The following is a 72,089-nucleotide window of genomic DNA, read 5'->3' on the forward strand; positions in this document are numbered from 1 at the left end:
CTCGATATGGGACAGCCTGGCTACTTCTCTATTCAGCAACCATACTTTACATGCAAATATGAGTTTCTCTTCAAATCAATTTCCAATCCTGAATAGGTATATGAAATTAGCATAGGAAAGTAAACCTACAATCTATAATATGAAATTAGCAGAGTGTGTGTGAGGGCCACATGGTCATTGCATGATATACAATTTCCCAGAGCAGATAATCTTTCTTCTATGTGCTGAACAACAACTTGATCAGGTAGACTGTTTCTCAAATGATGAAGTTCTTCAGCAATAGCCATGGAAAAAAAATCAAGAACCGCTAGTCAGTACAATATCACAAATGATGCTGAGTACTATGTCATCAACAAAGATGAATAGCATGACATTTGAATAGCACCAAATCATACTACAATAAAAATAAACAACATAATAATAAAAATCACCTTGGTCAGTTGTGGTATGGGGCAAGAGAAGCCCGTTCTTATTTCCTGCAAACCGATAGAGAGAAAACTAATAAGGCAATAGATCTATATCTAATAAATGGTAAACCAATAAATCGAAGAAACTGCAGTAACCATCTCTTTATTCTTTTACTAAAGGAAAAAAAATTGTCGCATGCAGAAAAAAATACATGGAGCCATTTCTTAACAGCGTTGATATTGTCCAAGAGAAGGATTGATACTTGTTAAGATTTTAAAAAAGGGGAAAAAGCTTTACCAACACAAAGACTACCAAGAATACCAGTGCCACCAATGGAGGTTTTGACCACAGGGACAAAATCAGCTAACACAGCCTCAAATGCACTGTATCAAGCAACACATTAAATTTATTCCTCTGGAAAACCGTTATAGCAATTTCAATCCATTTGAAACCAATTGCAAAAAATTTAAAATGTATTAGGGAACATATTTTCACTAGTCCAAAATGAATGAAAACCTGCAGAAGTTTTCAGAACCTCCAATGGGAATAAAACAATAAGCATTGGTAAGTTTTGAGAAAACTCCAACTTCACAAGAATTCTCAAACTGAAGTCCTGCAGGAAATCCAAAATCATCAAGTTTGATTAATTTTTTTCTTAAATAAATGTTTTGCACAAAAGATGACCTCATAGCAATAGATTAGATATATTAATTCATTAAACAATAACTGATATGAGCAAATTCCTTAGAAAATGCAGATTAGACAACAGTGAAATTTAAATGTCTCATCTCTTATTAATTGCCATGTCAGCATTGACAAAAATATGTGTGTTAGATTATTTTAATAATCTTATTATTATGGCTTATGTAACTTATAGCATGAATCTAATTAATGATTTAATGTGATGGTGGTTAAATATAAAATATATAGTCATAAAAGGTATAATTGTAAATACAATTATAAGGAAACATTCCCCTCTCCCTTCAGATAAATAAAAGAACGGTTACCAAATAGCGGTTACGGTATTCTCTATTTTCTATCACTTTCACGGTCTCTAAGTGTGCTCACGGTAATTGCAAAAAAGGCATTTTTCCTCAACCATCTGAGAGGAGTTAAAAGAAGAAGGAAGAGTTGGAAAAAATACAAAGAGCTTAACGATATCAAAGAGAGAGGTAACATCGAGTAACAATAGATTCAGGTCAGTGTTCTCTAAACCCTTAATTGTATGAGAACCATGTATTGCGTTGGAATAACAACGTAATTCAAGATCTAATGGCAATGATAATTTCATAATAGTCATATCAAATGGAAATTACATAATGGAATAAGAAAATTCTAACAATTGGTATCAGAGTCAGGTTGTGAATTTCGTTGAATCTCCATAAGAGATTGGTTCTCCATTAAAGTTTTCCCAAAATTACATGAACCCTAGGTATTTTATGTGATGGATTGACATAATTTTGATGTTAAACAATTGTTTTTGATTCAATAATTGAAAACCTTAAGGTTTTGGAAGTTAGAAACATTGAATTTTAAATCTGTAATATGAGCAGGGCCATATATCAGGGAGTGGGGCCATGCATCAGGGAGTAGGGCTACGCATCAGAAACAAGCACAGCCATGCTTCAACAAAGCATGGCCTTACATAATGGAAGCACGGCCTTGCATATTGTAAGCACGGCCATGCATCATAAAGCACAGCCATGCTTCAGGAAGTAGGGGCATGCATCAGAAATAAGCATGGCCTTGCTTCATCGAAACAAGGCCTTGCATAATGGAAGCACGACCTTGTATATTGTAAGTACAGCCATGCATCATGAAGCACAACCATGCTTCAGGAAGCAGGGGCATGCATAAAAAATGAACATGGTCTTGCTTCATCAAAGCACGGCCATGCATCAAGTAAAAGCACGATTGTGCATAGTAATTTTACGGCAGAATAAGGAATATAATTCATAAAATATATAGATAATTTTAGAATTACATCAAAGTAAATTTTACTCACCAAAGTGATTAAATTCTCAAGTTAATTAATTCTAAATTATATTATCATAATGAGAACTTCACAATTTAATGCTTAATTTTAAGGGTAGCTTGTTAGTCACCAAAGTGACCTAGTTTTAAAAGTTCATTAAGTATTTAATTGTATGTTGTAAATTGTTCAAAATTGTTTGATGCTATATAGTAACATAAAGGGTAAACAATTTAGCTCATTAATTATAACGCTAGGAGATCGCCCAAAGGTGGATCATTGCATATGATTAATGACATTAAGGAGACATGTAAGCACTCTATAATATGTTTGTATATCCAAAGATGACTTGTATATTGGTTTAAGTGACTAATTGTTGATTAAAGTTGTTTATTAGCATCATTATAGATAAATTGTGTATTTAGGCGTTACTCAAAGGTAAACTTAGATGCATAATTGATAATGGTTGGTTATCTGAACCTATTAAGTTTATTCAAAGCATAAATATTTAAGCATGTATCAAATATTTCAATCCCTATGAATACGTATGGCATGAGCAATAGCGTAGTCAAGTTCAATAGGCTCAATTATGATGATTGGGCTGAACAAGTTTGATTTCAACTAGGTGTTATGCACTTAGACCTAGCAATCATTATGGAACAAGAGTCTTCATAGAGACCAATTCTGAAGAGGAAAAGACTCTTCGTGAGGCTTGGGAAAGGTTGAACAGGCTGAGCTTGAGCTTGCTGAAGATGACTATGGCTGAAAATGTGAAGCCATCGATGTCAAAGACTGGAAATGCTAGGGAATTAATGGCAAAGATGCACAATCAGACATTACTGACAAGTCCATTTCAGGTATCCTGTTGACTGAGCTGACTACTAAAAAGTTTAATTGGTCATCGCCTATTTATGACCATGTGACTGACATGATCAATCAAGCGGCAAAGTTGAAATCAATGGGCATGGAGGTAAAAGAATTCTTTCTAGTACAATTCATTTTGAACTCACTCCCTCATGAGTTTGGTCAATTCCAGGTGAATTACAACACCGTTAAGGATAAATGGAACATAAAGGAGATTAAGACCATGCTGGTTCAGGAGGAAGGGAGACTGAAAAAGGTGAAATAGCATTCCATCAATCTTACATTTCATGAAGGGACTAGTAGTAGCAAGGCTAAGCCAGGTAAAAAGAAGAAGAAGGATAAGGCCTTATTAAAAGTTCGTGAAGGCCGAATCTAGAAGAGCCAGAGATACTTTTTTTACAAGAAGGCTGGCCACGGAAAGGTATATATATTATGTTTCAGTATGCTTTGAATCAAATCTTATTGAGGTACCTAAAATACCTGGTGGTTAGATTCTAGTACAACTACTCATGTGTCACATGTAATGCAGGGATTTCTTTTGATCCAAACCATAAGCAGAACTGAAAAGTTCTTGTACATGGGAAACAGAATGAAGGCACGGATAGAAGGAATAAAGACTTACAGATTGATCTTGTATACTGGTTGTTGCAAAGATATAGAAAAATGTCTTTATGTTTCTGAATGTGCTAGAAATTTAGTTTCTATTGCAAAGTTGGACGAATTTGGTTTTAATTTTAAGATTGGGAACGATACCTTTTCTTTGTATAAACACTCATACTATTTTGAATCTGGTACATTAATTGATGATTTATATCATTTCAATCTTAATGTTAAATTTGCTGAATCTTTGTTCATGTTGAGAATGCTGTCAGTAGTAATTTGAATATGCGTAATGAATGTTCTGCTTTCTTGTGGCATCAAAGGTTAGGTAATATATCCAAAGAAAGGAAGATAAAGTTAATGAAAAGTGAAATTTTACCTCAGTTGGATTTTGTTGACTGGATGTATGTGGGATTGTATTAAAAGAAAACAAACCAAACACATATCAAAGAATCTATTCACAAGAAGCAGTCAACTCTTAGAGTTGATACACACTGATATTTGTGGTCTGTTTGACATCTCATCTTGGGGTGGTGAAAGATATTTCATTACTTTTATCGATGACTACTCACGTTATTACTATCTGTATGTGTTGCATGAAAAATCTCAATCAGTAGATGTCTTACAAGTGTTCATTGATCAGGTGGAAAAGCAACTAGATTGAAAGGTAAATGTTGTGAGGTCAGATAGAGGTGGTGAATATTATAGAAAATCTGATGAAAGTGGACAATGTTCAGATCCATTTGCGAAACTTCTAAAAAGTCGAGGCATATGTTCACAGTATACTATGTTTGGTACACCATAACAAAATAATGTGGCTGAAAGGTAGAATCGTACTATCATAGAAATGGTTAGGAGTATATTGAGTTACAGTTTTATACCTATGTCTTTGTGGATATACGTATTAAAGAATGCTGCGTATCTGCTTAACAGAGTTCCTAGTAAGGCAGTTCTAAAGATTCCTTATGAACTGTGGACAGGAAAGAAACCCAGTTTAAGACATCTTCATGTCTGAGGTTGTCCAGCAGAAGTAAGAGTGTATAATCCACATAAAAAGAAGCTTGATGCTAGAACTATTAGTGGTTATTTTATTGGCTATCCTAAAAAATCAAAGGGGTACAGATTTTACTGTCCTAACCATAGTATGAGAATAGTTGAGTCTGGAAATGTAAGGTTCATTGAAAATGATCAGTTTAGTGGGAGTGGTGAAACACGAAAGGTGGAAATTAAAGAGACACATGCGGAAACTTCTGTAGTTAGTGTCTCTTGTCAAGTTGTTGTTCCTCTTGTTGTATCACAGTCACACAACATAAGGAGACAACAAGTTAATATTCCAAACTCACAAGAATAACATATAGAGAATGAATCAGCTGACAATGCACAAGTCACAAATGAGCAAGAGGAAGGTGAACCACAAGAGATAACATTAAGGAGGTCTGTAAGGCAGAAAAGACCTGCTATTTCAAATGACTATGTGGTTTACTCACTTGAGCATGAATGTGACTTGAGTATTGATGAGAATCCAATCTCATTTAAGCAAGCCATGAAATATTACAATTCTGAAAAGTGGTTGAATGCTATGAAAGAAGAGTTAAAATTAATGAGTGACAATAAGGTATGAGATCTAGTCAAGTTGCCTGAAGGTTCAAAACGAGTCAGTTGTAAGTAGGCCTTTAAGACCAAACATGACTCAAAAGGCAACGTTGAGGGATACAAGACTAGACTTGTTGCTAAAGGATACACTCAAAAGGATGACATAGACTATAAAGAAACCTTCTCTCCGATTTCAAAAAAGGACTCTTTAAGAATTGTTATGGCTTTGGTGACTCATTATGACGTAGAGCTTCACCAAATGGATGTAAAGACCGCCTTTTTGAATGGTGACTTGGAAGAGGAAGTTTATATGGATCAGTCAGATGGCTTCTTGACCGCAGGTAAAGAAAGTATGATGTGTAAGTTAAATAAATCAATATATGGGTTGGAACAGGCTTCCAGACAATGGTATCTTAAGTTCAATGATACCATCATGTCATATGGTTTTGTAGAGAATACCGTTGATCGGTGTATCTATATAAAGGTCAATGAGAGCAAGTTCAACATTTTAGTCCTGTATGTTGATGACATTCTTCTTGCTACTAATGATGTTGGGTTGTTGCATGATGTAAAGGAGTTTCTCTCTAAGAACTTTGAGATAAAAGATATGGGTGAGACTTCCTATGTGATTGGAATAGAAATATTCCGTAATAGATCACAAAGATTACTGGAATTGTCTCAAAAAGGCTATATCAACAAAGTATTAGAGAGATTTAAAATAGAAAAGTGCTCATCAGGGGTAGTTCCAATTCAAAAGGGAGACAAGTTTAGTGAAATGCAATGTCCCAAGAAGGAGTTAGAGTAGAAAGCAATGGAATCTATTTCCTATGCATCAGTGGTTGGAAGTTTAATGTATGCTCAGACATGCACTCGGCCTGATATCAGTTTTGCTGTTGGAATGTTAGGCCGATATCAAAGTAATCCCAAAATGGACCACTGAAAGGCTGCAAAGAAAGTCTTTAGGTATTTACAAGGCACCAAGGATTACATGCTTACTTATAGGAGATATAGTCACCTGGAAGTGGTTGGCTACTCGGATTCAGACTATGCTGGATGTGTAGACTCAAGAAAATTGACATTTGGCTACATCTTCTTGTTGGCTAGAGGTGCGATTTCATGGAAGAGCAGAAAGAAGTCCATTATTATTACGTCTACCGTGGAAGCGAAATTTGTGACATGCTTTGAGGCCACTATTTATGCTTTGTGGTTACGGAACTTTGTCTTACGGCTTGATATTGTTGATAATATAGAAAAGTCGCTAAGAATGTACTATGATAATTCTGCAGCTGTCTTCTTCTTTAAGAATGATAAGTATTCAAAGGGAACAAAGCATGTGGACTTAAAATACTTATCAGTGAAAGAAGAAGTACGAAAACAGAAAGTGTCTATTGAGTACAGTGATACTGATTTGATAATAGCGGATCCGCTAACTAAGGGGATTGCCCCCTAAAACGTTTTCTGGCCATGTTAGTAGAATGGGCATTATAGACAAGTCCTTGTTAGCATGATTGTGTGATTCACATACATGTGTATAGATTGTTTTGCTCATATTATTGTAGACATTTTGAGAATTCAATAAAAGTATTATTTCTGCTTGTTTACTTGTTATCTGAATTGTGTTAATGTACATGTATGATTTAAATTTGATAATAGGTTGAGTGTTAAAAACACATTAGAGTTACAGTCTGTAATATGACTGATTAAAGCTATTTTGATTTAGGTTGGTTCTGTGATACTTGGAAGGAATCATGTTGTCAAATGACTTGTGACTGCCATGATCCGATCAATTTAAATCATTAAAAGATGATGACTTGATATTATCAATTATATGCGCACTTATAGTTCATTGAATCTTCAAGTCGTCACATAGGCCAAGTGGGAGATTGTTAAATTATTTTAATAATCTTATTATAGTGGCCTATATAACTTATAGCATGACTCTAATTAATGATTTAATGTGATGGTGGTTAAATATGAAATATAGAGTCATTGAGGATATAATTGTAAATACAATTATAAGGAAACTCTCCCCTCTCCCTTCATATAAAATAAAGAGCGGTTACCAGATAGGAGTTACGACATTCTCTATTTTTCACTTATCAAATAGGAGTTACGACATTCTCTATTTTTTACTTTCACGGTCTCTGAGTGAGCTCACGGTAAACGCAAGAAAAGAACTTTCTCTCAACCATCCGAGAGGAGCTAAAAGAGGAAGAAAGAGTTGGAGAAAATACAAAGGGATCAACGACATCAAAGAAAGAGGTAACATCAAGGAACAATGGATTGAGGTTAGTACTCTCTAAACCCTTAATTGTATGAGAAATATATATTGTGTTGTGAGAACAACGTAATTCAAGATCACACAAGGGAAAAGGTAATTTCATAAAGGTCATTGCATAATAGAAATTACATAATAGATTAAGGAAAATTCTAACAACTGGAACAGACTATAAAAGAAAACATTGAATAAACTCGCTGAATCTCCTCTTTTGATATGAATATTAATATCATATGAGAATCAATGAGACTGCTGTATACAGAAACTAGTATAAGAACAGTGAAACAATGAAAAAAAAATACAACATAGGCTAGCTTTATCTCCCTTGTTTCCAACTGATTCTCTCTCTCCCTCCCTCCCTCTGTCCATTCTACACTGGCAATTTGATCCTCTGCTTACCGTATGGCCGCTCCTAATGTACAGCTTAACACATGGAAGTTTGTTGACAATTTGGTATATAACTTGTGCATCAAACTATAAATATAACTTATTTGTAAACAGAACTATTGCAAGTGAATTGGGTTATTATCTTCCTGAATGAATTGTCACACATCTATGGAATACAAATCTATATTTCAATAATGAAAGGCTCCATTCAGTATTCATTCCTTTCAGGTATAGACTTGGTAAGCCGTCGAAGCAGTATGCTCCTTGGTATGAATAATATTGAAAATTGCAAAACTTGCTATTAGCATTATCACCTTATTAAAGGTACACAGTAGAGTGTCAAGACTTCTTTTGAAGTCATCAGGAAACTAGCTCAGTATAGTCAGAGCCATTGCTCTTACATTTCATCTGATCCATCAGTTGTTGAGATATTTTGTTGTCCACGGACAGATAATTCTACAACTATTTCCTGATAAAGAAATTAGAAAGTGTGCATTTGTTACCGGTCTTATGAACAAAATGGAAGAGCGACACCACACAATATATATTCTGTTTTTAATTTTTTTCCTAAAATGTTCCTGCCAGGCAATAATACATCAATAGCCATGTTAGCTAATCACTTTTAGTTAACCATTCTGTTTGTTTTCAATGAGATGCAATCAATATCTTTCCCAAGAAATGAATGGTGAGAATGGCAAGTGAGAAAATAAGTTCAAAATATCCTAACTGGTTAAGTGCTTTGTAATCAGAAGGTAAATGCGCCTTGTTTGTTTAAGCAGGTAGATGACAATTTTGAGAATGAGTACACATTGTTGCAATGTATGTAATTAACTTGTGAATATATATGATAATTTTCAGTTATGGTGATAACTTTTGGATATCCAGGGAGATGAAACTTTTCAATGGACCATGAACAAATCATACAAATAGACTTGAATCTCAAGTCCAACCCAACGTGGAACTTTTTCACTTAAATTTTGATGGGTCTAATTAACCTTAACAATGTTGAAAATTGCCCAAGTCAGGATTCCAAGCACTTAATCATTGCAAATTGTAGAGAGATAGTGATTGATATCCCTGGGTCCTATGCCTTAGGTTGGTTTCATGCACAACTTTCCTTAAACAAGGAATTGAATGGATATAATTTTGGAAAGGACATTTTCCATAGACTTTGATGTTCACCATCTGGTGATATTTTAGCCGTTACTTTCTGAAAGAGGCGGGCTTAGAATATTTCTCCCAACATAATATTATGTTAAAACTTTGAGCAGATAATTGAGCCAAAATTTAAAGGCTAATTACAAACGTTGTTTTTGAAGTAATTTGTAAAAGTGATATTTGATAAGCATTTTCGTGACAAGTTATGTAAAAGAGTGAAATAACCATCTTGTCACTCGGGGATTTATAAAGGGGAGGTCCCTTAAATAATGATTAACCCCAAGACTGATCTTAGATTGTTCTATCTGAATCAATGTAGGCTCATAAATTATTGCTGTTGTAAATCTAAAGTCGTAACATTGAGATGCTACTAACCATATCAGACTGACTTTCACTTTATATATATTTTGAATTATGTATGACCTTTGTGAGCACAATAAGACATTCATTATTATTTATCATCAATAAGCCAATTGAAAATTTTCACATACATGCATCATCCCGTTAGTAATAATGCATTAAATCTTAAGTACATACTGTCGTACGATAGGTCCATTGAATCAATTACAATAGTGATTGCATTAGCATGCATCTAACCGATTACAATATTGCTAGTTCAAATCATAACTTACGAACAAAAAGATTTTCAAGAATCTAATTTGCAAATCACTGTTCCCTTCTCAACTATTGTTTATTCTTATTATAGTGAAGCCAATTGCGGCATTCTCAACATTGGAAATGCCATATACTATTTTGTCTTGTTTAAATGAAATTTATGAGCCAAATTTATTCTAAAAGTCATGAAAAGAAAATACCTTGAATGCATATATTGCCAATGAAAGTTCATCCAAGTAGTAAAGATGATAGGCTTGCTTGTGATTGTCCTTGTAAAACTTGTCACATGATATAATTCATAATGATATAACTTATCATTAATTTTTTTTAATTAATAATAGGAAACCTTGATTAGGCAACAAAAGAGAAATTATATAGAAATTGTGAGGAATCTTGCACCTGCCACAAGTGCGTTGTTTGTAAGGGGCACAAAAGCAAGAAGTTGAAACAAAGGTTACAAAATAAGTGATCAGAAGATTTGCCAATAGTTTTATATCATGCAGATGGATTTGAGGATCTTAATTCAGATCCCAAATGTTGAGAAACTATTTTTGAATTCACATGCATGCATTTAGTCCCTTGTAAAGGCTGTGTTGTACAAATTTTTGTACTTGGAAGGTGTTATTGCTTCAATTATGATACTGATATGGAATGGATTATTCTCTCTTTATTACTCCTACTTGTCACTACATTATACGCAAAAGGACTTACATCAACAACTTTTGCTAATTATTCTGTTTTCTTGCATTTTAGGACGAAAAAGGGATCACAGTTCTTTATTGTACCTTTCTTGAATTTAATAATCACATAGATGCTCTGGTCATTGTGAATAGTGCCTTATATAGCTCAGTAGTCTTGGTATCTATGTGCATCTAACAAAGATTTTATTTATTTTTATCTAGATTATAAGTATTCTTATGAGAGATAATTTTATTTAAGTTAGAAACATTTATAACATAATAAAATTTAATTCTATTAACACTGATATTTTTTATAAACAAAGTTTGTATTTAAAAATAAAATATATATTATTTAAACTAATTATTCATTAATAAAAAATTGAACGGATTCTGCATTTATATATAAAAATGCAGCATAATTTACTGTAATATAATGCATTGAACAATCTCATTTGCTCCTTAAAAACATTGATTAATTTTAAATCGCTACCAATTACCCACAAAATTAAATATCATCACAAAGGCAATAAGAATTTATTAGAGTAGAAAAATACAATTGATCTTTGTTATTTTGTGTGTGTGTGTGCAAAACATTGCAAAAAAGTGCGAGTGTAGTTACTTTAAACTTTGAAGCAGAGGTAGCCTTTACATATGCATGACGCTCTTAGCTCCTTTTCTTGCTTCCTTTTTCATGTCATATATTTAATTTTATGGACTTTTCCCATAACTGATTTTAGTGGTGAATCTACCCTTGAAAAAGATTAAACATTAGATGAAGATGAAGGTACATCTCAAACGTGGGCAGCAGAGGGACAATGTAAGCAAATTGTTGGATTTGTAGTGCATCGCATGTGGAGGGTGTGAGGGAACAGCTCCTTGTAACATTTAGCAATATGAACACTCTCAAGATGCGTACGTCCAACTCTACATTTCCAAAGCAGCCTTATATTTGTTCTCATCATCACAGCATTCAGCGTACAATTAACTTTATTATCTACACATAAATCTTTCTCAAAGATTGGGTCAATGTTTTCTTAAACTAGACCCTGCAAAATTGAACCCTTCACCTATTAAATATTCATCTGCAAAAGTTTGTTCTGTGCCTACCATTCTAAAGTATATTCCATTGCGCCTCTAGAATTCGGTGAATTAACTCAGCTAGTCATATACAATAGATCCAAGTTTTTACTTTTATATATTTTACTGTATATATTTTTTAGAGACTAAAATATAAGTTTTTTAAATATAGAGATCATATTTTGTAAACCATATTAATTATAGAAATGAAATTTATATTTTACCTTTATTTAATAATTATAACTGCAAGTTATGTTTTGAAACATACTTTTATTTTAAAGAATTTAATTTATTATTATGTAAAAGTGTGTCCCAATAATTGGAAGCAATCCCATATTCTTTGAAGACAGTTGGGTCCATCACACTGAAAAGTTCAGTACAGTAGGTGGGTGTGTGCTGCAACACCACGCACTCTCATTACAGCTCACTTTCAGGAAAACAACGACCATTGTCACCCAATTATTTGCTTCACCGCAAATCAAAAGGGCTGTGGGGCCCTCTGGAACCCCTTCAACGGCATCGAAGCCATAAACAAGGTCCCCACCATGTCCCTTTTTCTACACACCAATTGCAGCTAGAAGCCACCTTATGCATGATTGTGATACATACATTTCATCACATTCAATTTGTGTTTTTTATATTCAATATAATATTGCCACGTGTCCTTTTTAATGTTCCTTTCCTCTCTCTATATATACACATTGCACCACATTATCAATTAGTCATGTTATCTATGTACCTTGTTAAGTAAGTTCTTAACTTTGCATAGCAAGGAAAATTCAAGCTGTGCAAGCCAATATGAGAGCACCAACCATCCTACGGAGCCTCCCCATGCGGCGGCTTCAACCAAGGGTGGCGGTGGCAGTGTCCCCTTTGCCGGAAAAGACCCGATTTGACAGGGAACTCACGGCGGAGCTAGACACCCTTCGGTCACAAGGCACTAGTGGTGAAATTGGGTTGGCTCAGTTGTTTGATTCTGCCATCACCACACAGAAAATTTCCTTGGATTCTCTTCTGTGCATTTCTTACAATGATGATGCTGAGCGTGGGGCTGTTGATAAGTACTTAGAAGACAACGTTGAGATTCTTGATGCATGCAATTACTTTGTGGACAAAATGGAGAACATCAATGAGTATGTGGACACATTGAGAGTGGTTGTGCATTTGGTGGAAAAGGGTAGTGTTGCCAAGCCTATTAATGATTTGGCAGCAACTCGTGCATTGGAACTTTTGGAGTCATGTCAAAGCATAGAAAAGAGATGGAAAACAAATAAAAACCGTGCCTCTTGCTTGAAAAAAATGTTGCAGCAAAGGCTATGTCATGAAACTGAACTCGGTGAGGTTATGTGTGGGTCTAAGGCAATGGCCTTGATATGTTGCAGGTTTCTTGAGCTTGGTCTATCGTTTGATTCAAAACGTGGATTGCCCTTAATGAAGTTGTCTCATCCTACGAGTTCTTCTTGGGTGAGATTGTTGCAGGAGTTGGCAAAGCAAGCGGAAGGAAGTGTTGAGAAGAAGAAGATGCAGAGAAGGAGGTCTTGTTCATCTTTGTTGATAGAAGAGTTGAAGCAGACAGTCAGTGCTGCTAGAGAATTGAAGGAGCATATGAAGGGTAAAAGGGAAAAAGAGTTGAAATATGCTGTTGAGAGACTAAAGATAAGCTGCAAGGAATTGGAGCATGGGCTTGAGATTGTTGAGGAAAGAGTGAAGAATTTGTATAAAAGTTTGATTGATGTTAGGATGACTTTGTTGGGAATTCTTTCCCACCCCTCCTACAGTGTTTAGATCTGATTAGAATAGCTAGGAAACTCACTTCTTGAATGATGCCACTTTGCTGATAGTTACTGTTGTATAGATTTTATTTGATATATATTCACAATATAATTTATTGACCCCCATAATTTGTTGTTTTTAGCTTTTTCTTTTCTATAGTTTCTCTCTCTCACTCTCTTTTTGCTTTTTTGAGGCAATCTCCTCATTGTTAATTACTTACTATATTTTTGCCAAGTTTAGAAGGGTTAGTGCCACCTAAATTTTACGTCATTAAAAACCGGTAGTCTTGATAACTCTAAACCCATTCTATAACCAATATTAGTGTAATTAAGTGAATGACCGACCATATATATATATATATAACCCATGTTATGATTGACATTTGAAAGAATGAATGTAAGTACTATTAAATAGCAGAAAGCCATATATCCTCAGATTGTAAGGATTCGGCTCCTGGTGGAAACTCTTCAATCCAAACAAAATCAAAATAAGAAAAAACACCAAGTAATATAATATTATATCAAATAATATATATTTAGTTGAGGGATACTATTATCTATGTAAGTATAAATAATTTTTTACTTTCTTTTCTACAAAAACAAGTGATAGGAAAATTTTGTTTATCCTTCTCATTATTGTCTTTACATTTCTCTCATATCAAATAATCTAAAAATTTATTTATTTTCTTATCATTCTTTCTCTCTTCTTACTTTCTTTTCTATTTTTGTCATAAACCAAACAGATTTGTGCTTTGGACTTTCCAAACTATACAGTATATACTTAATTGAAGAGAACACATATAGGAAGATGATGTTAAGAAAAAGGAAAAACAATTCATATATAGAAAGCACAAGAAAACAAAAAAGAAGGAAAAGAGCAGTTGCATTTTGTATGGAAGTGACAAAACCATTACCTTTGACTTATAAGCCTCGGTTGATTGGTTAATTCATTTTGGTAAAGAGGTAGTAAGCAATATTCTGCATGAAAATGAAACACCAATATGTTCGTAGACTTAATTGGTTAAGTGGACTTACATATGATTTCTGAAAAGTTCAATTTGTCTAAAGAGAGCTACTAAAATGTATATCAAACTAAAAAAATATTGAAATTGAAGCAAAGCCTTTGTCTGTTGCTTGGATAGAGAAATATTTATTCTCTCCATAAAAGAAACAATATGAATGAGACAGCATGCAAACTTTAATGGTTCTTTACAGAAAAGTTGTCACTTCTGAAGCATATATCCCATTCTCACAAAGTGCATTTATGGGTACAGATTCCACAAAACTTTTCAGTGTAAATTCTCAAAAGTTTGAAATTTTTGTTTACAAATATGGGCCATGCAGTCTCGAATCTTCGCGTTATTAGCATGACGCTCTAATCAACTGAGCTAATAGGCCAATTGAAAATTTGTATTCACATCTGAATATAGTTTCTACTCGAGCACCTCATAGTTCTTGACTCTCAAGTAAAAAGAATTTCATTGAAATTTGAAGAAAGCTATGTGAGGAAGATCCTCATGCAACTGAAGTATTGTATCAAAGTGGGCATTGAGTTCCAACACGACCTCCACGTTGCTTAGGCTGTGTTGTGGATTTTCAGCTTAACGATTTGACAGTTCTGTTGAGTGCATTTTTGTGTTCAGTATTGTAACGTGATATTCATTTAATATTGATTATAATTTTTAAAAACATGTAAATATTTCTTATAAAAGGAAAAGTTCGAGAGGCTTGTTAAAAAGAATTTAAAATAATAGAAAATCACCCACTTTTATGTAAAATATATTATGAAAATTGCTTACTTAATGAAATTAATCGCACTATGTTATCATTTCATTTTTAAATCTTATCCTGTGTGTGATAATTAACAAATTGTCCAGTGCTTTTAGTATTTTGTTTTGAAGTTATCATATGTCTATCGATTTTGTTTGTTATTTTGAAATTATCACTCACTCTTCATTATTATTATTACTTCAAATGATTTAAATTTAACACACTCTTAAATATATAAGGCTGAACAATAATACAGCACATTATTTCATCTTAATGTTTATAAAAATGCCTATTCAATCATTAAATCCTTATTCTGAAGAATATTTATTCCTTATTAAACTGTCAAACCTGATAAAATTTTAAAATGAGTATCTTAGCATATATTGTAAACAAACAAATTTGTATAAATTATCCTAATAAGAAAAAAAAAACCGTGTAATTGATAAACGATTAATTCTTATATAAAATAGAGTCTTTATATACAACCAATCAAAATATCATATATTAAAATAACTTTTTGACTTATTTTTATATTATCTTAAAATTTTAATTATTTATATTTATAAATACTTTTTTCTTACAAAAATTCATCGCAATAAACAAAAGTTTTATAATAATAATTAAATGAGAGGGAAAAAAAAGATAAATTTGGTATAACTAGGCTTAATAAAAAAAAAAGGAAAAATAAAAACAAAAAGTCGGGCATCAACATCTATCATAGTGCAACGATGCGTTTAAGCCCCTGCTTCCGTTCCCGTCTTCTTCCTCCATCGTCTCTAACTCAACGTTAGGGTTTTCAGAATTGCAGCGTTCCTTCGATTCTTTACTCACCCGCGTTCATGCGTCGAACGAACTTCGACTAATGCATTTCCAGTAAACTAATCTCGAAGAAGGTAGCGATTCCCCCAACGTTTGGTTACCCTGACTCGCGGAATCGACAGCTTCGTTCGACGCGGTACGATGTTTCGTCCCTTTGTCACAATCAAATTTCATGCAAAATCTAACGTTAAAAACGCTCTCTTTTCATTCTGGGTCTGTTTATATCCGCGTGCTTCGTGAGTTTTAGTTTGCGGATTATCTGTTTCCTTGGATTTTGAGTTTTCAGTGCTTCATTGTTGGTGAAATGCACTGTGCAGTGTGCATTGAGAATTTGAGACAGTTGAAATGATTGAATGATGTTATGTTACTTACAGTGGCAATGGCTTACGTGGATGAGGATGTTTCTTCTGGCTCTGGTGAAGATGTGAATATGTTGGACGGACATAAGCGTCACCCTGTTGTTGTGCCGTCTGGTTCTGGTGGCCGGAAGCGAAGCCGGAAGGCCAACGGGGACGCCATTGTGGATGCCATGCTGGAGATAGCAGCTGCTTCAAAGATGAGGGCCAATGCAATTTTGAAGAATGAGGACAGGTTCTCAATAAGCAAATGCATTAAGGTGTTAGATGAGTTGCAAGGTGTTGATGAACAGGTCTACTTTCTTGCTTTGGATTTGTTTGAGAATAATTTAAGTGCCCGCGAAATTTTCATCTCTCTCAAGGGTGAAAAGAGATTGCCATGGTTGCAGTGCAAGTTTAGTGTTTCTTCTAGTTGAAATTGTTTGTGAAAATGCTGTACAGTCAAGTAGGTTGAAAAATAAATGTATAGATATGAAATTTTTGAAAGTTAATTCCCCCTCACATAACTTCAAAATTATTGTTGGCATTGCTGTTTTGTGCATGATTGGAAATTTGAAATGATTTATAAAGCTATGAGGCAGATATATCAGAATGATACACTGTTTTTTGCAACATTCGTGCTCTTTTTTATGTTTATCTTCATAGATAGTTACATACACCAATCTGGAAGAATTGCATTATATGGAACTCAGATCTGCTGCTGGCTACTAAAACTTATCCTTAATTTATTTCATTTGGATTTAATTTATTTTATTGGAAAGAACATTACCTTGTTAACTAGGACAATGAAATATTTGTTTACCACTTTACCCTCTTTTAAAGGGGTTAGCTACCAGGCTTGCAGCAATATGAATAGAGGTGTTAAGAAGTTTATTCATAAATGCAAAGGAGCTATTCAATCACATGCTCTATTATCCGAGAAGTGCAGGTGAGAGTTCAATGTATCTTTCAAAGATTTAGCGGCAAATAGACTTAGCTACATGTATTTTTGCAAAATTTTATCAGGGGCAGTCAATGAACTGTCAGAAATTGATGAAGTTCTGATGTTCGGTTCCCTCTTTCAATACAATACCAAATTGTATTCTCGTTGAGGGATTGGATTGCTACGGCTATGTGGTGTAACTTCTTAAATCAATAGAATAAGTGGTGAGAAATAGCATTCATGACTGATAACGGTGACTTGATTCGGTCTGTTAAAAAAGACCATCTGACTTAATCATCTGCCAGGGACAGATTACCTCTAAAACCTTGGTATGTGATGTTTGGGCCAACAACAATTTGAGTGGCAAGCATGAAGTTTTTTTAGTATAATTTGGAACGATGTTAGGTTAAATTTGTATTGGAATAGATGATAATTATTTCATATTGTCGTGGTAGTCTTTGGATTGTTGTATCATTATCAATAATTTACAATGGTGTGATGCATGACAACGGCAACTGGTTAATATCTCGGGCCCTGGTGGAGCTGTAGTTGGGTTTCACTCAAGATTTTCGTTGCTCACATTTGAGCCAGATATCTGGCTTTTGTGTGTAAATAGACATACCATGAAAACAAAAAATTAAGGGGCTCAGCTAGTAACTAGAGCGTTAAAGCTGTGATACGCTGCATTAAACTATACAACGTAATAATTGCGGCCAAAATGGCAGAAAACAGATCAGAAGAATGAAAGTAGAATATCGTTTAAAGTTCAAGAACAAATTACACTACCATTTCTAAGAAACACATTATTTTATGCACCCCTTTTATTTGGAAAAATACATTCTCTTCCTTTAGAAAATAATACATGTGAACTCGTTAACTAACTTTTATGTGAACAATTTTTTTGAAGTCAATTTTTCTCGTCTTATAATCCAGTCGTGTCTTAATATCGACTTAGAAACTTCGAATATGAAAATTAAAAGGTGGAGATTTAAAATGATAATACAAAATCTAGAATTAGTTGTAAGTAACCTCAAACGTTACAAAGAGAGCAAAATTACTCTAAAAAGCTCGTAGTAGTAGTTATTCACTACTATTGGCATACTCATTGTCGTGAAAATGAACTAAGGTGTGACATACATTAAATTCTTAGAAAAGTAGGTGTAATGTTAAACTAAGGGAAAGCCAGTAAGTTAAGGTTCTCACAAAAAAGTTGTGTAGTTTGCTCAAACTTTAAAGAATGCGAAGGCTGAATGAATATCCTTGTATACCAACCAAAGCACAACTATAATTTTCTTCTGCAATGATGGTTATTTTTAATTGAAGAACATCGTGTCTGATTCCCAAGAAAAATGTTCTCAAGGGCCAAATTGTACACAACTATGGCCTTCACCTTGGGTCCTACCACAGCTTTGGTTTTCAATTTAGCATTTTGCCCTTCAATGGGCTACGATACTTTGCTCCCTTCAATGTATCCGATTCACGTAGCATTATTTCAACCCTTGAAATTTAGGACACAGCAAGAGCAACAATCTCAGCTGGCAGGCAAGAGTTGAGAGAAAAATCAACCCAATATAAATAACTTTTTATTGAACAACAATAGCCATGCCCCATAAACTACAACCGCTCGAGTTACGAGACAATATCTTTATAAATAAGTATATCAATAAACGCACTATCTCATCCCACCATCACGCCTAGCAAAACATTAAAGGGGTTAAAAACTAATTCATTGATAAGAAATGCACCCGTGCCAGGGTATACTCCTTTCCAGCAATCCAAACACCAGTTTGTGACCATTGTACGTCTTCCCAATCCAAATTTTCCTCGAGTACCTGGACAGAAAGTGCACATTTTCAATTATGATAAAACTGAAAATTCAGAAGTTTAAATATGCATTCTGCACATAATTTGAATAACGTTTTTATATTAGTAACAAATTGGGTGACTCAGCATGCAACTTAACAATACCTCAACATGTTCAAGAGGCAAGGGGATGCCGATTGTACGCATTACTTTCTGTGGCAGAGGCTTCTTACATCGAGACCAACGGAAAGCATCAATCATGACATTGTCACAATCATTTTTTTCACCATTTGCGGAATGTGAGTGGTGATTTTGAGACTTTTCTGTGCCAGGGTCATGCAAGTGAGTTGCTGGCGAAGCCTTGACCATTTTCTCTCCAGTAAAACAAAGCTCATATCTACAAAGAAATACCTCATAATTAAAAGAAAACCAGTAGGAAGTTCCTGCTCGACTACAACAAGACCTCAGACCTTGAACGAGAACAGACTGATACTTCTCAAGTACATCATCATGGATTCTTTAAATTTCACTAATTAAAAAGACAACAATTGATGCAGTGAATTTTTAAGGGAAACTAAATACGAAGCCTATGACAAATGGAATACAAATCACTTAGCAAAAGAATTGCAACATCATAAATACCTGGATAAATGTGTCTCCAAATACAAAACTTCTCCCTTTTTCAAACGAGCAGATGTGTAGAGTGGCTTCTTTAAACCCTTGTCAGCAACAATGCTTATACTATATTTGATCCTGACAATAAAAAATATTATAATTGTGAATACAGATGGTAGGTGTTTAACTAAAATCAGGGTAAGCTGATAGTGTTGCATCTGGTATCTAATTTATGATAAGAAAAATTGCAACACAATCCACATTGCATTCCCAAAAGCTCAGATATTTTCAAATCTTGCCAAAATAACACAAATTGGTTTCTATTATTTTTGCACCGACAAAAACTAGAATATTAGTTTTGTTGCTTTTTGTGATTAAAATATTAGATAATTCACTTTGCCAACAGAAACTTGCATACCAAGGCTCATTGCAAAGATTGTATTGTATTGTGACTTCACGAACAAATCTTTGCTGCCGCAATGCATTCTGAAAAATAAGAGCCAACATGGAAAATTGTAATAGCTGCCTTTCTAGCTATAGCAACACAAATCCCAGACTTCAACACGTGTGAAACATAAAATTCTTCGCAAATACAATTGTTTTTTTTCTTTTACTTTTATGAATATTACTTTAATTTTTACAGAGATTAAAAACATGGCAACCGATAGAAAGCTAACTCCTGGAAGGTGCAAAGAAAACAGATCCAGTACAAAAATAAATAAATTTGTGTCAGCCCCTGCTTCTCAGTAGCAAAAACAATATATCAATCTTAGCAAGCAGAGTAAGGCACGCTTTCTAAAGCCAGCAAACAGAATTTAATTGAACATCCCAAATACAATGGTATTAAAAGCACTAAACCTCAACTTTAAAAAGAAAAAGAAATCAATACAATAATATGTGCTTCAATTATTGAGAAGCACAACCAGAGGTATCAGCAAGATTAATGTATGAAACAGCATAAAAGAATGTTAAAGAGAATACCAAAATAAAATGTTATACTCAAATATTCAAATTAACCAACATAAAATAGGTATGGATCATATTCTTATTATATAATTATTGATTAAATTTTGCAGCCAAAGTTTTGCTTATTATAAGATGCTGGACAAACCGAAGCTGCAGCCCTGGTAGTCATTGTCCGCTCAACAGCCACTGGAGCAAGAGTAGGCTCAATAGTTGATGTATGTGTAAGGCAAGGTTCAAGATCAATAGTTCCTCCTCCTTTCTGAAGATTAAGGAAATGAGCAGTTAGATATTAAGTTTTTAATATTAGATAGGTACTAGGTTCAACCAATAATATATTCAAGTGTATGTCAATGTAAATGTGACAACATCTAAAGCATATGAAGCTGCAATGAAGAGATCAGATAACTTCAACAAGTGAAAATTGCAAAGGACAACAGAAGATTTTGCAGGGCTTCTGATAATACCTTCACAATGCAACACCGCTCAACTCGATAACTACAACCAATTGCTGCACCCCAAGCACGGGAACGAACATTGTTTCTCAGTGTAGAAATATAACCTGATATAACATATCATTATTATGTTTAGATAATCCAAATAAAGCTTCAAAAGAAACACAGTAACAGTAAGATAGTAACCACAAAAGCAGAAGAGAAACCAACAGAACTGACAATTGGCTAATTTTCCTGCTATAGATAAATATATAAAATTCCAAGAAAATAATTAAGCACATAATTAAATAAGTTTCGAGAGGGTGCATGATGCAGTAGGCAGGACTGCGATAGAAGAAGTACTGCTATCTTCTTAGGTAACGGTACATGTAGTAGATCTCAGTTCATAAGCTCAATTCCTACCCCAGTAACATTCCAGAGACATATTCTAGATTTAAATTGGAGACTAAACAGGTCTTGAGAGTGCATCTAAGCATATTTGAGGGGATATAAGTGTGCTTAGGAAAGAGGATGGATCCTGGGTCATTGGTTTCTCCAAAACCTGTTTCTTCAACCCCAAATACTACTCCAAAACTAGCACCTGTAATCTTAAAACAGTTTCAGTTCTTTTTTCTTAATTCTTTTTACTTTATCCCTTTACTCAATATTTACATCACAATTAGTTAATGCCTTAATGGTCATTTCAGCTTGATTATTATTTGAAAAGAACAACTCAATCATAAACCTTTTTAAATATCCTAAAGGACAAACAAAGTTCAACTGGGAGATTTTAAATGCTCATCATCTATGCAAAACCTTGTCAATAACAGGCCTAGATCTAATGGCCTTTTGTAAACTTTTTGTTTTGACAGAAAACCATGGTTTTGATCCATTTAGCAGACCCTACCCACCTAGTGGGAAAAATGCTTTGTAGTTGTATCATATAGAAACCCAAGACTATGACAACATATCTATACATATTTTATCAGTTCTTACTTCATGGCCACTTAGAGACAATTAGATGATATCAATCTGATTTAAACAAGCAAGGCAGGCTGTATGGACATACAATCTTGTGGAGGTAGCACCCGAATGGTCGCACGCAATTCTTGTATGGCTGCAGGAGGTGGAGATGCTGTTGGGCGACAGTAACCTGTATGCATGAGAACTGTGCAACAAAGTTGCAATACAAATACTATTGTCAAACATGTGACCTGTCATGTGTAAGAAAAGGACTGCATCCAGTTCGTAAAAACACATACCAGCAACAAGATCTGAGTCATATGTGTACACATCAGTCCCCCAAAGCTGGCCACCTCTGACCTGAATATAATAGTGTGACTCTCAAGACAAGGTATAACATCAAAAGGAACATCATATTAAACAGTATCCTGCGTTTAGATTTTTAATTCTGAAGTTGTATTATACAGAGAAAAAGGAAAAAAGCAAATAACTTTCATCTCGTCTAAACATTAACATCAAACAAAACACCCCCACTCCCCAAAAAACAGATAGTAAAGAAAATGGTATGACAAATAGGCGGATAAAAGCTCCTGCTACCTACATCTTTTAGTTTAAAGCTCTAGACAAGACTTTTCGTCCACTTATCAAATACAAATTAGTCATGTATACTATTTATTTTATTGAATTGGTAAAAATTGAATACCACCTCTATTTCAAAATATGTCATCTAAGGTTTTTGAACAAGGATTGGAAAAATATCAACTAACCCAATACTACATTTGACTAAATTACCCTCTCACTCCATTGATGCTTTCTCTCATTCCACACAGTGGAGGTATCAAGAGAAAAGGATAGAAGGGCAACACAGTTGACAAGGCTTCCCACATAATGGTGTCTAGGGAGAGTAGATGTATGCAGCCTCATCCCTACAGGCAAAGAGGTTGTTTGTTTCAGGATTTGATCCTGTGAACTCAAGGTTACAGAGTAGCAACCTTACCTTTGTTCTAAGGCTCACCCTCATATTATCAAGAAACAAGGATAAAGTAGAAGAAAAGATAATCAATGCCTTCTTGGGTTTCAAAAGTATCAAATAAACATAAACATTTTTTCTCTGAAACAAAGTGTGTTAAGATATCCAATATCAATTAAAAATATGATCAAAATACTCCATATAAGACATGGTTCTTCCTCACTGAGCAAGCTTTTCAGATTGAGTTAAACCTAACCCATTTCTAATATGGTATCTGCAAACTTCATGATTTTAATGTCTAATCCTGAGTATGAGGAAGTATGTTAAAATGTCCTACATTGACTAGAAATATGGCTCGAATAATCATTATAAAACTTGGACAATCTTCTCCTTGAGTTAGCTTTTAGGAGTTGAATCAGGCCTAGCCCATTTCTAATAAAGAGGAACATTGTAACAATATTATTACATAATAAGTTTTGTTCATTCACTTTTAACAAGAACACATAATTTTCAAAATTTAATCTTCATTCAAAACTACAATGCATATATTAGTTTTCCATTACGCTACCAGAAGCCACTTAGCCTCATATTTCGATTATAGCAAAAAAAATTAAAAATGAGAGGAGCTTTCACCCTGCTCAGCCCCTTCAACAATCTCAACTAGTATTTATAGACAACTAGTCAAAAGGAATTTCAACCACATTTGACTCACTAATTATTCATAGACAGCTAGACGGACTGTAGAACTAGTATTGGTTATTTAGGCCAATCTACTCAGTTTTCATTGAATTAATAATTTCTTTCTCAGACTGACACAAGCTTAATTTTTATCTGAAGGCTATGAAATAAAGTGGTACAGTTGAAAAATCATGTATCCCAATTCTAATCACCACCAAACTACTTAATTCCAACTGTTCAATGTAAAAAACATTGTTGTAGGACAGAAGTATAGGAAGGTTTACATATTGGAAAATGGAAACAATTCAAGATCACTGAGAAGTGTAGATCTATAGTTGTTTGGTTGTAAAAATACTCTAGCAAGTAAGGGTCTTAATCTTCTAAAGACTCTGATAAGATAGGGTATTGACAACCCTTGACCAAAAAGTAGCCATGCAGTCTCACATACAGGTGGAACTATGGAAGAAGCAGAAGATTTGAATAAATCAAAAGGTACCAGATAATTGCCAGAATATGGATATTGAAGTCTCAGAGCATCCTGGATGAATAGACAAACAACATTTTAAAAATATTCAACTCTAAAGGTTAATAGAGGCTAGATCAGATCATGAAAGAAATAGAATCAACGGTATTTTATTTGAAGAATTTGACAACAAAATTTGTGACAAAGCACAACTAATAATATGTTCCAACTTTAGGGTACTTAGAGGTCTCAAAATCCTAATTTTACAACTAAATTTAAACCAATGTTTTAAAAGACCAAAATAATGGCCCAAATAATTATGGAGATTTGGAAGGGGGAGTATGTATCACAGGAATCATGAACTCTAAAAAGAACAGAAAATTACAAAATCTATAACTCAAGAATTTACAAACAGTAAAGCATGCATCATTTCATTGATAGGGGGAGAAGCCTCTCACCATGCTTTTCAAATAAATTCAATTACTTTAAAGATATACAATATAATAATAATGCCTAATACCAAAAATGAACAGCAATTGATTTCTAGTCAACAGCTTGACCATATAAATGGCAAAGCACTCATCTGAATTGTTTCTTTAAGAAATAGAAAATACAGACAGTAGAAAATATTATTTGGATAACTATTTCTGTCCTTCATAATACACTATCCTTTCAGAATGCTCACAATCCAAACATAAAGTTCAAAAGTTTATTAATGTTCAATAATAGAGAACAGAACATATCCTAATTGAAATGAAAACATATCAAATGGGCATCCACTAGTTTCCAGCATGTGCATGAGAATTACAGAAAATGGCAAACTGCAGTCCAAGTAACAGTTACAGGAACCATGTAGCAGTCTAGAAAGTGTTGAAAGAAAAAATGTTAAAATCAGTATATTACTACTTCAGAAAATTTGTGTTAATGGGAAGGAAGAATCAACAAGAACTTAAAAATTTTATATATGGACTAAACACTACATTTACTGCATCAACAACAAGTAAAAGATAAAGCAAAAGGAAAGAGAAAGAAAATAGAGGGAATAAATAAGAAAAATAATTTATAAGAATAATAAGGTCAAAATCAGTAAAAGAACACAATTATCAGCCATTATGGATGGATCACAATCCTCAAACCTTTTTGACTTTCTTTTGACAATTAGCAAAAAATACACTTTCATTCATGGTGCAAAGAGCAAGTACAAGTATTCTACACTACATCAGAAAGCGCAAAAAATAAATCAGGAGGGAAAAAACAACAAAAAACACTACCCTTATACTAATAAGCAGGAGGAAGAATAGACAATGTAATAAAAAAGAAAGCCACCAACATAGTCCCCCCTTCCCTCCCACCCCAAAAACCGAAAAAAATAAAGACACCAATTCATGAATTTTATAAGAACAAAAAATTAAAAAAATCTTACTTGGCGGTTTGTAGCTGTGACATGCTCAGACGGTATCCGAATTTCCAGAGTGGGGCCATTATTAGAGCTTTCACCATTTTTATCCACTTGAGATTGAGATGATTCATGTTCCTTCCACAACTTTATCAGTTCTTGCATGCTTTCACCAACTTTATAAACAACAGAAGAAACTTCTACTTTCCCTGAAATATCAGAACTCATATATAGTTGACATGCAAATGTAAGGATAACAGAAATACCAAGCTCTAATCTTCTCTATTCCATCAACAAGAGTACCATCAGTTGAATAGGAAATGATAACAATGCCACATCACAAAACATATTAGTAAGGAAGTGTACATGAGATGCAAAATATGAAAGAGAATAATAACATAAAATATAAAGCAAAGGGTTAATAATAGTAATCTCTGCTGAAACCTGCATTGCTTCACGAAGGTACAAATTCAGCGGTCTAACAATAAATCGAGACAGTGAAACAAAATGACAGCATACCTTGAGACCTGCAAAATATACACACAGATCTAATTACTTAACCAAAACATAGAATATAGGACCTTAAATAAAAAACCAAGACAGAAACTTCTATCAAATAAAACTTTGAAGCTTTAACTTTTATAACTGAAACAAAGGGTATAAATTAAAATAAAAATGTACAGACACTTCACAAGATACTTGAATGAAAATATATTTGCTGGATCATCAAATTTGCAAACAATGAAAAAACCAAGAAAGGCACAGGAAGAACTTACCCTTCATTGTCTTGGGCACGGGATCTGAAACGAGGCTCTCGGTTAGGCACCTGAGGGCTACCTCTAGGTCGTTGTATCCTCTTACGGTGCTGACTGCTATAATTATAGACTTCCCTCTCCTTCTCTATCGCCCCTTCTACATCAGCACATCCATCATCTGATTCCTTGTCAAAGCACCTACTACGCTTATCAGACCTATCTCCTTCTAAATCAGTATCCCTTTCTTTTCTCCTCTCTCTAGCTTCTCTATCAACATTTTTCCAGCTATCAACATCCTTTTGTTTCTTTTGCTCTGGTAACAAAATTTCTTGTTCAGGAAGTTTAACTGATCCATCAGCAGGTTCCTTCTCATTATTTGAAACTTCTTTCTCCAATCCATTCCACAATTCCCTCTTCATCTGATCCTTTTCCCTCTCTTTTAAAGTTTCTTTCTCTTTTGGAAGATCTTTTTTCTCCCTCTCCAGCCTTTCTACATCTCTATCTTCCTTGGCAGATTCTTTGCAGTCACCACTGGTATTGCTAACTTGTGTATTGCTTCTACGGTCACTTCTTTCTTTTTCCCTTTCTCCCCAGTCCCGATGCTTCACGTCCTTCCTCTTTCTATCTTTCTCTTTAGATCTATCATCACCTTTAGGATCAACTTTGTTCTCCCCAACAGCTTCATGAGCTTCAACATAATCCCTTTCTTCTGCTGTTGAACTCTCCTTCCCAACCTCAACTGAACCTTGCGCATTGCCACGTAACATATGCCATGTGTCCAAACTCCCACTAGGGGCATCAGAGTATCTTTTTCCCCTATGGTACTCTTTTGAATCTTTCCAATTCAAATGGCTACCAACCACACTGAAACCATCCTTTTCTGTCTTGGTGTCACCTTTTGAATCATTATGACTATCTCGATCATGTCTAACATCCTTGTTTTCATCTCCTCTACCTTCCACGCGCACATCCTTTTCACTCTTGGCACTCTGAGGATCCCTTCTTGCTTCACCATACACCTCCTTCTTCTCTGTCTTTGTATCACGATTCTCAAACCTGAGATCTCTACTGTCCTTGGAATCCCTTGATTCTATCCTATTCTCAGTACCAATAGGATGATCTGCATGAGAATCACTCAAAGATGACGGCATGCGATACACTGAATGAAGAGGAGATCTTTTATCTGCATCACGAAATTCAGTTCGGGGTGCTTTTGCCACCCGGGAATCCTGACTTATATCATAAGGCATATGATACTCATTTGAAACTGACGATGAAACCAACTTGGAATATGTGCCCGAATCTTCATGCGGGTGCTTGGAAGATGAATGAACGGACTCTTCATGAGATCTCTTAGGTGCACCACTCATAATGAAAACCCAACACAGTCATAAACTCAAAAGGAAACAGTCTGACAGCCAAAAGAATCCCTATGCAGTCTGTTTGTTATATGAAAGTCAAAATTAACTGCAAACCAACAATAAGAGAGTTTAGAAAACCATACAAAAGGCCACAACAATTTTCACAAGCATTCAAAATCACTGTACAACAGTTGCGTCAGCACACATTGAAACCTATAACGACAATATTCAAAGTAGAAACGAAGAGAAAGACAGTAATTGATGAAGCAACATCCTCAATACAGTTAACACAAAATCAAATTAACAACGTATAAAAGCAAACACAAAATTTCTCATACACAGCACTCACATACATACATACAGTACAAGTTCGGTTACAACGCTACGATAGGCGAATGAGTTTAGCAAAAGGAAGAGTGCATAAAGCAATTACCGATGAGTAAAAACTAGAAATATAGCAATAACAGATCTCGAAAGTAAGAAACACCCAACACAAAGAAAGAAAACAGCCTTTCTCCCTAACGAGAAAAATATAAAATCGAATTGAAAGTTGCATCCTAACTAAAGAAATGAAGATGGAAAGATGAAACAGCCCTACTTCTACTGGTAACATTACTTGGAAGAAACATGCGAAAATAGTGATCAACGGAACAATTGCGAAATTTGAAAAACAAAACCCTAGAAATTGTGGTTTCTATCATTTCACCTTGGCTATTATCGACCCTCTTTCTTTCCACTACGTTATTTGAGGAGGCTGTGTGTGTTCCTCCCTCGCGCTCGTTTTACTTATATGTCCACCCACTGCTTCCAATACAAAACGCAAGTCTTTGTGTTCCGCTGCAGCACCGCACCACGATACTTAAATATAAACACCAGAATCTCAATTCGCTCCTTTCAATTTTCTTTAATTTTATTTCTAAAATAAATAAATATGCAATATTTTGTTCCATTTATTAAAAGTTATTAATTAACTTTCACGTTTCAGTGACGCAACACATTTAGTATAAGATAATATATTAATATATCTCTGATTATACTAATTAAAAATATTATAATATAAAATTATATATAAAAAGTATTCCTTGTATAACACTCTATTAAAAAAATATATATGAAAATTAAGTATTTCTTATTCATGTTATCTTATAATTCTTTGACGGTGAAAAAAGGTTAAGTAAAAAAAAACTGAAAATACATTAAAAATCAAAACTCACGTGATGTTTTTATATTATTGTAATAATTTTAATTAAAAATAGTTTAAAATATATTTACATATTATTTTTTATTTATATTATAAATATTTTTTTATTAGAAGTCATTTTATTTAAGTCAAGTAAAATTATTACATTTAAAATTATATGTTAAAATAAAATAATTATTTACTAATTGATTCACGTAAGTGATATATGTCATATTATATTTGATTCTTTACATTACGATTTTTGTAATATTTAATATTAATATTTTCTTATAAAAACTAAATAAAAAAATTTATATTTTTATGGACCTTAGATTTTATTTACAATAAAAAATTTATTAATAAAACTGTTATATAATATTCATTGCACAAATTTAATTATAAAAATTATTAAAATAAATTTAAAAAATTGCAAGGATTATAAGTTATTTATATTATTGTTTCCAAATATCTTATGACGAATCTATCCCTTGTTAAATTATGAGTGAGTGCTAACTATATTTTGCAATTCGTGGTCAGCGACCGATTTCCTTCTTTGTCATTACGGATCCGGGCAATTCAAAATGAACTGATAAATATCACTTTCGCGTTCTAATATAAATTATCAAGACCCCTTTTTTAGAAGGTTTCAATATGAAACGTGCAAATAAAAATAATAATTATCAAGAAAATGGGGGTTTTAAATAACAAATATATATAAATTTTGAGTTTAAATAAAGAGACGAATGATGAGTGTTAAGAAAATTATTATATTTTATTTTTGATGAAGTGGAACGTCAACTTTTGAAAAATAGTCTTGATTCTAAATTTCATTTGTTTATTTCGAATTGTAGGATCATCGTGATCTGTTGCTAGAAACATGTTCGATATGAATTTGATATATTAGGAATTTTTTGGCTGAAAGCAAATGGAATGCCACATCCCGGTTTAAGTAACAAAATCAAATCTATTTATTTACTTTTTACTTACATGAGGGAAAAAAAAAAGGACTATAATCTGAAATGCGACACCACTGCTACGTCAGCTAACGGCCATTGCTGAATCTCTCCACAGGTGAACTAAGGAAAGATTCTCATGCTGGGTATACTTAAATAACAAAAGCATATTTTGAGTAAAAAATTATTAATTTGAGTAATTTATATATTTAAGTCGATTGACATAGTGCGTTCAACCAATTTTAACAGGCCTTAAAAAAAATTAACCTCTCTCTATATAAAAGAAGTAATTTCAGATCTTAACTATTTTAAGATATGGTAGTTACATATAATTGACTTTTGTTACCTATAATTGACTTAGATTGTGAAAAGAAAAAAATAAGACAAAACAGAAAAATCATTAATGCCCAGTTTGATTTGAGCAACAAAATGAAGAAAAAAATGGAAAATGAGTGCGTTTTTAATTTGTCTGGATAAAAGAAATATGAAAGAAAAACAAAGGAAAGAAGAATCCATAATTTTTAAAATATATTTATATTTATTTTAAATAAATCACTCACTTATTATTTATTAACATAAAATTAATTGTGACAATTATTTCACTTGAAAAAATTTTCTGTATCCTCTTAACTTTTTATTGTCAATAGTCATATTTTGGTTTTAAAATTAAAAAAAAAGGCTGGGAAGGGTGGCTTCATGGGCCCATTACATTGTGAACTTATTAAACAGAAAAGCCCAAACCCCCAAAGGCTTCAGCTCACTGCAGCACTGGTAACTTGCAACTCTAAAACCCTTGAGACAATCCACACATCACCTTTCAACACCCTCTCCTTTCTTTCCCTCCACCCATGGCCACCAGGTACGCGTGTTTTCCAATCTCTCTCTTTGATCATTATTCCTCATTTCCCTTAAAAAATGAATGAAACTAACCGAAGGGCATCCAAAAATCGTGGCTTTCACTCTCTCACCCATTAAAGTCATTAACTTTTATTGCTGAACAATGCCAAGGCAAAACATCACTAGCTCTGTATTAGATTTGGATCCTCTTGCGTCATTATGCTACATAATATGTTACATTATAGAAAAAAAGATATAATTTTTTATCAAATTTAATTACTGGATGACACTAATTATGATATGTGTAGTTTGACAAAAAAATTGTGTTTCTCTCAACAATATGATCATATCATATTACTAACACGAGAGTATCCAAATGCCTCTATATTTACTCATTCGCTAATTGCTACACATACTGCAAATTGAGATTTTGACTTTGCTGCAAAACACAGCACATGTTTCTGTTTCTGAACAACTTGCTTACTCTTTCTCTGCACAGGCGTTTGAGGGCATTCAAGCGGTGGATGAAGTCTAAGGGATTCGAATGGAGTGATGCACTTGAGTTTGTGGACACCCTAGAAGAGGGAATAGCTGTGAGAGCTTTGTGCGAATTGAAGGAAGGAAATGTTGTGGCTAAGATGCCTAAAGAAGCTTGCCTTACCATCCAGACTAGTGGGGCACGTGAGATCATTGAAGATACTGGTTTGGATGGTCATTTGGGCCTAGCAGTTGCCATCATGTATGAGAGAAGCTTGGGTGAGGACTCACCTTGGGCTGGCTATCTTCAGCTATTGCCTTACCAAGAATGCTTGCCTATTGTTTGGACCCTCAATGAAGTAAATGAACTTTTGTGTGGTACAGAACTTCACCAGGTATACGTTATATTGACCTAAACTAATCATGAAGGGTGGATTGAAATTGACCACTTACAGTATGACCATTTGTGCTTGTGTTTGTTGATTGATGATTCTTCTTTGCTTCTATATACTTGTGTGAAGATGGCAGGAGGATGTTATTGTTTCTTAAATGAGTTTTTGCTTATTAGATTGTCTTTCAAGTGTTGCTAACTGGCTGCTTAATGTCTGGCTTGTTTTGCTTTTTGACTTGTGCATACTAGAATCCCATTGGAATCTTCATATTCTGAATGATATTTGACTAATTTTCTTTATGTGTGTGTGTGTGTGTATTAATTTTCATAATTATATCCATTGGAAGGGAGTTTGAAACATAAAGAAGAGAAAAGGATATATAATTAAGTAATTAACTTGTTTACCTGTCATGAAAATTTTCTAATCTCTTATGATTGTAGGCAGACAGTGCAAGAAGACAAAGCTCTTATATATGAGGACTGGAAAGAGAATATTCTTCCCCTATTGGATTTAGCACCACGAAAGCTTGATGCAAAATTCTTTGGTACTGAACAATACTTTGCAGCGAAAAGTCTTATATCTTCACGGTCTTTTGAGATTGATGATTATCATGGTCATGGCATGGTTCCCCTGGCAGATTTGTAAGTAGAGCCTCTGGTGGTGAACTTGGTTTTCAGAGTACCCCTGTATTTGCTATTTATTATTTTTTTAAACTCAAATCTGTAAGTAAGTGGTTTTAAGGAAGTGTGTAATTCTTCAATCTTGGTTGAATGATAATTTTGAGTTATAGCATTGAAACTTTTTCAAGTTTAGTGGATCCTGACAAGTTTATTCTATCTAGAAAGTAATGCTTGCTTGTGTTTGTATAGTATTAGAACTGCTATGGTTCATCAATATCTTGTGAGGTTTTTAATTTAAATAAGAGCAATAGCCAAACTTTCCAAAGAGACTGAGAGAATGCGTAATCTGCATAATGTGATTTATGTGCTAGAAAGCTCAAACATGATACAAATGCAATATGACACAGATATGGGGAATTTGATAATTTTAAAATTATAGGACACAACACAAACGTAATACAACGTATAAAATTAGCATAAAATACAAATCTAATTCAAAAGATAGAAATGATACTTGAATTTTTAAATGAATCACTGTAGACATTCAAAAATTGTTGCATTTTATCTAATTATTGTAATATTCCCATTAGTATTTCTATAAAAGTTTACAAAATAAAAGTAAAATATAATTGAAGGTATTCCAAGTGTCAACATGACACAACTACTAATTTGAAGTGTTCGTGTTTCCTTATATGTTTATGATCCAGATCTAATGGCTTTCCTTTTCTAATATTGTCTATAACGTGCTTTGTTCTAGATTCAATCATAAAACGGGTGCAGAGGATGTGCATTTCACTGCTATGCCCTCTAATTATGAATCTGATACTGATGTTGATGGTTCTAACAATGACGAGGGCATTGTTGATGAAGCAGCATTGGCTCAAAATTGCTATACGGATATGACTGCATTAGATACAGCTCATGTTGGAAACTGCATTGTTAGTGAGTCAGATAGTTCTTCAGTTACTGAGGGTGATACTTCAATGCTGGAGATGATCATGATAAAAGATGTCAGCAGTGGAGCTGAGGTAAGAATTTTCCTCAGTTATGTGGTGATTTTCTTAACTTTCGTGGACAAGTGATTAGTCTTGCGTAATCACATAAATGAACCTCAAGGTAATATATGTTTATTTATTTTTCTGATAATTTTGGAAATGTTTTTCATTTTAATTTGAAATGTTCAATGACAGCCAATGTTGCTATGGTACTCTTGATGCAATATATTAGATAGAGGGATGCCAACAACACTGTTATTTTTAATACACTCCTAGTTATTCACTAAAATTTATTGAAAACTACAAAAATCACTTTGTTTTCACTATTTCTCACTCCTAAATTAATGTTTCTCTCATACTTTTGTAGTTTTCAATAAATTTTAGCCAATAGTTAAGAGTGTGTTAGAAAGAGTATGTTGCTAACATTCTTCTATTAGATATAGTTTTCTTTGATGTAGCAAGTGACCTCTTATTCTTCCCTTGAAGATACTTTAATATTTACAAGTTCCTCTTGCCTATCAGGTATTTAATACTTACGGGTTATTGGGCAATGCTGCTTTGCTTCATAGATATGGATTTACTGAGCAAGACAATTCCTATGATATTGTGAACATTGATTTGGAACTGGTACTTCAATGGGGTTCTTCTTTGTTTTCTGACCGCCACGGTAGAGCAAGAGCCTCCCTTTGGAGAAGGTTAGGCTATTCTGCGTGTGGCAGCCAAAACAGTGAATATTTTGAGATCTCATTTGATGGAGAACCGCAGATTGAGCTCCTCATTTTATTATACATCATTTTATTACCAGATGATGCCTACCATAAGTTAGACCTTTCAGTATCAATTGCTGGAAATTGTCATGAATCAAGTGAAACCATTCTTTTGAATAATCATATCTTATCAAGGGAAACCTCTAATATGAGCAATAAATCGTTGCTGACTAAAAAAGTAAGTGATGCTCTGTTGTCACTTGCTGATATGAGGGAGAGTCTCTACGGTTTGAAATCAATTGAAGATGATATTGAGGCATTGGGAAGGTGTAGTAATGTTAGAGAAAAAAAGCAGCATCATTCTTTGATGCTGCGGATCAGTGAAAGAAAGATCCTTCAAAAGCTCAGGAATTATGCTTCACAGCCATTTAAAACCACTAACCATAGTTCTGCGAGGAAGAAGTTGAAAAGGACAACAAAGGAAAATTGTTGATCTTTTGGTGTTTGTTTTATTTTATTTTTTCATGTGAAGCCACATCTATGCTTTATTTTGATTTTGGTGGTGAATACCTAATTTTGTTCGTGGAAGAATTCACCCCTAACTTAGTCTTTGAAGAAAAGAGTCACCAAATAGTCTCTAAGTGAGATATTTTAGCCCTTTTATTCATGAATATCAGGACTAAAATGTTTTATTTTTTATATTCTCTAGGGACAAACTGATGTTATTTTTTTAAGAATCAAAGTGACCTTTGTGTTCTGTTTTTGGGGACCAATTTCCTTGACTTATGCAAAGTGGCAAAACTTTCTCTCATTTGGTTTTTGGTCAGCAATAAAATCATGTATCGTTTTCCTTAGTTTTTTTATTGTATCGTTTACGTTTTCGTAATTTTCGGCATCATCTTTATGCTCCTTGGATGCCCTTACTGATTTATGTTCCTCTTTTACTGTTATTTGGTGATTGAATTTTTAAAATGGTATTTTGGTCTTTAAAATTTACTTCACTCTCAAAACGGTCATTTATTTGAATGTTGTGTGCTACTCTTTGTTCAAACTCATTTCAGGTTAATACCTATAGGAGGGAATATAAAATGAGTTTGAATAATTTTAAATTAAATCGTAATATGATTTAAATAAAGTATTAGACTGTGAGGCGTCGTTTTAAGTAATAAAATATTCACTAACACTCTGGATTACATGAAATATGGTTGAATGAAACAGGGAAAAAAAATATAAAAAAGAAGATATATTTTTTTTACTGTTTGAATATATAAAGTTAACGTTTTTATGGTCCTGTTCAGTGAGACCTTTTTTAGACTTAAATTTGAGATTATATATCAAATTGAAATAATGTTCTACTAAGTAATTTATGTGCTCGATAAATTTAATTTAAAAACACTCGTTAGGTTAAAACATGCTTAAAATATTAGTTTTTAATCATGTTATCAAACACAAATTAACATAAATATCTGAATCAATTTTTATTTAGTTTGAATTAGTTATACCAGATACCACAGCAAATGAAGTGATAATTTTATTTAGTGAAAGCGTACATTTTTAATATAAAAAACAGAAAATTCTCCCTCTGATGACTATTCATTAATAAAGTCAATGATGGCTAAAGCTGTAGATCATTGGATTAAGAGGTCAACGAAGCCGGCCTATGCAATTAGTTATATGACGTCAGTTTGAATAAGCAAATATGCTAATCAAATTACACATTATCGCAGGAATTTCATTTGGAATGGGGTTATTACTATATTAGCAATTATTCAAAAAAGATAAAATAAAACTATTCAAAAAAATTTACGTTTTATTAATCTAGTGTGATGATGTCTTAAACTTGAGCTAAAACAAGTTTAGTCTTATGATCAACCCAACTCTCACTTCTAAATCGGATTCAAAAAAATTGGACTCATAATGATTTTGAATTACATTTCAAGAAAATATTAATAATTAATTTTTAATCATATTTTATATATTTATCATATATTATTACAAATCACTATGAAATTAATTTTTTTAAGATATTGCTAACTAATATTGTTAACATTAATTAAAAAATTAATAATTGATAAAATTTATTAAAAATCACATTTAAATGAATGAGACTATCAAGCACATAGATGTAGTAAGAATCGTTCCAACTTACCCTGTGATCATTATTTCAAGTCTTAAGTAAATGTAGCTATATCAAATACCAGAACAAAAAAAATTGCATGAGACATCATGTAAATAAGTGCATTTTAAAAATTCTCTGTATTTAATTTAAAATATTTAATGGGTATATTTAATATTTTATGTATCATATGCTGATGAAAATATAATACAGGCAACTCCAATATATTATAATTAATACTGTTTCTTTATCTTGAATTTCTGGGACTTACTTTAAATATTTTAAAATAATAATATTACTATTCATAATTGCTTAGAATTTTATGGATAGGGATTAACGTTTTTCTCATTTACATAATCTGAATCTCTAATAACTAGTGTGTAAAAGAAACTTAAGAGATTTGTATATAAAGGGATGGTGAATGTTACCTAACGCAGTCGATTCTCATCCCTTGAATGTGCTAGTCTTTATGATTATTGTACTTGGACAATGTGATTATCAAATAACGAAAAATAATAAGAAAATGTTATGGTCAAATGTCAAAAGTTTAAACGCGTAAGCGTCGATATTATGCAAAGTCCATCCTCTAACCTTTTTCTTTTCATATTCATGTATAAATGAATATCATATTTAGATTTTGTCATAGCACAGTTCATTCAATTAAAGAGAAACGGAAGATGGCATTGAAGGACACGTTTTACATATCACATGGATCGCCATCACTGGCCATTGATGATTCAATTCCAGCATGGAAGTTCTTGAAATCGTGGAAGGAAGTGTTTCCCCAGAGACCCTCTTCCATTCTTGTTATTTCCGGTCACTGGGACACCTCTGTTCCCACCATCAATGTTGTTGATCACAACGACACCATATACGACTTCTATGGCTTCCCCAAGGTCATGTACAAGGTTTGTAGTTTTCCACTTTGTCTTATGTCGTGTACCCAATTGCAAGTTACAATTATAACCTTTCAGTGCATTCACAAGCTTATCTATGGTTGATCAATTGCATCGAGTGATGTGAAATCAATAGAAAAACATGTAGATTTTGCAAGCTTGATTTTACTAAAGAAGGAGTGTTGCAGTAATTGAATTGCTATCCAGTATTTGCCTGTTCCATGGCCGTATTTTCCTAGTTTGACGGAGAATTTCATTTCTTCAAAACAAGGTTTATAAATTTCACTTGAATTAACATGTTGTGCCCTTTTTTGGCAGCTGAAGTATCCAGCACCGGGGGCTCCACACGTGGCAAAGAGGGTGAAGGAACTAGTCCAAGCATCAGGGTTGAGCAGAGTAGATGAAGATAGAAAACGGGGGCTTGACCATGGTGCTTGGGTGCCTCTGATGTTGATGTATCCAGAGGCAGATATTCCAGTGTGTCAACTCTCAGTTTCATCACACAGAGATGGTACTTATCACTATAACTTGGGAAAGGCATTGGCTCCTCTTAAGGATGAGGGTGTTCTAATAATTGGCTCTGGAAGTGCCATCCATAACTTGAGAGCAATTGGACCTCGCAATAGCCCTGCTGCTCCCTGGGCTGTAGCCTTTGATTCCTGGTTAAAAAACTCTCTCATTCAAGGAAGGTATGTGTTAGCTCCCTATGTACTTTTTTTTGGGGTTAAATTACTCTTTATTCTCTTGTAATTTCATATATTTTAAATTTGTTCCCTCATATATATTTTTTGTGTTTTGAACTTTATGTTTTGGACACTATTTTAGTTTAAATTATATCATGACATTTTTCGGTTTGACCCATTAAAGCTTGTTACCTGTCATGAGCCGGTCCAAATTGGTAGGGTAACCTGTTTTGCCAGCTATCCTTTAAGAGTAAACTGTTATTTATCTTTTTTTTCCCTCGTATTCATATTCATAAGCATAACTTCAACCATGCTTCTTGTTCATGTGGTACATCTTTTAGTGACTAATTATTACGATCATTGGCATAGTTTTGAATGAAAAGATAGCACCAACCAATATGTATGTGATGGTGATACATTTTCTAATGCTAATGTTCAATATATATATATATATGTATGACTCTTGTAGATATGAGGAGGTAAATCACTTCGATGAGAAGGCCCCATATGCAAAACAGGCTCATCCTTGGCCGGATCACTTCTTTCCATTGCATGTGGCTATGGGGGCTGCTGGTGAAAACTCGAAGGCCAAAGTTGTCCATGATAGTTGGGATGGTGGTTCTATGTCTTATGCCTCTTTTGGTTTTACTGCAGCAACTAGCTGATACATCATATAGCTTCTCTGTTCTGCTGTTTTTCATATATTCTAATAAAATTACATTGATGCTTGTATAATCTACAAGGATATGTACTGTGCCTGAGGTTTTATTAACTCCTATTTTCTTGTAATTTTTCTCTTTTGTGATTCATAGTTGTTAACTTGCTTTCAGCTGTGAATCCAAATTGACACCATTAGCCTACTATTTATGAAGTTTAGATTAATTGAGAAGGGGGAGGAAGAGGAACTATCACAGAATTTAATTATTTTTCAATTCTTGACATCTCATAATATTATCATTTAAAGAGGGTCAAGACTTTCGTGATTGTCTTTGAAATTTTGTGGTATACCTGTTATAAATAATTTTTATGGGTAGTCAATAGCTTTAGATCCGATTATCATTCCTAATGCTAAATTCAAGTTCATAATTATTAATTACCGAAGAATTAGGCAACTAGCCATATATATACTCAAAGCACTCAAGATATGTATGTCTAATTTGTAAATTCAAAAAGTTGAAGAGATTAATTCTTTCGTTTGATAGTGAATCTATAAGTTATTTATAGCCCAATTTTTAAACTGGATCAAAAGTTTATTTCGTGACCTATTAAATAGCATATATTTACACTTTTAATACTTTATGAATATTTATTATGAGAAACTGTAATTAAGAGTCATCTTTATATTTCATAATTATTATAATTCTTTTATATATAAAATAATTTTTTATCTTTAAAAATAGGTCTCTTGCTAATTAATTTTTTTAAATTATCTTAAAAGTTATTTAAGGCCTATATTTATGTTGGACTAGCCTTTAATAATTAACCTTTTCCATGATGCAAAGTAAAGAATCTATTTATTATTATTATTATTATTATTATTATTATTGTTAAAATAAGGCGATCCAACTCATTTGAGTTAACTCATAACAAGTTGAGTTTAATAATAAGTTAACTATTCAACTCACTTTTGAAACGAGGCAAAAAAATGTTAATTTGACTCAGTCCATCAATTTGGTGGGGTTAACTCACGAATTGGTTCACCAAATTTAAAAATAATAAAAAAATATAAATAAATAAAACTAAAACATAAATATTAAAATTAACATTAAAAATAAAATAATAAAATAGACTAATTTAATTTGCATGAATGATAAAATAAAAATAAAAATAAAAATAAAAATACATGGGTTGATTGATTAAGTTCATATATTTTATGCGTAAATTTTGTTATAATTCAACTCATTCAAAATTTACAAGTAATGTTAGTAACATGCTGGTATGATTAATTAAACTACAAAATTATGTAAATCTTATTTTTTTCTTACACAATTTAATTTTTTTATATTTTTAATAAATTTTTATTAATAGCTAAAAATATTTTTAAAAAAATATGTTTCTAACGATCCTCTAAAGCTCATTGCAGATTAAGTTGACTAACAAATTACAACTCCTTTGAACAATTTGAATAAATATTAACTTTAAAGTTGAAATAAAATTTCAATTTAATTGTTTTTTCAACAACTTTAATCTCTTGTTAACCTGTACATGAGCAACTACTTTTTAAACGTCTTTAAAATAATCTTTATTAAACTGAGTGAAACGACACCAAATCAAACACTATTAGTAATCTTCATTGACATCTTAATTAGTGGTGAGGCATATGCCCATATTATGAATCCTATGATAGGGTTAGTATCCTTTTGTTAAAATGGAATCATTAACAATAATAATCGAAGAAAAACTTTGTTATTGTTGGTGGCGTTCATAATTATGTACGTAATACGTCAGTTGGACCACAGAGGGTGAGACAATTAAAATGCATTTTTATCACTTGGACTTCCCAGAAGAACTCCACGTTACCCATCACTTGTACCTTAAACATACCTCTTCTAGAAGAACTTCCTATTGCAGGGCAAGTTCATTAGATAACTAATGAGTTTAATTTTGATTAATTTACAACTAAAAGTATTTTATATTTTAATTAATTTATATAATAATATATTATGAAATACAAATATCTATTCTTTCTATACTCACACGTATCAGACTTAATCAAGTTTTTTATTCCAAAAATTTCATGACTTTTTTTTTTAATTTTAAAAAGAGAAAAGTTCTTTTAAAAAATGCAAACAAACATGCTCTAACTAGCAAAGTTTCAAAATTTTGAAGAACTAAAAATTTAATTAAATAATATATCAAAATTAAATTAAGAACTAATTGCTTCATCTTTGATTTTATACCATACTGCAACATATACAGCTCCTATCCGTCAGGTGGATCCAACCCAAAAACATGCAAAAGATCTTCCTGTAGAGTTGCAATCAGATTTTCCAAAATCTCCTTTTTTTCATTTTTCATTCTTCATGCTACTTCAAATTTCTGGAGGTCAAAAATTGACAACAGATGATATAATGCCTTATAATTAAACTCTAATCTTGTATATCTCTATACATTGCATGTGTAAACGAGTTACCGATGAATTTATCATAAACATAGAATATGATTATTGGAGACTTTGAATCAAGGGGCAGCATAGAGAGGTCTTATTATCATCAGCAACCTATAATTGTCACTTATGCTTGGGGCCTAATCATTTGGGTGGCAATTATATTGTAGATCACAATTAGCAGTTTCTTGTTGGTCATAGTGATTATTGTTATACCTATTTATTAACCCTAAGTATGCAGGACTATTACTTGTTTACTTTTCAAATACTAAGTTTAGATTTATCAATGAGCGCATGGATCAGTTAAATACCAAAAGATCATTCTAATTTAATTAATAATTTTGAGTTAGATATATAATCACGTCAAAAATTTAAAATATAAATTTTGTTATTTATAATAATTTTACTTAATTTAAATAAAATTATTTTCTATAAATAATACCTTTAGACTACCAAAAATGTATGATAAGGCTAAGTTTAAATTATACACTCTTTTATATATGCTAATGAATTCACAGTGCAATTGCCAAGTTAGAGTGAATATAATTTATTGTTAATTGAGCGGTAAGCTTACGGCTTCTCTTCCTTCTTACCTTCTGTTGGGTTATTTTGTTTATAGTTGAAAAAATTAATAGATTAGTCTAACGAATTGGCCGAATATACTCGTAAATTTAAGAACCTGATCGATCAAGTTTAAATAAATTTAAGATTTTTGGTCTAATTCATTTGAGCTTATATCACAAGAAGGTTTAGGTCGAGGCAATGTTTAGGCTGCTCGTGTTATAGTGTTTGGTTGAAATAATTGAGACTACCAAAATATCTAAAGTGTTTGTGTTATAAGTAATCCGTGATATTTTAATTTTAAATACGTTTGAATTTATTTTTAATTTGTTTAATTTGATATATAGATTTAGTTTGATACAAAATATTATGAAAATTAAAATATAATTTTTACAGCTATAACATATTAAAATGAATTTTTTGAGTAAAAATGAAAATAAAAATAAAATTGGTTAAAGTGTGGGTCAATTCACGTAGTCAAGCCTTTTAAACCTAGTCCACGTAAGTCTACTACTCATATTGAGCTAAGACAGGTTAGGTAACTCAAATTGATAGCTTTACATCCGTTTAATAAACTTTTTAGAGAAATATACCAATAAAGAGAAACGTTTCTTAAATGACATAAAATTAAAAAAAAATATTGTGTTCTATTGAGGCTTGAATATATTAAAATAACTTATAAAGTAATGGTTTTTCATTTAACATTTGATGCAATAAGAGACTCACACTTTTGAATTATCTGTTTTCCTAGGACCAATCTTTATTAAAAGATCGAATAATATTATTTTAATAACTATTTCTATACTTTTTTTTATTATCCCTCTATCATATTATTATTTTATCTTTTTTCTTTATGTAAAAGCGATTATAAAAACATGTTGAAAGAATAACACTACTCTGAAAAAATTTTATAAGTAGTACAAGACTTTTCTCTTAAGATTGGCTGGACTTTGCAATTGAAAATGATGATCTCTACCTTTTATAGTAACGTTGGCATAAATGGGAAGTGGGGAAAACCAACCAAATCTAGGATAGTCCAACCCTCTTTAAAGTAATGCACTTATTGCAACTTGCAAAGCAATAGACAATCTTTTCTTCTAAGTGGACAATTCTCCACAAATATTCTCCTTCGGCTTTCTGTTTAATTTTTGTTTGGTAGTTCTTTTATTAATTTAATCCAAATATTTTTAAAAAGACAACTCTTTTTAGTAGCGTAAACTCGGTGTCTAACAGTGTATGCAAAGCAAAGCAATAGCATGCACTCTCAACTTTTTCAATGTCTCTAGCCTAATAAACATTTCTGCTTTCTTTATTTAATTTCAATTAAGGCCTCTCTTTCTTTCTCATACACTTACACACAGAGACAAAAGATATCTGAAACCATAAACTACTGTGCTACTTCTTTTAGCTAAAGGTGATCAATAAAATAGTATTTCGAATACCCTATACCTCCATTTCAACCTCAACCTCTTTAATTCTTATACACACCCCTTAATATTATTATATATAGTGTTAATATATACCGTTTGTTGCTTAACTTGCAAAATTCACAAACCTCGTATACTTGTTCCATCAACTCTAATTTCCTCTTAACCTCCCCTTCCCCTCCCTTGACAAAGTTAGCAAACATTAATATATCACATATTTTCCTTATCAGGTTCCATATACCTTCCTCATCATAGAAGGTTTTTCTTTGTCATTCATCTATACATAGTTATTAACTCATTTGTAAAAGCTTCTATATATATAGAGACATGGAGTCTAGCAATTTTCATGTTGATAGAAGGGCGGAGAAAATGATAATAATAAGATACAAGGAATGTCTGAAGAACCATGCAGCTGCAATTGGTGGCAATGCAATCGATGGGTGTGGTGAGTTCATGCCTGGTGGAGAAGAAGGCACACTGGAGGCTCTCAAGTGTTCAGCTTGCAGCTGCCACAGAAACTTTCACAGAAAAGAGATAGAGTCTGATTCTAATTCCACTCCTTTGATTCCTGATACTACTCAGATAAGGCCCATTTTGGCGCATTTATGTGCCAACAAAAGTGGCTCCGTTAGTCCTTCTGATCAGTCTGAAGAGAAGGACTATGAAGATGGGATCAATAAGGAGCTGGAAATTCCAACTGAAAAGGTGAAGAAGAGGTTCAGAACCAAGTTCACACAAGAACAGAAGGAGAAGATGTTGGGTTTTGCAGAAAGGGCAGGGTGGAGGATACAGAAGCTAGAGGAATCTGTAGTGCACAAGTTTTGCCAAGAGATTGGAATCAAGAGAAGAGTGCTCAAAGTGTGGATGCACAATAACAAGAACACTTTTGCCAAGAGAAGTCTCTCAACTAGCTAGCTTAGCATCAGGCAACATCTTTTCTATACCTTGTTATTGCAATCTTTTTTAGAAGATTTATTTTTTCCCGTGTTTTGCTAAATTATCCTACCTATTTTTGCATGTTTCGTTTGTTTTACTTTCAGAGAGCGATGAATGTAGCATTTGAATATTTTGGGTCTTCCTTTGTTTAATTTGGAGGGCATGATGTCATCTGGTTTAGAGGGTCTGATATATCCAACTATTTATTACAAAATGGCTGGTTATGTTCATACCAATTTACAGATTTAGTTGTTTAAACTCTATGTTTCTTGATTGTTATCAATTGAGAAAAAAATATTCGTCCTACAATAATGTTCAGATGCAGTATAGCTTGAAGGAGGGGGGGGGGGGGTTCTTGCAAAACATTTAATAAGCTAAATTATGTGATAAAAATTATTAAAATACAAATTTATTATAAAAATATTATAACTCTTACTGAAATAGATATAGCAGGCACTAGTGTCTACTATTTGTCAAACTATATAAAACACACTGTAACTTTTGAAAATACCTTAAAAAGCATTTCTACTAGATAATTTTTAAAGAAAAATATCAAAGTGGTTTTTATATATAAAACTACGCGTGTCTAAGGTGTTACAATACTTGAGATTTTAGCTACATTTCCTTGACTAGTAGTAGTTCAAGACGTGATAAAAAGAAGAGAATTGCTAGATCTTGCGGAGTGGAAGAACAGTATTGATAATAATACTTTGAAGTGGGGCGCATGCGCAGAAAGAAATTAACTTTCGTAATTTTGAGTCCCATAATGGAATGCAGATGTCACTGGTAAGATTAACGTTGATCTTAGCTTCGGATGCCAATTATGAAAAGAGGGATTAAAATACAATTAGGTTTTAATTATGATAAGCATAGGCACTAATTGATGTTCCCGTGACCCTTATAAGCACAACAGTTAATAATTAGGAAATTCATGTTGCAAGTTGCAACAAAATTTGACACATTTTGTAAAATTGTTGAGTTATTTAAGCATATTAATTAAAATTCAATTTGTAATCGTGTATTTTAAATTTTTTTAGGATAGAACAAATTCAATTGAATGATTTTTATACCTTGAAAAAATTAATCTCCAACAATTGGTTGAGGGATACTTTTATTTTATCAGAAAAAAAGGACTCCATCATTATATAAGGGTGGCCGGTGAATTTTCTTTGCGGCTAATATTGACGTCTTTCCTTTGTTTTCGGCATACGATGATATGATTACTGTTAAGACCAATTACCTTCTGATTATTAAAACATAGTTTAGAACAAGATTCTCATCGATCATGGCAATTATATTAAACTTCTTACCGAAGATAAAGTGAGAGAGAAAGACAATGAGAAAATATGCTAAGGAAATTGTTATTTTTTAATATGAAAACCATAGGTCATAGGGCGACAGAATGGGAAACTACGTGATCGTGGTGATGTTTAATTCATTAGTTTCTTATAACTTTGAATAGTTTTTTTATTAGTTTAATATTTAATAAACATTTTTATGCTAAAAGTAAAGTAAAATAATAATTAAATATACGTTTATTTATAAGAAGATAACTTAACATTAAAAATAATTTTTTATTTTACAAATGGTATTTTTTTTAAATTATGTTCTTAAAATTTAAACTAAAAAAATGAAAATTAGATAAATAATATATATTATTAAGTAAATATAATAAATTAAATTATGATTACGTAAAAATATGGATGAATATGCGAGTTATTAATGTCACAATTGACGGAATCATTTGCATGCTTGAAGTTGAAAATACCTAGTTTTTGTAGTTTTTGTGAGACAGGTGATGCTAAATATAAATCACTATGCACGACTCTTACATGGTCTTATCTTCTTAATCCTGTTTTGACATTTTATACTAACATCATTTGATCCTGACTTTGTGGGCTTGACGGTTTGTGCCTGGGTCTTTTGCACACTTTTTCCCCCCTACATCTCATTAAAGTTTTTTATAATTTTTCAAAAGATATCCTTCATGATGATAAAAAATTTATTTATTTATTTATTTATTTTAATTTTAGTGTGAAATTTAAAGCTTAAAAATATATTTAAAGTTAGAATTTAAAAATTAAATTTCAAAAGCTTGTCGGAAATTTAAGTTTGAAAATATAAGTTAAAATGATTAGTTTTGAAAGAGTAGAGTTCTAATTTTGGAAAATTATTTTTAAAAATGTTTAATAAATTAGAAATTGATTTCTGGAAGTATGAAAAGTTAAATTTAGAAATTAATTTCGGAAGTGTAAAATCTTAATTTGAAAACTTATTTTTGGAAAAGTTAATAATTTTAGAAATTAATTTTTAAAAATCCAAAAACTTAAATTTAGAAATTAATTTAATTTTTAAAACGTATTTATGAAAATAAATAGAATTCTAAAAATTAATTCCTAGAAGTTTGAAAACATAAATTTTGAAATTAATTTAATTTTAAAAATTTATTTTTAGAAGCGTAAAAATCTTAATTCTAGAAATTTATTTTTGAAAAAGTTAATAATTTTAAAATTCATTTATAGAAATGTGAAAGTATAATTTTAAAAATTTATTTTTAAAATATAAAACCTTAATTTTAAAACATATTTTTAATAAAGTGTTGAGGTTAATATGTCAACAAATGTATCATTTTTAAGGTTTTTTTTTTTTTTTTTTGTCTAAATGAGGTACCATGATTAAGTACTTTTTAATATAGGATTATTGAGAAACAATTTTCCTATCTAGAGTAGGAATAACTAAGTGCAGTAAAAGATATTATCAACACATTTATTATTATTTTTTTATTGTTAATATTGAAGGATACTAAGTTTTTAAATATTAAAAAAGAAGTGTTGGATAGGTAAAAATTAACACTTATTCCACTAACACATGTCTATTGTATATGTAAATAATTTTATGATACTTGTGTGTCGGCTAATGAAAATCTGGCACTTTTTCTTGTGCTCCAGGCAATAACACAAGCTTTTACCCTATAGTCTAAACCCAATACACTCTTTTCCCCTAAGGTCTTTATCCAATATAAAGTATATATATAGTATGCACTCTTCAAAAATTGGGAGAAAGTTATTTTTTAGAAGCAACTTAGAGAATTTCAGGTTAGAAGTTTTATTCTTTTGAAATTTTATAATTAAAATATAAATTTTATTAATAATATGAATTAATAATATTTTGAAAGAAAAAATATTTGTAATTTTAATAATATTATAATATAAATAAAATAAACTATAATGTATTTAAAGTTATATTTAGTAAAAATTATTTTCATTTTATGTGATTATTAATTTTTGAAATAAAAAATATTTGTTTTGTGATGAATAAAATTTATTAACTATAAGTATAATATTTAATATGTGAATATAGATTTGTTTAAAATTAATTTGTTTTTAATATTTTCTAAGTGTTTGTTTAAGTAACTAATTTTTTTTATTAATTTTATTATAATTAAACTTTTGATATGCATGATGATTGAAATTGTGGTTATTTTATATTAGAATAGAAGAGTGTATGAAGAAAATGAGGGTATAATATTTGAAAGGAACAAAAAGATGATTAAGATGGAACGTATAATTACCTTTGACATGTTGAAAAGAAAGATACATACAAAATTGAGATGGTTTAGTAGTAACATAATTTTTAGATTGATTTCACAAATTTTAGTTGATGCAAGTGATAGAAACCACATAGTTTTATATGTATGTGATGATGAAAATATTGATTGCATGATAAGTGCATGTTCATAACAACATCAAAGAAATGTAGTTGACTTATACGTGGATATTGCAATTGATCAAACTTCTCATATTGTTGTACAACTATTAGCTTTAAATTTATCATTCTCACCTATTAATGTAATATATAATACTTTATTAAATAATATTATGTTTAAAATTTATATATATATATATATACTAATTTATTAGTAAACCATGTAAATGTTAGATCAAAGAAGATGAAAGACAAAATAACTTTTTCCCGCCTTGCAGAATATCAAAATAACAAATCACCACTGTAAAATGATGTAATTTTTTGCATTGATGATCACCCAATCTAATAGTTTTTCCAACAACCAGGATGAATATGAACGTGGATGTAAGAAGTAAATCAAGTAAATGCACCGTAAGTTTTTATTGGACCAATTATTACCTTATGGCATTGTGTTTATTGGGCAAGTGTACCCGTTGAAAAGTAATAATGGGTTCTAAAATAAAATTTTCGAAATATCGTCCCATAAGAATTGATTTTTAATTTCTAAAATTTTTTTTAATATCGTTTGAGCCTAAAATATGTGAAATTTAATAAGAACCAGAATTTAATTATGAAAAAAAGCAAATAAAATAACACACGTCTTGGTTGAACTTATAAGAGGGAAACGTAGGGCGTATACGTTTTCTCATTCAATCATTTACTTTATTTTTCTATTTAACTTTAAATTTGATTTATTTGTGATTACTAATCATTCATACAAATACTATTAATACCCAATGATCATGCAATATTAATATTCTTTTCTCTAAATTAATATTCCTAATGATCATGCAAAACATCATTTAAAGAAAGCATAAAGCACCTATGAACTTGTTAATTTAATTATGATTGGAAGAAAAAGATTAGTTTGGTCTACCTATTTGATGATCGTGTGGATTGAATAAAGATTTGTCGTTAATCCTCATCAAACTATGTAGAAAATTTTGTGTAATTTAGGATGCAAGTCTAGATTATCTCACAAGACTTTGGTTAAAAATATGCATTAAACATTACATACATTCACTATGAAAGCAAGTAAAAAAGGGGGTTTGTTTGATTTTTGGATTCAATGTAAAAAGCAAGTAACGAGATTATCAAATTCAATCAATAAAATGTAGTAATCCTTAGTTCATTCACGCGATTCTATCCCTATTCTTCTCAATGTTTAATACTCTTCCTCTTCCTCTGAATTAGATTAATTCAACAAGCAAGAATCAATCCCAAAACCCCATACGAATCTAAGCAAATTCAATGGACTCCAACCCCTTTTCCCAAGATTACGCAACCTTAGAAATTAACTCAGAATTAAGCAACCCAAGTTAAAAATCTCATTAAAATGAATTAGGGTTAATTAAGCAATGTCCTCCTCATTCAACCATTAATACAATTCAAATGATTGAAAAAAAGAAATTCATGAAGGAAAAAGAATTATATTAACATTCATAACCCAGTAATTCAAGAATCCAAGTGAACTCACTAAGAATTAAAAAGAATTTAGCCCTCCATGAGGATAGGTCTCACAAATACAAAAGAGAAATAAAGAGAATTTAATGACATGGATGTAAGATCAAAGGAAAGTAAAGAAATATGAATCAAACCCTAGGTTAAGTCCTTGGCTATCACCCAAGGCTGACCTAAGCTTTGCAAGTGTTCCCAAAATGGCAAAAATCTAAAAGTGTAAAAAGATCGTAACCCTAATTTCTAAAATTCTATTTATAATGCAATGATTGTCGCCTATAGTAGCTACTATGAAAGTCATAGTAGCTACACACAGCCTCCCATCTTGTCATCCCTCTCTGGAGTGTCCACTATGAAGTTTAAAGTGGCTACTATGGAAATGGAAGTGGCTACTTGCAGCACTGTGTCAATTTAGTCTTCTCTAGAGTGTCCACTATGGAATCCAAAGTGGTTACGCGCAGGCCCTCTTCAGTCTAGGGTCTCTGTAGTGTCCACTGTCACTCTGAAGGTGATCACTTTGGTCTGCCCTTTGGATCTAGCTTATTGTAGTGTCCACTATCATTTCTGAAAGTGGTCACTTTCAACTCAAATTTTTTCAAAGGCTAAAAATCCATGGAATAAGCTTAGAAATTCCTGCACAATTATTCAAATGATCAAAATTATAAAGTATATCTATGTAAATCAATGTAAATTAACCAAAAATTAAGAAACCTATGATATTTGACCAAAATGATGTTTTTATGTTATTTATACTTCCTAAGTCTACTTTTTCTATCAAAGAACACTAAAAAGATAAGTAAAAATCTAATAAAATGTAGATTCATCACTAATTCTTTGTCTCATTTTACCCTATAGATCTATTAACTAATCGAGATACAATTGCCTAACGATATAATTAATTACGATTATAATTATGCGCAATAGGATAAAAGCTAATCAGGAACAGAAATCATATATAGATTTAAATTTTAAAATCCCATAAATTCATGAATAATAGTTCCTATAGCCCTAGTTATGGAATTAGTTACTCATGTTAAAGGAAAAAACTAAAAAAAATCATAAACAGAGCCATAATCAAAAGAAATAGCAAACTAAAGTGTGAAATAAGTTCTCGGTCTTGAAGTACGATCACTTGAAACTCCAAGTCCCGCCAAGAGTATGCTAAAGATCCCGTATAAGAGAAACGAGATGAGAAGTATATCAAAGTAAAAGACAAGATGTAAACGATGTGTCAACAAGATGCTTGAGGTATCTCTTTTATAGGGTTTGAAAATCTTAAAAACTCTTTATAATTGAGTTTCTTGCAGATGAGTATGACCATACAAGGCCTTGTTAAAAAGGTCTAGGTGTAATATCCTACTTTTTAAATTATAGAAAATAAATAATAATTTATAACAAATCAACTCATTTTGTCGATTTCTTAATTAAAACTAATAATTTAAATATTTTTTAACTTCAAATCTAAGAATAAATTAGCTTTTGTCCCATATCGGGTATTCTCAATTGTGAGAAATCCAAAATTTTCTCTTTCAAAAATATTTATGATTAATTTAAGCAGTAAATGAATCAAAATCTAACTGTAATTGTATAATAATACCAAATTAAAGTAACATAAAGTTATAGATACTGGATTTAAATTTTATATTTATATGTATGAAAATATTCTCTTTACAAACTATTAACTAAAATAAATATACAAGGTAAAATATTTAATTACAAAATCATCATAATCAACATTTTCTAAGAACAGTTCCAATCCATGCCCAAACGCTGAGAGTTTGTTTCTAACTGTTATTCCTGTTACTTGAAACATTTTGTAAGGATGAGTTATTTTCTTATCATTAAATCATAACAACAAGTATCAATTATGTATTAAAAAATATATTTTACAATCTATATGCAAAATGAATACATTAATTCCTATAAATTTTTTCATATCATATTCACATAAAATTAATAAAATACCCGATCATTAATCATAATGCAATCACCTCATCACCCTTACATATATCAATAACATATTCAATCCATTTCATTTTCAACTCAACAATTTATCATACAATGTGATTGGTGTGTAAAAACTGATCACTGGGCAAATGTACCCGTTGTCGAAGTAATATTATTAAAATTAAAATTAAAGTACCAAGTGTCGTATCCACAAGGACTGTTATTAAGAAACTTTTCCTTAATTGCGTAATTGTTAATAAATATGAAAAATAAACCTTGTTGATGAAATTGCTAAAAGTAAAAGAACAATAAATTAAAAGGAACAGATATTCTAGTGAAAATAAATTATAGAAAATTATGACTAAAGGTATTCAATGTAAAAAGGCAAGTATCTAGACTGTAAATCCCCCTAAGTGTCCAAATAACTGAAATTCTTCTTCAACTACTTAGTTCCAAACCCTTATCGCTGCAGGAAATTTCAAATTAAATCAATACCTTTCTCAAGGATAATGATTCCTAACCCTCAGTTGATTAATCAGAATCTCTTCCTTAATTAATACCCCTAGGTTGCATTAAGTTCATTATGAATTCCATAATTAGGGTTAATCCTAATACAGAAAACTCACGTCTTTCTATCTCTAGAAATACATTCAAGTCTTTTTAATTGAGCAATGTTAATTTCATGCAAGAATTTTACTCAAATTCAAACAAGAAAACAAGATAGAGAAAATTGATACTACTCAATTAAACCCAAGAGAAAAGAACATGAAATAGCATTAGAAGAATTCCAGAAAATTTAGTCAATTAGGATTCATTACATCTAGATACTGAAAGGAAAGTTAGAACCTAAACATCTTGAAATTAAAATTACAAAAGAGATGAATTAAAACGCTTGATCCTATCCTCCTGCCGTCTCTGAGTCTTTCGTCTCCAAAAACTGCCTCCTTTTTTAGGTTTGAGTTCAGTTCTCCTTTTATAGGAATTATCCTAAGATTAATTTTCTCGCAAAAGTTAAATTTCTGACGCGCGTAAAAGTACATGGCCATGTACTTGGCCGTGTACATCTCTATTTTCTAATAGACTTCTTTCAAAACTTTCCATAAAAGTACACGCTCATGTACACGGCCATGTATATGGCCGTGTACATCTCTGGTCTTGATGATACACTTCAATTGACGCGACCAGTAAGATACACGCTCAATGTACTTGCCCGTGTATATCTCTGGTTTCTTTTTCTTCAATTCTCGACATCTTTAAAGCTTTCACTTCTTGATCCTTTTTCCTGAAATATGAATAAAATGAAATTAATAATAGTAAATTTTTTCAATGAATAGCTTAAAACTCTCAATTATCATTCATGAATTACAATGTAGGATCAAGTATAGAAAGCATTTATCAGTGATCACATTCTGTAGTTGCCTCCAGCATTTCATGAGGTCTTACACAATAGGTAATAGCTGCCAGTTAACCCATGTATACGGATACAACGTATACACTTATAGGGCTCCTTAGCAAAAGTACAGTCAGGAGTGTTAATTAGAAAACGCGTGTAGCCATATGATACATTCAAAACTTTATAAATTGTGCACATTTATAAAGTTTTGAATGTCATCCATCACCTGCATTTCCCCTAGGCTTCCATAGTTGGCTCCCTATTCCATACTCCTAGTATATCGCTGTGACTATTCACTCTAATTTCTATCTCACTAGTTCATATATCATTTACAGATCAGTATGTTACAATACACTTATTGTGGCCATATAATTCAATACCTGTCGATGTGTCACAATACCTGTATCATAATCACATCAATTCACGGCTACAATTTTTTCCTTGTAAACACACATCTCATGATTCTACAATCTCATCAAAATTCTATATTTCATAGATTCAGTTCCATTTAAACATTTTCACAACAGTACATATACTTTTCATGTAGATTATTCATTATTTGACTCATTTTCACATATACTCATTTTTCAATCAGATCCGACAACCACATCATTATACGATTTACACATAAAATTCAACTATCAATCAAACAATTTTGCCAAAGATCGGATATCTCTGGACTTAGCCCAAATCGAATAACGTAATCATTTATATTTTATAATATCTCAAAATAACCAGTTATTATCAACTAAACCTCCTAAGGTCAGAGAAATATACATCATTAACCTATTATAATACTTAAAATTTTCATCTTAATATATATATTCTTACAACATAAATAAACACTACTAGGGTTTCACGGTTATAAATATTGTTATGTTCTAATGATAGAATTGAATTCTTGTTACCTCGAAATGAAGATCTAGGAGGAGTTTGATGAAGAAGATTGCTTGGAACGAAGGTTCTTCTTATACAACACGAGATAACCTTTTAAAAATAGAACTTGGACAAAAACGAGCTGTAAATCTAGATATAAACTTGAGAAAATTTACTTAGGATTACTTAGATTAGATGTCTAAGCTTGGATTTGGCTAATGATCGCAATTCGAAAGAGATTTTTAGAAGAAAAGAGAGTGAAAATCCAGAGAAAATGAGAGGATTAGAAACAAAGATTAAGTGAAATGAAATATTTTACTCTGAAAATTCCTTAAATACCCTTAGATCACTCGCTCTCGCTTGAGCGAGGAGTACCTTGCTTGGACGAGACACATCTCGCCTGGGCGAGATATGCAGATAGTGGTTCCTTATTCATTCTCTGATATTCTCGCTTGAACGAGCTGGGTGTCCAGAGAGTTTTAGATTTTTCTACGATTCTTCACTTGGGCGAGCTCAACTCGCCTGAGTAAGGTTGTAGTTGGGGCAATCTAATCTAGTCTCGCTTGAGCGAGATTGATCTCGCTTGAGCGAGAATGCTTTAGAAAAGGATAATCCTGAGCATGTAATCTAGCTTGACCGAGATTCTCCTACCTCAAAACTCTATTAAATACTTTAAAATCGTCCTTAATACTTTCCAACATCACCCATCATCAATTTATAATCCATCCTTAATACTATTTTGAAATGAGAATGTTATAATTCTCTCACCCTTTAATGAATTTTGTCGCCAAAATTCACTTAATCAAGAAATTAAGCTATACTGTCCTCTTTTTATCCCCAAGTTCCTATATAATACCTTTTCGCTATTTACAATCCACGTCATCCTTTACCAACAAGATCTCTTTTTCCCTCTATTGTTTTACTTGATAATTAACAATTTTCGTTGGCCACCCATCTTATACTAGCTAATCTTCCAGAATAGATTCAATTCTATAGTCTACTAAAATATCTTCTCAATGATGTTTCTTCTTGATATGTTTATAATTAATACTTCATTATCACTATCTTCAATTTCTCACTATCATTCTTATTGCTATGCTCGAGTAATTGTTGGTTTTCATAACCTGCTTCTTCACTTCTTACTCCTATGCTCAATTATATGCAGAAATTGATAAATCATATTCCTATTTTATAAGGGTACCATCTTCATAAATATAGAGTACATATGGTTCTTCAATAAAGATACTACTTACATTCAAAATCTGTGAGTACATCAGTATTTCCTGTTATAGTTTCTTCTGCAATGTCATTTGAATTTAGAATTTTCTACCATCCTTAAATCTATTCATGAACACCACTAGAATAATGGTTATACTAAAAGGCATAATTAAATAGTCATAATAATCTGTAACAAACTCTACACATTGTCTTAGGAATATTTAGCGAAAACTTCTAAGGATTTGCTCTCTACCAGTATATATATTCTCAACTTTCATCATCTCCCTCTCGTTACATCGAACAAATCATAGCCTCATGCATATACATATATCATCCCAAATCAATTCAGAATAGAATTTGGTTTGTATAGTCCATGAATACTACTGGGATATTAGTCACACTAAAAGGTATAATTAAATGTTCTTAATAATCTCAACAAGCTCTTCACATTGTCTTAGGAGTACCAAATGGAAAACTTCTGAGAGTTTACTCTCTATCAGCATATTCGTATCTTTCATTCTCTTTTCTGCCTCCAACAGGAATTAATGTTGTGAAAGTCTTAGCACTGATCATGTTGCTTGAGTCGCTTAAATTCAGAAATCTAGAGATTTCCACTATACAAGTACTCAAAATTAATACAAACAAGAAAATTATGGTTGAACATCAACCATCCATTTCCAATACAGTTTCAAGTGAATAAAAGAAGTAGACGAATCAAGTCTATTAAAAGTTTCAACTGCAAATTATTCTAGAATAACTTAAGTATGCTCACAGAATGACAATAAGTTTACTTCCATAACACTTTTACCTTTTGTGGGATCATTTGACTTAGCTGCTTCAGATCCACTCATAGTAAATACTTTACTTTGGGAGTTAGTCTTTGACTCATTACTAGCTCTGAGTACCGGCCTATTACTTCCACTAGCACTCCTACTCCTTTGAGCATGCCAACAAACACTTGTCGTATGCCCCATTCTTCCACAATAGTTACACTTAGCAGGTGGTTGTGGGCAGTCTTGTACTCTATGAGGTCCTTTGTATCGAAAACATTTTATTGAACCTCGAGAGAAACTAGGGATACTACGATTATCTTCATGAGGTACAATTTCACTAACCTGAGTGATTATTATTTACATATGGTCCCCTCTGAGATCTTAGAGATTCCCAATCTCGCCATCGACCCTCTAATTCTAATATCTACTGATTTTTCTCTGGAGTTAGCTTCATGGATTCGGCACTTGCTTACCAAGGTGAGCAAGTCTGATAACTGAAATAAGATAAGAAGTGTATCAGAGTAAAAGACAAGATTTAAACGATGTATCAACAAGATGTCTGGGGTATCTCTTTTATAGGGTTTGAAAATCTTAAAAACTCTTTATAATTGGGCTTCTTGCATATGAGCACGGCCATGCAAGGCTTTGTTAAAAGGGTCTAGGCGTGCTAACTGCTACGAAGCTCTAATCTTTCATCAATTTGGGCCCAAAATTCACTTGTGGCCTTTTCATACTAAACTGTACATTTAATATATAAATCAATGTAAAACTCAATCAAAATAAAGGCTAAACATAAATATATGGGTCATAGAAGATGGCCTAATTATGGACTTATCACAAATCTATACAATTTCATTGGCTTATTAAAAGGTAGCAATAAAGTAGGCACTATTTACAGAAATCCTCAAATTGAAAAATCTACAAACAAATCACATGGTGTAGATTTAGCTTTCTTCATGATTAATAAAACATTTACTATTATTATATTATAAATTGTAGCCTATAAAAGGTGTAGCACCCTTTTTTTTAATAGCTTTATTTTATTATTATTTATTATTGGTTTTGCTTTTGAATTAAAAAGTTTTGAACGATGTTTGCTGCAAGGGATCTCACTTGAGCGAGATTGAGCGTTCTGGACAAGGTGATTCCAGAGCATTCTTGCTCAGCAACATGAATCTCGCCTAAGCAAGATAATATAAATTTATCCCAACTATCCTCTTACCCTGTCGAGATAGGCTTGCTTAAGTAAGGAATCGCAAGAAAAATGAGCTCTCTGGACCTCTTCTCACTCAGGCAAGCATATTAGAAAGTCTAGAAAACCATTGTCTGATGTTTTCGTCCAAGTGAGATATGTCTCACATAAGTGAAGTGGTACCTCGCTAAAGCAAGAACGGTTGAGTTTGAGGGGTATTTAAGGGATTTTAACCCAAAAAACTTGCATTACAATCCAAGTTAACTTTTCTCTCATTTTCTCTCTGAACTCTCACTTTCTTTCCTCTGAGAAACCTCCTTCAAACTCCAATCATTCTTGAATCTGAACTTGAATGTTCAATCTGATTGACTCCAAGTAAGTTTCTTAGAGCTTATTTTTCCAATCTTTGTTCTATTATCTTCGTTTTCTAATTTCTCAAAAGCATCCTATTTTTTTGTGATTTTTTGGAAGAGCTTTGTTCTTTGAACAATATTCTCTACAAATCTCCTTTTTTAAATCTTCGTTATAAGGTACGTAGAGCTTTATTCCATCATTAAGACATAGTTAATATTTTATGTTCACGAGAGTATTGTTGTATATTCTTTGTCTTGCTTGTAAAAGTATGTTTGAATGATATTATTTTGTTGTGAAAAGTTGATGGTATATGTTTGGTTGATTTTGAGTGATTATGTTGTATTCTTCATAATATGTGTGATATGGACTTAGTCTGGAAATGTTTTATTAAGCACAATCTTTTTAGTTGAGTAATGAGAGTCATATGATGAGTACAAAGTGGTGAAAGGAGTTAGTGTGAATAGTTACAGAGATACACTTGAGGTATAGAATTCAGAGACAATATTGAAAATCTAGAGAAAATGTAGGGTGGTGAATGACATTCGCATACGTGTATACATTTTATCTGAGAGCGAATGCATCACATGACCTTAAACTCGTTTATTCACTAGACTCCTGATTATACTTTTGCTAAAGGGCCTAATATTGTATATGTTGTATCCATGTGCATGAACTAATCGATGACTATTTACCTATTTGTGTAAGACTTCAAGAAGTGCTGAAGGTATTGAATATCTGTGATCACACTGCATGAAAAAGTGCATATTTAAGAGATAAAAGTGCAATGATTTGTGATTGAGTATGCATGTTTCAAGGAAAATCAACAAAAAATGATCCTCTAATGTATTTCATAAGTAATGATTGAGATTTTGAAGTAGCCATTGTGAAATTTTGTTATTAATTGGATTGTTATTCATGTTTCAAGGAAAATCAACAAAAAATGAGAACCTTTAGAAGAATAATGGATAAAAAGGAAAGCAATTTCAACTTCCTTTGGAGATTTACAAAATTAGTAAGAAACATGGCTAGATACACGACCGTGTATGTGGTATAATTGTGTATTTTGAGTATTATGAATTAAATGTAACATTATGTTGTTTTGTTAGATATTTGTTGTAAGAAACTTTGTTTATTTTGAATGAAAGCGAATTTTATACTTATATTCTCCGTTATTTATTTATCTTAAATAAGTAAGTGGTGTAGAAATAATGTTCTCAGTTCCTTATAAAAAGGTGTCGTGACACAAGGGAACTTACCTATTTCTCTCTAAACTTATCGCTTCTACCCAGCATTACTGACATTTTATCTTCATCGTGGTGCCCTATTTGTGTCTGGAGATTTTAGCAGGTAACCCTTTTATTTTTTTTGCTTCATTAGTTGTTTTAATCAAACCGTTATTATTTGTATTATCATTTATTTTTCATGCACCGTTTGTGCTGATTGATAATTGTAACGGGGAATAGTAAAAGAGGAATGAGGAAAATGTTGTTGTACTTTTAATGTTTGAGCTTTTCCTTTTCAGAAGCCGTTGTGTTGTGTTGTTATTTTATTGTTGGACTTGCGCGTGTTGCTTTACAATGAAATGTAAAATCATGGTATTGAGCTTCTTGGTGAAATGAACAGAATTGTCTTTTAGTTGTTCCTATCAATTACCTTTTAAGGTTTAAGTTCGATTCGTGATTATTTTGATAATGCTTGATGTTTTTGACGAATTAGTTATAAAAACTTGGGTATATGGGAAATCCGATGGTAGGCGGGAGGCGGCTTTAAATAAACTTGAATTGGTTTCCTACTAGTGAAATTAGAGTATAGAGGAAAGTGTTTAACCAAAATATCAGGTTAAAACACTATTTTGTGCTATTAAAACCTATTAAAATCTCAAATCATTTGGGTATATGACAAAGTGCCCCTTATAATGACTTGGGAAATCCTTTCCTTTAAAGTTTGAACAAGCTTTTGGGTAAAGTTAGGTTCAATCTATTTTCAATTTTAGTAGAATCGATTTTCTATATTATGTTTAACTCTAGCATCTCTTGGCATCAAATTCCAACATGATTCCAATTAGCTTTCTTTTACTGCATGTTTTGTTATTAACTATCCTGTGCGTCCAAAAATATGCTTAGCTTTGAAAATAATGTAGAGTTTTTCTTCATAATAGACTAAAAAGAACATGTTCCGTTCTGTTTTTCTTTTTGCTATAAAGTTGGTACTCATGTTTTGTGCTGGTAAATAGTTGGGAAAATTACATTAATTGAATGATGAAGGAAATTAAGACAACTGACTAGTGTTATTATGACTAAAAAATATCTGAATTTTTTCATAAAATGATGTCAGAAAAGAAAGTCAATACTGTAATGTTGTTGACAAACTGGTTAGCTGAATAGTTATAGATGTTGCAGAGGATCTGGCAGCTAGCTCCTCAATATGGTTTCTTTCACACTTAGCAAAACTATTTAGGTACGAAAATTGATTGAGGAATTCTTAGTTTTTTCTTGAGGTAAGTTTAGGACAAAGAGGCCTTGTTGTTTCCTAGCTGAACTAATCATCCTCTTAATTAGAATTGTTTTGCAAAATGAAATAAGAAGTGTCACAAAGAACTAAGTGGCATTGAAACTACTCTAAGAGCTTAGTGACATAAACCAAATTCATATGAAATTCTGGAACATTGGAGAAGTGAACAATTTAAGAAAACAGGCACACAAGCAAAAACAAATCGAGCATCTAATTATGGAGGATTTGGAGGGTCACACCACACTAGTGGTTCCATTATGACTTCTCAACGTAGAGCTAATTTGGTTAAGTTTTATCTTTATACTTTTAAACTTTATTATAAAATTTGTTTTGTATCATGAAGTAATTTGTATTTTATCTCGATACACATTTTGTATTAATATGTGTTATTGTATTTGTCTTAGACAAAGTTAACTGAAAATGTTCCTACTCCATTAGAGTTATTTCGTCACACACACCAACGTAAGAAGGATAAGACGTGGGTGGATAAGAAATCTGCGCATATAGATGTAAGTCACACTTTTGTGTGTAATTCAAAATGGTTTTAATATATGATTTTAATGCTTTTATCTTATATTATTGTTTCTAACAGGCAGAATTTACACGCATGTGAGAGGAAGTGACACAAACATCATCTTCTCAAGGAAACCCTCCAACGAGTGAGTTAGATGTATGGCTTGGCGTAGTTGAAACAAAAAAGGGAAGAATATATAGCCTGGATCGGAGTCCACTGTGGTAGCTGGGAGACTTTATTTTTATCATGGTTCAAGTTCTTCATCATTTGAGTGGGTATGAAGAGAGGAACTTCAAGAATTGAAAAAAAAACTTAAAAGAAGTTCAAACTGAAAGGGATGACCTTCGTACTAGGATGGAAAATACTGAAAGAGATATTCAATTGAATAACTAATTGTTACAAAAAATGATGTAAAAGATAGATTTTCAACCTTCTGGTTTACAATCAATGCAACTTATTCATGAAGAAGCAACAAATGGAGAGTTAGAATCATAGTTAGAATGAAATATTTAGTGTCTGTTATCTTAATTACTTGACATATACTTTTCTATTGTGTATTATGTTAGAGACTTATGTAGTGTGTATGCAATGAAAGACTTTAACAATTTGTATTGTGTTTTAGAGATTTATTATGTATTATTGTGTATGCTAAAGATTTTCCTATGTTTCTAAAAAATAGCGATTATTATTGATGATATATCTCTACCTATCAGGTTCAATTATGATTAATCAGTTTACATAATTTAAAAATATTATATTATTAGCGACCAATTTTGACACTAATAATTGGTCTCTATATCAATTTTGAAATCAACCACTAAATCAGTCTCTAATTTAGTCTATAAAGTCAGTCACTAAATCAGTCTCAAAGATTAGTCACTAAATTCGTCTCAAAGTTCATCACTAATTTTTTCATAGAATTAGTCTCTAAAACTAGTCATTAAATCGATTACTAAAGTCCGTCAATACTTCATTTTCTAAAATTTGTCACTAATTCAGTTTCTAGTTTTAGTCACTAGTTTGGTCTCTAACTTCAGTCATTAAGTCAGTCCATAACTTTTCGTCACTAATTCAGTCTCTAGTTTCGGTCACTAAACTATCAGTCGCTAAATCCGTCGTTAACTATTAGCCACCATACATTTAGCAACCCAATAATATCAGTAAAAAAATCGGTCACTAATTAGTTTAGTGATCGAAATTTTTTTATTAGTGATTGAAAAATCAGTCACAAATAACTATTTTTCTTGTAGTGAGTTATAGATTCTGGAGATAATATTGAAAATCTGGGAAATATAGGATGGTGAATGACATTCGCGTATGTGTATATACTTTATCTGAGAGCAAATCTGTCACATAGCCTCAAACTCGTTTCTTAACTAGACTTGTGACTATACCTTTGCTAAAGGGCCCATTATTGTATACGTTGTATCTGTATGCATGGGATAATCGTTGACTATTTACCTATTTGTGTAAGACCTTAAGAAGTGTTGGAGGTATTGAATAGATGTTATCACACTGCATAGGAAAGTGCATATTTGAGAAATAAAGTATAGTGATTTGTGATTGAGTATGTATGATTTTGTAAAAATTGCTGATAAATGCCTTTTATGCTAGATCCTCTAATGTATTTCATGAATAATTATTAAGATTTTGAAGTAGCCATTGTGAAATTTCATTATTAATTGGATTGTTATTCATGTTTCAGGGAAAATGAACAAGAAATAAGAACCTTTGGAAGAATAATGAATAAAAAAGAAAGCAATGTCAACTTCCTTTAAAGATTTACAAAATTAGCAAGAAACATGGCTAGATACATGACCGTGTATGTGCACATGTGCTTTTCAGGTTGAATGAATTGTTATAAGTGTGCAAAGGCAGAGATCTACACAAGCAAGTTCATGCCTATATATATGTTTATGTACTTCTCGGATCACGTAAAATAAGTAAAGTCTTTGAAGTAAAGAGGTCAAGTGCATAACCGTGTTTCCAAGCATGTTGTTCAATTAGAAGCTTAAAGGGCTAAATTATTAAGGAACAAGAGATACACATGGGCAACTACATGATCGTGTATTTGTGTAAAATAATGCGCATCATATTTAAGCATCTGCGAGAAAGTGAACAGTTGAGCTGCCTAATATAAAAAGAGGATGATGGAAAAATCTAAGGAAGATGGTTGGGAATGAAGAAAAAGTGATGGCTACAACTAGGGATGACAACAAGTCTTTTCTCTTGTTCTTTAATCTTGAATTGTAGTTTGCCTATGTTTAATTTCTAATTTCCTCTTTAAGTACCTAAATATAATGAATCCTTTCTTGGAATTCACCTTCAGACTATTTCAAGTTTTGTTTTCTTGAGTTTAATTGAGTAGTTTTACTTGTTGGTTGATGATTCAATTTATCTCCTATCTTATTTTCATGTTTATGATTTTGAGTAGAAATCTGATATGAATTGATCATTACTTATTTGAAAAGACTTGAATGCAACTCTAGAGATAGAATGACATAATTCTTTTATATTAGGAATAATTCTAATTGTGGAATTCATAAATCAAATTTAATGCAACCTAGGAGGTGTTAATTAAGGAAAAGATTCAGGTTAATCAACTGAGGGTTAGAAGCTATTATACTTGAGAAAGGTATTGACTTATCTTAGGAATTCCTGTAGGTTTAAGAGATTAAAATTTAGCCATTGAGGGAGGAATTCAGTTGTTTGGATGCTTAGGAGAATTTATAATCTAGGTATTTACTTTATTCAGCTGAATTTACTTAACTCCATTTTCTAAATTTTCTTAAAAATCTTAGCAAAATTTATCATCATAATTTTTTTGTTTGTGTTTAGGGTTTAATTAACAGTCCCTATAGTTATGACACTTGGTACTCTTTTTTAATTTACTACTATGACAATAGGTGCACTTGCCTATTCATTGATTTAAGTCATCAATTATTGATGAATTTGTTTATGTATTTAAGGTAGTAATATTCATTTTAATTCATGAGTAAAGTTATGTTGTAATCTTTATTAATGAATTTGTGTTATGTTGAGAAAGACGCTCATCCTTACCAAATATTTCAAGAAATAAGGATGAATGAATCTCAAGAATTAATTAGACTAGTGGATTATCTTGTAAAATGTAAGTTAAACTATGTATATAGGGAGTATCAATGCATATGTTTTTTTTTAAATTTGTTGCAAAATATGATAATGAAGTAAGAGACATTTCTACCTTAGAAATGACATTAGATTATAGTGCTCCTTTTGACTATCATTTAAATAATAGGATTCGTTAAATTCTTAGTATCTTTATTTATAAAGGGACAGTAATAACTCTAACATTTACAAATTATGTTTATACTTTTCTTGATAATGATCTCTTTGAAAGACTAACCCAGTTTATTTTTGAGTTAGAAACGAGTATTGAGGTCATGATTGATTTTGAAGATTTTAGAAAAAATGAGGACCTGACTCTTAAAAAGCTAGATGAGATAGAGGATTGACACGAAGATAATGACTAGGACTAAGTCCTCAGTATTTTAGATGTGGATAAGAACTACTCTTAGAACCTAGTTATTTTGATAATATAATTATGTAATTTAAGTCCTAATGTATTTTGATAATAGTTTGTAAATATTAAACTTGTGTATGTAAATGAAATTAAGTATATATATATATATATATATATATATATATATTCTCTATTGTTTCAGTGTAAATGTAATTATTAAGGTATAATTTATCTTTTATTATTTTAATATTTTTGTAAAATTTTATAAATGAACTTATTTACAAGAAAATTTTAAATTTTATTATATTTTTATATTACATGTTTTAAAAGAAATTTATTTTATTCCTTTACCTCCTCATAAATTGCTAATTAACTTGAAGAAGAAATTAAGGGTGTCACACAAGGCATATCTAAGTGCACGACTACTGCAATCAATTTGCTCTGAATGAAATCTCATTAAGTCACATTTATATTCTCTTCCTCTTGGTGTTTCTTTCTATGCTGAGGTTTGAGCATTATTATGACCAATTGATATCAGCGGAAGAAAAAGCAGCAAAGACAAAGCATGTGGAGAGAGGTGGTGTGGGTAATGGTTCAGAAGCAAAGCCACGTAGACCAATCACAACGTGTGTCAGACTTGGCAGTGTTAACATAGAAATCGAATCTAAGTCAGCCAATATTCGAAGACATTGTCACGTGTCTCAGTATTTTTTTTAATAATATATTAAATACTATTAACATAAGGGATAGCTATGTTTGTAACACACTCAAAAACGACATAAGTTAATAGGACATAGCTTAGAAGAATAATAGGGAGGAAGAACGAAATGCAATAGAGATGCAGACTGAAAATAAGTTAAAAAATTATTTTAAAATATAAAAAAATAGAGAAATTTAAAAGTTGTTTAATTTTAAAAAAATATTTTTATTTAATACTTTAAATTTTTGTTAGAGATATTTAAAAAAAAAAATATTGTAGTGTAAAAAAAAAATGAAAAAAATCATCTTCTTTCATTCACTTGTCTAAGAAAAGGCTAAAATCAATGGGATCAAATTGTTTGTCCAAAGAAATTTTTTTGTAGAAAAAATTAAGAACAAAGTTTCGACGTATGGTTAATGGTCGCAACATTTTTTTAAAACTTTATTTTTCAATATTAAAAAAATTAATTTTGAATCATTAAATATAATTATTATGTGTCTGAATTAATCTTAATCACAAAACTTATGTTTGAACATATGAATGTCTATACATCTTTATTGACAGCAACGGCAATTGTTTAATTTAATCAATATGAATATCTGATCACGATCTCAAGTGTACACAGATATAACAGAAGGACTGCAAACTTTTCGCTTGGACATGAGAGTCGATCAAGGATAGGTGTTACTGTTAAAAGAATTTTCAAAGTGACTCTTTTTTGTCAACAAAAGAGACGTTTTATCAATATATTTAACTGCTTGCTTGCCATTTTTCAAGTTCTGAAGCGCTTTGAATGATAGAATCATAATAGGGCCAAAAGAAACAGTTACTGACACATTAATAGTGTCTGTCGTGTAATTTCACTCTTAACACATTAATATTACATAAAATATTTTCACGCTATATCATTATTACAGAAGAAGCCCATCTTCATATCCCTGTAGCAAAATCGAAGAGACTAATTAAATTTAGTATAATTCTACTTCCACATGATATTTTTACAACCGTTCTTTTGATTTAAGAGAAAAAGAAAGAAAGAAAAGAGAGAAAAATATGAGATATATGATGAATAAACAACTTAATCTGGCAGCATTGTTTAAAAAAACTTTTGGTAATGGATCACTCTCGAACGCCAATGTGATGAGTTACTTCCACGCTACATACATAGGGAGATATTGATGATTAAGGGTTACTATTATAATTGTGAACACACCCAATGGAAACAAAATAGAGCTACTTAACCATACACATTTATATACATAACATATAATGTAGTTTTAACTAATGGCATGGTTTGGGAATTTGTCTTGATTAAAGCTAAAATAATCACAAACCCACAATTCATTCAATTGATTCTGCGACAATTTTCTCGTACTTCCCCTTTGGAACTGTCTTTGATATCAAGGAGGCCCATCTTCACCATTGCTTGTTGGAAGTCAAGGAAGAACATGGCTTGGTTCAATGCATAAGCATTCACAAAGTTCCTGGTTTTGGGGCTAGTGTATAGTGTTTGGTCTGATGTAAGAACCCCATTTTTCCTCAACAAAGCATTGTAGTAAACGTTGTCAAAATCGTTCCTCGTCGCATCGAATGGCTGCTCTGCGTTGTCGCCAGAACTGCATGTTCTCGACAGTGTCTTGGCAAATTCTGTATCCAAAGTGGGGTCCACTTGGCTCAATCGGTTCTTGAAAGAAGCACACCTTGCCACTCCTAGTGTATGAGCCCCTGCATATACAATCCAAGTTTTCAACCTCACATGATATGTTTCCATGCTTTAATTTTTGTAGACTTTATGACAATATAAGCGTTTGTTACATGGGAATTTCTTTCATGTTCATGCCTCCTGTATATGTTTATACCACATATATGTGTAATTAACTATGTTTGATGAATGTTTTCAAAAAAATTGCATAGAATAAGCTTCCGTTGGAATATTTTTTTTGAAAAATATTTATAAAAGAACAAATTGATATAAAAAATAATAAAATTTTTCCAAAGTTAGAAACAACTTATATTTTTTTATTTTTTTAAAATTATTAGAAGTTCTTTTATTAAACTTCTCAAATTTTTTTTAAAAATAAACTATTTTTAACTTATAAAATAAATTTTATTATTTTTTATACTATTCTTTTTATAAAAACTTTTTTACACTTTGAAACAAACAAAACAAAGCCTAAATAACTTTTAATTGGTCGGTGAAACTTTTACGTTATGATGCACTCATATTTCACAATTGAACATCGATATATATATATATATATATATATATATATATATATATATCAGAATATGTTTTATATTGTGTGTAGTTTACGATTACTTTTCGTACACATTTTAGATATGTTAGTATAACTACATGAGTATCTTAGATTAAGCGGGTAACAATCTTTAATAAACTTATACTATTCAAATCTCCTTATAATATATACTGTTCAAAGAATTTACTAAGAATGAACTAAACCATAAAGTCAACATAATCGGGATTTGAAATAATTCTTATTAAAATAGAAATATTACCAGGAAATCGTTCAACAAAGATTAAAAGATAGCAATAATTATTAAATAATAGGAGTGTATGTGTATGCTTACCAGAGAGAGCCACCATCTCTTGTGCAGAAAAACCATGTTGTCCAAACAATTTAATAAGCTCAGAGGCATTAAAGGTAGGGAATGGCAAATTGATAGTATCCTCAATTTTGGACCTTTTTCCATCTTTTCTTCCTTTAGGTATGTCATACACTGGCCCTCCAGCCTGTATTTTTCATGGTGATAATCATATTCAAGCCAATTTACATCAATCACTAATTCATTACACTACATAACAGGGGAATGAGTTATACAAATAAATAATAAAGAAAGGGTATCAGCTTCAAATCTTACGAAGAAAACTGCGTCTCTAGCAGCCATAGCTAGAATATCAGCACATGAAACCACGCCAGGGCATTGGCTTTCAAGCTCTTCTTTGATTTCATCTATGACTTCGTAGCCTCTCAGGCTCAAATTTGCTGGTGAATCCTTTTCTGCTGTATTACTCTTTGTGGAATCTATCAGAATTGATCCATCACATCCCTAGTAGAACAAAAATTATAAACAATTTTGATTTACTAGATATTATGAATTTAAATTGGGTGCAATTAATTAGGTGAGGTTTGTCCTTTGTTGAAAGACATGCACGACATCTTCTAGTGGTGGACATTTCAGGGACAAGAAATAGTTGAGTCACGCATTGACGACTATAAGAAGTTGAAAGCATGGTGACATTTTCACTTTATCTTCACAAGTGGTGTTGAATACTCATTTGAGTTATTTAAAAAATTATAGTAAACGAAGGTGTTAGTGCATGTAATTCACGCTAATTTATAAATTAATATTAATATCATTAAAAAAATATTGAAAATAAATAATTTCTTACTAATAATATTATAAACGTAAAAAGTTTAAAATGTAATGAAATGTTTGAATAAAAATTAAAATGTAAAGTTTAAACTCATTAATAAATGAGTATAAATCGTAAAACCTAAACATATTTTTAACTTTTAATAAGTCACGTTAAAATTCCTAATAATATATGTAAATACTATTATTATGACTTATGAGAGTGGAATATTAGAAGGAAAATTTAAGTTTGGTATGAAAATATATTGCTATATCTTAACCGTAGCTGTAAATCCAATCAAATCTTATTCAGTACACAACTCAATTTCGCTTCCAAAAGATTGACATCAAAAGTACTTCTATTTCAACCTTTTATTATACTAATTTATTCCCTCTTTAAAAATAATAAAGCAAACTTTATAAGTCAATCAATTAGGAACTACATAAGTATATATATTTGATGAGAGCTACAATTAAAAATGACAAAATCACATTTCCATTTAAAACTCATGCAAATTAAGTGTGCTAGTACATCTATGGCAAGAGGGAGAGAGGGAGAGAGAGAGAGAGAGAAGGAACCTCAATGAAGCAGTCATGGAAATGCATTCTAATAAGACCAGCAGCTAGGGTGGGATCATCCTGCAAAGCTCTATTGACTATGTTCTTAACAACAGGTTCAACAAAAGGACAATTCATCAAGTAGTAGTAGTTCATGTTTAAGCCATCTGTTCCAAATCTGAAGCCGTGTGCGAACACCTCAATTAGCAAAAACAGTGTAAGCAAATTAGCCACAGCCATCTTCAAAGGCCTCACAGATGATTTGTACAGCATACTGGCAAAGCACAGATGATATATGTGTGCGCTGAGTACAGTGTACGTAGTGATCAGAGGAGTGAAGGTGGTTTGAGATATGAGACCCAAATATATTAAGAACCTTATATAATGGGGAATAGTTGGCAAATTCACAATATTGTAAATATATTATGCTTAAAAATGTAAATGATTGAAAAAGGAATTGGCCAAGGAAAAATAAAGTTAAAGATAGTGGTTTGTACTTTATTATTTAGCCCTGCACTATGTATTAATTTCTCGAATCCTACCTAACCACACTGGTCAATTTAAATGTTATGGATTAAATAAACTAGATGAATGTTGATTGCATGTAAGTTGACACGTAAGGATTTTCACATTCGGTGATTGTCGAATGTGCAGTAGCCATTTATCAAGATCCACACACTCATGTACTTGTAACAATGAATCTTGAATTCCGTAAAATGATGAAAACCTTTAAAAGACGTTCAAACTCAGAAACAGCATTAGATAAGGTGGAAAAAAATTGAGGAGTAGAAAATGAGATAAGAGTCCTAACCAAATTTGAGATCTGTTTCATCTAGATTTTTAGGAGCACTGAGAATGAACATAAATAGAATATTGCAAGTCAACTTGATAATATAAAGGTGGTGACGAAAATGACCGACTTGAAGACGAGCATTGATGTATTGATACCATTGCAGTTATATATAATTAATTTCGACTAAAATCTATTATCAAATTACATATTATTCATTTAATAGGTTATTTTAAAATAAGACTCAAGTCTTAATTTTATAAGAGTAAAATTTGACAAACGAGTCAACTTCTCATTGGCCTACGTACTGATAAGTTTTTAAGGAATAGGTTGAAGTTTAAATTAACTAATTTATAATGAGTAAATACTTAAATTTTCTTTTACAGCTTTAACTTTTGAAGAAGTTTTGGAAAACAATGTTAATTGAAAAAAGATGAATATATTATATACTAGTTCCTTTTCAAGAACTACAAATAATCATATTTTTAAAATAAGATTTTAACTTTTACAACTTTTATTTATTGGAGATTTAATTACTATAAAATTTTAGATATTGGTTCATATGTATATATATATATATATATATATATATATATATATATATATATATATATATATATTCAAAGACCGCTTTTAAATTATCGTTATGTTAAAAAGGAAATAGTTTATACTATTATTTTTTTATTTGGTCAATTCTTTTTATTTTTTGTTACATTTCTTTTTTATATTTTTTGACACGTGTTTTATAAATTTGTATATCAAATAAATATTTTAAATTATTGATCTAAAAATTATCTTCCTTAATTACTTTAATTAACAATTAAAATTTATTTAATTAACTTGAAGTGATATTTAATATATTATCATCAAAATAATATTCTACTAAAGGTATACCTCTCAACTAATCAATATGATTATATAAGATAGATAATTATTTTTGAGATTTTAATTTTTTTGGTTAATTTATGATTTTGTAAAAGGTTTTTTATTATAGTTCTTTTTAATAATAATATTATTATTATAATCATAAATATTTTTAAAATTCAAGTATTAACAAAAGAATCAAAGTAAAGACTAAAATCTCTAACATATTCGATCTTAAAGAATAATTTAATGGGCTTACTTATTTTATTAAATTAATTTAGGTAAACTATTTTTTTGGAATGTGTACCGAAAGCTAAAAACGTAAGCAATTCAACCTTAAATACTTTAATTTAAAATGTCAAGTAAGGTGTGTTTTGACTTGGGAAGCACAAATGAGATTAATTATTAGCAATTAAACATGTGCTGAAATGTCTAAGCACTTGTAGTCTAGACTATTATTTCTTTTTGTTATTAGGTTTGCTTGGTGACAGGACTAATTACTCCCGAGAGTAGCAATGAAGCTACCCTTCCCTAGACCATAACCCTAAATAATCTAAAAGTCATAGTTAAACTCAATCTTGTTTAAATCTGAATTTATTATTTTGGATTAATGGAATAATGCATTTAAATAAATATATGGTACTATTAATCTGTGATTTCAAATTTAAATTTCAATAAATATAAGCATGTTAAATATTTAGACAAAGAATTTTGCCATTCATAATAGTTTTATTTCTCGAAGGTTACATGTATCTCTTATTAATAACATCCAAAGTATATGAAATGAAGTGAGTTATTTTTTTCAAAAAAACAAAAGGGTTAAATCGTGGGTGATGCAAAATTAAACCTATGCAACATATTAATATTTTGATAAATTGGAGCAGAAGATTTTTTGATAGTACAGGACCAATAGAGTAGGCTATACGCATTGAAATCCAGATGTGCTTTAGGTGCTTATTCAACTCATGTATTGTCATCTGATTATTTGCCCATTATGTGAAACTTGGCTGGAAAATATAATTAATTATGGGGTCTAATGGAAGTCAAAACTTGACTAAGTGGGGTCGTTATGGAAGTTCATGCAGCTAGCTGGTTGCCATTTAGATTTCTGAGAGTGGAAAGTACAAAATTTGAGTGCCATCCAATCTTTATGTCAAAGTGGGACGAAACTTAATAATGAAAATTGAAAAAGAAAGGAATCTATCACGAAGCAACAATTTTCTACACCATTGTTTTGCAAGTGCTGTAGACACGTATGTTTATGCGTAGCATGTAGCAGGTAGTGCTTTTGCTTCAACTCTACTTTACAAACCATTTGCTTCGGTGCAGAGTAGAGTGCTAGGCGGCACCCATATCCCATCTTCAAATTTCAGTTATATTTTTATTTTTATCATCATTATTTTATCTTGTAAAATGTTACATTTATATGTAATAATTTTTTTATAAAAATTATATTATTGAATTATCGTTAATAATAATAATCTCCTTTCACAAGTGTGTTACATATATTGATTAAAAAGTATTAATTATATTTTTATTAATTTTTTTATTACTTAAAAAATATTAGATAATTTTAATTTTTTATATTATATACCTTTTTGGCATAAATTGCTTTGTTAATTAAGCCACTCTTACCCTTGCATGTATAGTTGCATGATAAGGACAATCTCACGTGAAATTCTAATTACAAGCATGTCTTCAAAGAATCATTTGCACAACCAATTGAGTATTCATTTATTTTAAAGTCGAATGAAATGAAACTTTTTAGAGTGAAAGACGATTTCAATTCAAAATAGAATGAACGAGTACAACCGCAGTTTCTGATACAACAGCTGCCTGAATCTGCTGCTTGCCTTAAAAAATGCATTCATCTCGCCTTGTGCATTTATACTCCAACAAAGGATAACAAACACTTGTACATACACGCTATCAGAATAGCGTAAGTAGATTTTACATTAGTTAACTGATCAATGTAAAAAATGCATATACCTTACATTAGTCTTTTAACCCATCAATATAGAAAGAATTTTTTTTTATTAACTTTCGTTAATAACATCATTATTCTTCTGATAATTTAGTAAATAATTTTTAAATAGTATTAATTTTTGTTAGTATAAATAATGTTAACGTTTTTTTTAATATTTATTTAAGATTTAATTTTTGTTAAATTTGTAAATAGAAAATATAAAGTATTTGTCGTTAATGTTTATTAATATTTGCTATTAATTTAATTTTCATTAAGTCTGTAATTAAAAAATATATAGTGTTCAATAATGTCGTGTACTAATGAGTTAATGGAAAAAAATATAAAATAAAATAAAATAAAATTATTGACATATTTAGTAAGAGTTTTTGTTCGTTAAAATTTTAACAAAAGTTTTAGAATGTAAATAAGAATTTATGTTTGTTATTTCTAATTTATATAAATTATATATTTATTTTAAATAACTTTTTAAAATTTACTAAAAAAATTATTTTTTTAAGAATCTAATGCTTTTTTCATTTTTTTATTTTTTTTATTTTCTACATTGGTACAATTTGAATCAATATAGAAAATATTTTTTACGTTCATTCAAACTGAATTAGCATAAAAAAAAATTATATCTGTTATTATGTTATCTTTAAATATGTCACCACATTTTTTATTAAATTAGTTAATTATTGATCAAAGTAAAAATTTGTTAGAAAAAATATTTGTTTCTTATATTATAATATTCATCTAGGTGAGTTAAATTTTTCTTTAACCATTTGAAAAAAAAAAT

General features: G+C 31.4%; 7 protein-coding genes across 13 annotated transcripts in view; 4 read left to right on the forward strand and 3 right to left on the reverse strand.

Moving 5' to 3' along the window:
* Nucleotides 1-2,113, reverse strand: part of LOC113871686 (eukaryotic translation initiation factor 6-2-like) — a 2,158-nt gene extending 45 nt beyond the window's left edge. Inside the window, exons 1-5 of the mRNA XM_027508784.1 lie at nt 2,008-2,113; nt 925-1,021; nt 706-791; nt 432-476; nt 1-271 (exon numbers count right to left, since the gene is read on the reverse strand). The exon at nt 1-271 is cut by the window's left edge and continues 45 nt beyond it. Of these exons, the coding sequence (XP_027364585.1) occupies nt 126-271; nt 432-476; nt 706-791; nt 925-1,021; nt 2,008-2,113 (480 nt within the window). The 3' untranslated portion in view covers nt 1-125. The remainder of the gene's footprint in view (nt 272-431; nt 477-705; nt 792-924; nt 1,022-2,007) is intronic.
* A 13,790-nt stretch (nt 2,114-15,903) lies between these two features.
* Nucleotides 15,904-16,841, forward strand: LOC113873548. The gene is made up of 2 exons (XM_027511708.1): nt 15,904-16,129; nt 16,368-16,841. Exon 2 carries the CDS (start codon nt 16,373-16,375, stop codon nt 16,763-16,765), a length of 393 nt encoding a protein of 130 aa, XP_027367509.1. The 5' UTR covers nt 15,904-16,129; nt 16,368-16,372; the 3' UTR covers nt 16,766-16,841.
* A 1,421-nt stretch (nt 16,842-18,262) lies between these two features.
* Nucleotides 18,263-28,511, reverse strand: LOC113873697 (zinc finger CCCH domain-containing protein 13). 6 transcript variants are annotated; one of them, XM_027511949.1, is made up of 13 exons: nt 28,380-28,395; nt 26,333-27,780; nt 26,076-26,083; nt 25,584-25,765; nt 24,194-24,235; nt 22,349-22,409; nt 22,156-22,254; nt 21,120-21,214; nt 20,801-20,914; nt 20,108-20,175; nt 19,717-19,827; nt 19,240-19,471; nt 18,828-19,103 (listed from the first exon to the last, which is right to left on the reverse strand). In XM_027511949.1, exons 2-13 carry the CDS (start codon nt 27,679-27,681, stop codon nt 18,993-18,995), a joined length of 2,472 nt encoding a protein of 823 aa, XP_027367750.1. In that variant the 5' UTR covers nt 27,682-27,780; nt 28,380-28,395; the 3' UTR covers nt 18,828-18,992. The 6 variants fall into 6 exon arrangements, with proteins under 6 accessions (XP_027367751.1, XP_027367752.1, XP_027367754.1 ...); XM_027511950.1 differs by lacking the exon at nt 24,194-24,235 and having other exon boundaries at nt 18,263-19,103; nt 26,333-27,778; nt 28,379-28,511; XM_027511951.1 differs by lacking the exon at nt 24,194-24,235 and having other exon boundaries at nt 18,263-19,103; nt 26,333-27,778; nt 28,289-28,391.
* A 2,047-nt stretch (nt 28,512-30,558) lies between these two features.
* LOC113873698 (ribosomal lysine N-methyltransferase 3) lies at nt 30,559-34,385 on the forward strand. The gene is made up of 5 exons (XM_027511955.1): nt 30,559-30,664; nt 31,142-31,514; nt 31,956-32,152; nt 32,889-33,159; nt 33,649-34,385. The coding sequence occupies exons 1-5, from the start codon at nt 30,654-30,656 to the stop codon at nt 34,324-34,326; spliced, it is 1,530 nt and encodes a 509-aa protein (XP_027367756.1). The 5' UTR covers nt 30,559-30,653; the 3' UTR covers nt 34,327-34,385.
* Nucleotides 34,386-36,552: 2,167 nt separating this feature from the next.
* LOC113873127 (4,5-DOPA dioxygenase extradiol-like) lies at nt 36,553-38,579 on the forward strand. 2 transcript variants are annotated; one of them, XM_027511118.1, is made up of 3 exons: nt 36,553-36,857; nt 37,164-37,534; nt 37,998-38,579. In XM_027511118.1, exons 1-3 carry the CDS (start codon nt 36,567-36,569, stop codon nt 38,191-38,193), a joined length of 858 nt encoding a protein of 285 aa, XP_027366919.1. In that variant the 5' UTR covers nt 36,553-36,566; the 3' UTR covers nt 38,194-38,579. The 2 variants fall into 2 exon arrangements, with proteins under 2 accessions (XP_027366919.1, XP_027366920.1); XM_027511119.1 differs by having other exon boundaries at nt 36,598-36,857; nt 37,164-37,507.
* A 4,370-nt stretch (nt 38,580-42,949) lies between these two features.
* Nucleotides 42,950-43,537, forward strand: LOC113871687 (zinc-finger homeodomain protein 4-like). Its single transcript, XM_027508785.1, has one exon. It carries the CDS (start codon nt 42,950-42,952, stop codon nt 43,535-43,537), a length of 588 nt encoding a protein of 195 aa, XP_027364586.1.
* Nucleotides 43,538-65,085: 21,548 nt separating this feature from the next.
* Nucleotides 65,086-67,946, reverse strand: LOC113873424 (peroxidase 47-like). Its single transcript, XM_027511530.1, has 4 exons — nt 67,695-67,946; nt 66,621-66,809; nt 66,330-66,492; nt 65,086-65,465 (listed from the first exon to the last, which is right to left on the reverse strand). Exons 1-4 carry the CDS (start codon nt 67,944-67,946, stop codon nt 65,086-65,088), a joined length of 984 nt encoding a protein of 327 aa, XP_027367331.1.
* Between the last annotated feature and the right edge of the window lie 4,143 nt (nt 67,947-72,089).

Source organism: Abrus precatorius, unplaced genomic scaffold, assembly GCF_003935025.1.
Source record: "Abrus precatorius isolate BTA unplaced genomic scaffold, Abrus_2018 Scaffold7, whole genome shotgun sequence".
Classification (NCBI taxonomy): Eukaryota; Viridiplantae; Streptophyta; class Magnoliopsida; order Fabales; family Fabaceae; genus Abrus; species Abrus precatorius.

Excerpts from the sequence above, each read along its gene's own strand:
- LOC113873548 (XM_027511708.1), top strand. The coding sequence starts at position 16,373 with ATGGCTTACGTGGATGAGGATGTTTCTTCTGGCTCTGGTGAAGATGTG.
- LOC113873697 (XM_027511949.1), bottom strand. The coding sequence starts at position 27,681 with ATGAGTGGTGCACCTAAGAGATCTCATGAAGAGTCCGTTCATTCATCT. Across the intron at positions 21,215-22,155 it reads GGTGCTACCTCCACAAGATT|GTTATATTTCTACACTGAGA; the intron begins GTATGTCCATAC and ends ATGTTATATCAG. Across the intron at positions 19,472-19,716 it reads TTGGAGACACATTTATCCAG|ATATGAGCTTTGTTTTACTG; the intron begins GTATTTATGATG and ends ATTTCTTTGTAG.
- LOC113873698 (XM_027511955.1), top strand. Across the intron at positions 31,515-31,955 it reads GTGGTACAGAACTTCACCAG|ACAGTGCAAGAAGACAAAGC; the intron begins GTATACGTTATA and ends GATTGTAGGCAG. Across the intron at positions 33,160-33,648 it reads ATGTCAGCAGTGGAGCTGAG|GTATTTAATACTTACGGGTT; the intron begins GTAAGAATTTTC and ends CTTGCCTATCAG.
- LOC113873127 (XM_027511118.1), top strand. The coding sequence starts at position 36,567 with ATGAATATCATATTTAGATTTTGTCATAGCACAGTTCATTCAATTAAA. Across the intron at positions 36,858-37,163 it reads TCCCCAAGGTCATGTACAAG|CTGAAGTATCCAGCACCGGG; the intron begins GTTTGTAGTTTT and ends CTTTTTTGGCAG. Across the intron at positions 37,535-37,997 it reads AACTCTCTCATTCAAGGAAG|ATATGAGGAGGTAAATCACT; the intron begins GTATGTGTTAGC and ends TGACTCTTGTAG.
- LOC113871687 (XM_027508785.1), top strand. The coding sequence starts at position 42,950 with ATGGAGTCTAGCAATTTTCATGTTGATAGAAGGGCGGAGAAAATGATA.
- LOC113873424 (XM_027511530.1), bottom strand. The coding sequence starts at position 67,946 with ATGCTGTACAAATCATCTGTGAGGCCTTTGAAGATGGCTGTGGCTAAT. Across the intron at positions 66,810-67,694 it reads TCCATGACTGCTTCATTGAG|GGATGTGATGGATCAATTCT; the intron begins GTTCCTTCTCTC and ends TTGTTCTACTAG. Across the intron at positions 66,493-66,620 it reads CTAGAGACGCAGTTTTCTTC|GCTGGAGGGCCAGTGTATGA; the intron begins GTAAGATTTGAA and ends TGAAAAATACAG.